The sequence below is a fragment of the Seriola aureovittata genome, chromosome 18 (assembly GCF_021018895.1).
Source record: "Seriola aureovittata isolate HTS-2021-v1 ecotype China chromosome 18, ASM2101889v1, whole genome shotgun sequence".
NCBI classification, from domain to species: domain Eukaryota; kingdom Metazoa; phylum Chordata; class Actinopteri; order Carangiformes; family Carangidae; genus Seriola; species Seriola aureovittata.
The window spans coordinates 20498094-20570182 of NC_079381.1; the positions used below are offsets into that span (position 1 = coordinate 20498094).

Consider the following 72089-nt stretch of genomic DNA (forward strand, 5'->3'; position numbering starts at 1 on the left):
CTCCAGGTTTAGACAAAACGAGACGACTCCTCCTGATCGCCGCTGTAGCTGTGGCTAGCGTCAGGAAGCCAGCTAAGGACACACAACTTGCACAATAAGTTTGTCAATAACAACTTTGGAACTATCAGGAGCTGTATTTTTTCCTGTTTTGGTAGCTAGCGCACCCCAGTCTGTCGAGTGAGTCAGTTGTTATCGTTATGCGCATTGTTATGTGTATACTGTGTATACTGTGAGTGTGTACGGCGGTACTGTCAACATCAAAACTGTGTAGACCCCAGGAAGGATAGCTGCTGCGATGCAAAAGCTAATGGGCTAACTCCCAGTAAGAGAGCAGACAAACAAACCGACCTGGAAACCACTGGGATTAGTTACTGGAATGTAATTGGTTCCTAATTCCTTACACTATTCCTTCCTTGAAAAAAAGTAATCCGATTACTGTAAAGCCCAACAGTGTTGATGAATTATTCATTATTCGTTCATTTACAGACCGGATACTACACAATGGCTTTTCGCCTCACCGCGCTTCACCGACGCTTTCCTCTGCTTAATTTTGAATGAAGACTGAGCGCCGTCTGCTCCTTCATTGTGCATGTAGACGTTCTCCACTTCAGTGATACGACATTTTAACAGCATTTCAAAGACACAGAATAATGATTTGAAAAGAAGATGGAGACGATGTAGGGACCGGCTGTGTTCCGTGTCTCCTCTAAAGCACGAGTTGTGTCGTTGGCACGTGGCCTGCTGGTATGGTGGGGTCTGCTGAGGACTAATGAACACTGACAGACTGGCACCTCCAGATGGAAGTGACATCTAACAGTCCTTGCTTGATTTGCTTTTGTCTCCGGAGCTCGTCTATCTTCTCTTTCTCGCTCACAGTTTCTCCTATTCCTGCATTTTTCTTGTTTATGTCTTCTTTTTTTTTTCCTTTACATCTTAGCCCGCAAGTATCAAAATATGCCGCATGACTAGTCCAAGATTGTGAGGAACAAGCTTCGCCTGTTTGTGTATGTGTTATACAAATATTAGTGAGCATTAGAGATGCTGGTAGGCAGATTTTTTTCCTTTAATTTGGACAGAGCCAGGCTGTTTCCCCTGCCTCCAGTCTTTCTGTGCTAAGCTTCTGGCTTCAGTCTCACGCTAAACTAATAGATACCACTCTCATATCTATCTGTTATCTTCTCAGCAAGAAAGCATATAAAGAAAACATGTTTCCCCAAATGTTAAATTATTCTTTTACACTATAAATCTAAATTAATTGATTTTTGTTTTGTTTTGTTTTGTTTCTTGGCAACCAAAGCAACAGGCTGTAAACACAACATTGAAATAAATCACTCTGTGACATTGGTATGGTGAGTTGACATCCGGAATAATGAGCACCATTAGCATCCGTTTCGAGTCGTGTTCCTGCACCTATGCTCTGGATATATGAAGGTATAAGTTTATAATTCACAGTAACATTTGTATCCGTACATAGTGTATGCTAAAAAAAAAAAATCTATATGATGAGTTTTTATATGGAGCACACATGTTAACAATATATATTTAATTCATACATGCAAGTTCCTTAAAACAACATACATATAAAAGTTCAATATGCTTATATATGATTTTCTTTTCATTTTAATGTCTATTTTCCCATTCTGGGAAAGTGATGTCAGACCTTTTGACCTTTCTGTAGGTTATATAATATCAACATTATATTGACAGGCTTTGGGATGGATATACAATCTATGCAACATATGTCAACAACATAAGGGCTAGACATATATATCAATATATAAAAATTGTTCCACTTTCTAATAAGTTTTGTTTATCATCTTTTTAAATAGCATTTACATAGCTGAGGACAGCTGCCTGCTGCAGGTCGGAGGTTGATGAGACGCATTGAGAATGAACTAACAGTGAATGTGCTGTAAAACTAAAAACTATGAGCTGAAAGACGCTAAAACCCCCGATGGCGCAGAGTTGGGTGATAATAATCAGTCACAACAAGCGACTCCTTTCCTCAATAATCGCAGCTCTAAGGTTAATTGTCTTTTTTTCATTTGTATTTATTGAGGATGACAACGAATGTAACAGACGGACTGACATCATCCCACTTATTGGTAACTGAAATATCTGCAAGAAATCCAATCCAAACTTCTGTTGCTTTGAGGCAACAATACAAAACCTGAGCTACAAGGCTCACAGAGGAGGAATGTGTTGGGGAATATAAAGTAGTGTGGGGTATTTGTATAGTATGTCTTCCTCATGACTTTAGCCACTATTAGCTATTAATCCTACAATTTTGCTTCAAGCTTTATGCCTCGATATTCATCTCCACTTATTTAGGTTACAGCATTTTCCCTGTGCTCCTCCCTGCCGTTCTTCCTCCTTTCATTCCTCTATTTTTCTCCCCCTCTGAAAAAAGTACTTTTATTCCCCTCCAGTGTCATTACTGCACTCCCCACTCTAGGGACTGCATATTAGACCTCGCCTCCCGATCGATCTCAGATAAACACATTATGTTCCATCTCGAGCACAAAATGCAATTCTGATCCCACCATAATGACATGGTACACAGGGACAAAGCAAAATAACCACAGCTAACAAACAAACCACGCTTCTGTTAAATCCTAAAGGTCTAGCCATTCAGGTCACAGTTGTTAACATAGCTGGTGTTTTGCTCGCTCAACCAGAACACACAGAAATAAAGATGCTCATGTCGACGCCAGTCCTAGATTCAAATATTTAACTTCTTTTTTTCCCCCCCACTTCTGAGGTGATGCGATGTAGAAGGTGCTTCATGTTAATTACCAAGCATGTGGCTTTAAAGGTTGGCCAAGAAGAGGGAGACCTCCATCCTCAAAGCCAGCTGGAACTTTGGAGTCAGATCAAACGCTTACTGGTTGCAGACGGTGAAAACATGGCCTCAGCTTGCCAGCATTAAGTCATTCCCAAATACATATAAACACGCAATATTTTGCACGTGTGTGTATGATTTGCATGCATGTTTGTGTACTCTCTCAGCCGAATATGATCATTTGACGGCTCAGTGAATATCCCAGACTGATCTTTTGAGATATAAAATTCACTTTCATCAGAGAAAGAGTGTTGTGCTCACAACGTGGGAGATGTGTGTGTTTGTGTGTGTGTGTGTGTGTGTACAAGTGGTGTTATATCCCCAAATCATGTCTGTGTGTTTGCAGAGGAGTGTGCATGTTGTTTTTGGTGGGGTTTGTGGGCTGAAGGGCTGCAGCCATGTTTCCATAGTCTGCACCCAGAGTGTTTGATCTGGAGCCAAGGTTTGTGGGTTTCACTGTTGGCCGTGAGGATGAAGGTCTGTGTGTCCCCAGACGCCTGTAATTCATGGACTTACACACACTAAACAGAATAAACAGGGAAAACAGTTTGTTGATTCAAGACTTTCAAAATTCAGCTTTTGATTAGATTAAAAATAAAACTGATAATGAGTGAATTAGAACAATAGACATTATGTTCCTCGTGTCTGTCTCCTCGGTTGACAGCACGGCCCTTTGCTAACATGTATAATCTATAGATAGTTGTGAGCAGAGCTTAATGATTGACCTTGATCCTTGCTTGGAGGTCCCATCAGGCACTAGTTCAGTGGCTTAGCCCCCCCACCCCACCCCACCCCACCCCATCACAGCTGCTGTCTCATAGACTTCAACTGTAGCCCTTCACTCTACGAACATATTTGAGTGGTTGGTGCAGGAAGATAACAGTCATGTCAGAGACTGAGAATGAATCATGCAGGATCAGCAGCAGATTTATCTGAAGACGTTTGGAATGAAATCCGAAGTCATCAGAACCCCATGACAATCAATATTTCTTGCTCTTGCTGAAGGAGCTAAAACAGAGACAGAAAAAGAGATATGGGGTGTTTGTGGCATTGAGGGGATTTAGAAAGACACAGAGACGGTGAAATCTGAGGCGGGTTTAGACAGAAACAAGAATTCTGCAAAGCTACTGACTTCTGTGAGTCTCACTTTTTCCCCTCCCTCTCCCCCTCCAGTGTATGGATCTGTACATGATGATGAAGATGAAGCAGATTCAAGTACAGAGTATCCATCTGTTTACACCACGGGCATCGCAGCATCACAAAGAATAAGGATAAGGATAAGGCAGAAGATATTCTATATTTTTTGCTGCTAAGTTGGTCCTAGCACTTCCTGTGTTGACACGGCCTCATGTAACCTCCAAAAACAATAACAAAAATGAACAGGGGCACTGTAATTTAGTCCCACGTATTCACTAATGAGTATTAATCCACAGCAGAAAATAGTCCCCAACAAATGCACTATTTACTCCTGAGAAACTTACAAAATAAAAACACTATGACACTGTAGATATATTGCTGGGTGAAGCTGAGTGTGTCGGTCTTATGCAGGTTTATGATGGCACGGCCTGATTCCCACTCCAGGGCCTAGTGATAGGTCAAAGCATTATTTAACATGAATACGGGGCTCCCATAGAAATGCTCGCCAATTGTATTGCACAGTTAAGTGTGTATTATTATTTGTGACCTGTTCTATATCTTCAGTGGGAACAAAATTTTAAAGGCTGGGTCCCACAGCAAAATAGCCACTGGTGTATTTGCTCTCGATGATGCAACACAACTATTTACTCAAGTGCTTGTGCTTGAATATAACTGTGAGGTACTTTTACTTGAGTTTGCTGATTAATATTAAAACATACAAAACATACAATACACTGTCATAGATTAGAATATTCTATAGTATATAAAGTCATTAAATTAAGCTCTACCTCCACAAGCTACATCATTAAAATGTTCCTTACACAATGATGTAAAGTAACATAAAAATAATTATATAAAATCCCTTTTTCTGCATAATGAGCGCTTTTACTTTTGATATTTAAAGTAGATTTAGTGATAATATATCCATGCTTTTATGCTAGATTTTAAATGTGTAAAATTAGTATTTTTCCATGGTTTAATTGCTACTTTTTTTAATTTCAGTAATAGATTCTTCTACCATTGCCAACACATAATTGCTAGCTGGACTCTTCACAGCAGTAACATGGCTTGTTTACCACCAGCTGCTTCAAAGCAACCACAAGGTGACCCTGCTGAGATGGCTCTTTGCCTCCCATTCCCATCTTCAGGGACTTGATGGTAATAATGCCACAGAGCAGGCTTAATGTAAAGACTAAAGCCGCAGAAAGAAAGATGGTGTTCCCTCGCAATTTCCAGCTGCTCTTATTTGTTGCGGATTGAACCAAGGCCAGCTGTGAGAGAGAGGAGGTAATTGAAGCACCTGTGGTGGATTGAAGACCTCTTGTTTCACTTCCATCATCCTCTCTCTCTCCCCCTCTTTCTGCTCTCTCTCTCTATATATTCTATTTTCTCCCCACAGTGGTTATTTCTGTCTCCCTCTCCTGCAACAATCCCCATCTCATGAGCTGAAATGATATGTAACCTCCTGTACAGCAGAGCATAAGTAAATAGAAAGTCAGTCCCAATGTGGAGAAATGCTACAGCATGTGGCGGACAATTTTTTATTTTTTATTTATTTGCCGCTGTCGTGGGGAGGAGGGGAATAGGAAATGTTTGAGATCACATCCTCAGCCTTTTTACTGACTGGATTTAATCTCATCGTTCAAAACTTTGCTTTCTGCTCCGCTGTCTGTGTGTCATACAGTGCGAAAGAAAAGTGTGAGTAGCTGCGAGAGGCTTAAGTGACTGACACAGGGAGAGTGCTGCAGAGTGCTAACACTTTGAGGGTGATATTGAGAATGTGGGAGTATGAAAGCTAGATTAAAGGCGACGGGAGTATTACACAAGGAACTGACAGAGGAAGAAAGAGGAGAAATAATTAGGCCAAGTCTCTTTTTATATTTGCCTTTTTCTGTGCTCTCACTCGTGTGTGTGTGCTTGAGCATATACAGTATGTATTTGAGTGCGTGAGTCTGCATCTGTGGGCCCTTGTTTACGCGTTAATGTGCCTGTATGCCCATGCATGCCTAAGTGAGCCTACATATGAGTGATGATGAATGCAATCTACATTTGCAGAGCAACATCTTTTAAAATATGATATTCCAGAAGATAAATGTGATATTCTCTTCCTCCGCATGAATCCTTCCAGGAAAGGAACATTAAAATATGGATTAAGGCTTTAAAGAGAATATAAAGACATATTAGGCTCTATGGTCCGCACACAAAAAAGGAAAGAAGCTAATGCAGATTATTGCTGCATGCATTGGAAAATAAGAGTTTAATTGCATTTCATAAGCATGTGGTATATTTTAGTCCCTTTTATACATGCATAATTTGTATTCAGTCCAGAAGTTAGAGAAATAAATGATTAGGTCTATGCGTCATCTCTGCCAGACAGCACCCATCTGTGCTTCCATGGCTAACATTACATTAGTGAGAATGTGTTAGTATAGGCTGGCGTGTCTGTATTTGTGCAAGGGGGAAAGAGAAAGAGCAAAAGAAAAGGGAAAAATCGAGAGGGAACACGCTGCCAGTGAGCATGCACAGCTTGAGTATATTTTTACAGGCTTCCCTTAACGGCAAAGATCGTCTGGAATGCTGCTGGGTGTAAGACGTGTCATTAAAAGTTTCACAGGCACACTGGATAGCTGTCAGAGCCTATGCCAATTAGTGCCACTTTAGGTGTCAGTCTGGTAGGCAGGAGAGACGAAAGGCGAGGAGGCTGAGAGGAGCACCAGGAGAACCCTGCTGACTGAGCCTCCTTGCTCAGCTGAGCATCCTACAAAGCATCGGCTTGGCTTGATACAAATAGGAGCGGAAGCCTTTGCTTCATCCACATGACAAATTTCATTTTCAGTCATATGCACTTTATCTAAACATCTGAGAGAGAGAGAGAACACCCTATTATGTCTATGCTAAACGAATCCTCTCTCTCCTCTGGATGTTCCATCTGCACTCAGTTTAATTGAAATTGGGGCAAAAAGCAGCAACAACAACATCCAAGAGTCAAGAAGGACACACAGACAAGTGCTGTCCTTTTGATCTATTGGCCCATATTAGCTTTGACATCATTTTTCAATTTTCTTTGTATATTAAGAGTACCCTGTGGAGCTTTTGACCTCTAGTCGTGCTGTAGAGCAGAGTTTTGATGAGCTGGAGCCTTTATTTTCTGTACTTTGCTATTGTGTGTACATCACAAGCATGGGGGCGACTGAAGACCCATTTCTACAGAAAGTGAGTTAGTAAGTTATTGGTGGTAATGTGCCGTTAAAGGTAGCAAGACACCAATAAAAGAGGAGAGGAAGAATAAACAATGTAGGTTTTAAAATATTCAGGAAAGCGCTTTAGAAATGATTTTCTGTACTTTAGAGGACTCAAAATGTATTTCACGGAAAACAAAAGTGACCAAACTTTCTTGGTTTACAATAAAAACTCCACATGGTAGCTTTAAGCTAGTCATGATCTCTTAAGAGAACAGATGAGTTCGGGATTTTTCTTTTATCTGGTTTTACTTTTTCCTTGTAAAGCACTTTGTAACTTTGAGTGACAGATGGGTAAACGTATCCGCCAACCGGCATGCACCGAAGTCTCTGCTCCACACATGCTCCAACTCTTCACCAATTTTTGGATTAGCCAGGAGCTCAGGCACTGCCAAGGTGGCAACAGCAGAGCAGCTCACTCTGGCCTTCAAAACTGTTCTTCCGAAATCTGTCGGTGACGTCACAGAGGCTACGTCCATCTTTATTTACAGCCTATGGTAATACCTCACTTTTACTATGAACCTTACACTGAGTTACCGGTATGTACCTACCAAACAAAATGTGTCTATAAAATCAAATACCAAGCCATTCATCCACAAACCAATGCTCCAGCCTTTTATTCAGAACAATACTAAACAAAGCACTGAGCAAGACATGGCACAGTCCTCATTAATAACATATCTTCATCACTTCACCACTCAGCCACACTGACATAAACACTTATTTTCAAACAAAGGGCAGCATTGTTTAGTGAAGCTTTCCAATTTCTGCCCCTGAAAAAAGCTAATTTTGGTACAGTTCTATGTAATGCAGTAAAAGAGTATCAGAACAAACTGTATTTTATACTTTGTGCACACTGTACAGGGGTGAGGTACTACCTGGGTTATAGAATCTTGACGGGGGCAAATATTTGTGAACAGAACCAGCCGGAGGGAAATCTAGAGTCAAGGCCCAGTATTGACACTGGTGTATATCCTGTTGCGAAACCCAACTGTGTACTGACATCCATTATGTATACCTCACCTATTCATATACAGGGTCATGGAGGTGGGAAGGGGAAAACAGAATGTATCTAACCGTGCCCTAGGCAAACGGCAAGGAAACGCCACAGTCTGTTCCCTGGAATGCTTGCTAAATTTTTGGAAATTAGGGCTGAAACTATTTTGTTGCTTGATTTGTTTTTGTTTTTTTGTTTTTTAAATGGCACAATATTGTGTCACTGAAACACTGTAAAGAGAAGTGTAGGTGTTGTAATAAGCAACAGTATTCATACACTGTCCATCAAATTTATGTTCATAGTAAAAATATATTCATGTTAATCATGTATGTGCATTTTTAACAACTCTAGCAGCGTGGCTCTAGGGATGGAAATATCAGTCTGTCTGTTATATATATATATATATATATATATATATCTTAGCATCTGTTCACTGCTTGCCTTTCAATAGGATTTTTTTTCTGGACATTAGGTTTGAAATAATGGGGGTCATCTTATATTAAAGGACTAATATGTATATTTAAATTGAGTATTAGCGTAACACAGTCTTCTACAGAGAGTGATGCATTATGGGGTATTCTGTAGCTTTAATGTTCCTAAGCCAGCGAGTGTTTTCAAGTCAGTTTATACTGCGTCTTTCAGAGTAGGTCAGCCCTAAAACTCTTTTGCCAAGTTGCCTGACGTCTTCACTGCAGAAAAGGAACCAGGAGAAGAAGAAAAAAGTGTCACCAGCAAAGATTTATGGCTGTCACAGAAAAATCTTAAAAATGCTAACTGTCAGAGGAAATGATTCTGACCGCATCCGAGAGCAGGCAGGAGGAGAATAGAAGAGTTTGAGTGTGTGATTGGCAGGCGAAATGCACGAAATGTGGGTTTTATGTATTACCATATTTCATGTTACACTTATACGAGAGAAAAAGGCTTCAGGGATGAGAACCTCTCCAGGGATTTATGGTATCTCAGGACGAAAGCAAAAGCGTTTCCAAGCGTCAGAAAGTCAAAAACATTTGGTAGAATAGGGTTTGATCCTAATTAGCAAATTTTAGCGTGCAGATATGCTATGGTGAACATGGTGAAAATTCTTCCTGCTTTCTGTCAGCATGTTAGCATTGTAATTTTCGTTGTACATTAGATTCTTTATACATTACAATTGGGGCCATGTTAGCATGTTGGCATTTAGCTCAAAGCACTGTTGTGTCTAATTAATGGCATAGCTGCAAACTCTTATCTTTTTTTGTGTGTGCGTGTGTGTGTGTGCGTGCGTGTGTCGGTGTTCCTTATGTTGTGGGGACCTAAATCCTGTTTACACAGTCACATTATGAGCAAGTCCCCATGAGTGTGAATCATTACATTTTAAGGTGAAGGTCAGATCAAGGGTATGATTAAGGTTTGAGTGAGTCTCCAAGAAATGAATGTAAGTCACGACACGGCGTGTTTGTGTTTGTGCTTGTATGATTTGACCCATATTCTCAGAACAGAAAACTTTGCATGTGTTGTTCTCTGTATCTACGGTGTTAATAATTTGGGTGCAGTTTCAGAGAAATGTTTGAGAAAAAAAAAGAAATTCACTGGAACTCACAAAGAACCTGCAAAGAACAGATGCCATCACACAGCAGTATCAATTACACACACACAGGTTTCTTCCAGGGTATCAATGGAGAAATGGTCTCCAACTGATGAAAGGTTGCAAAACCAAAACACTACTGGAATCAATTGAACATTGTCTTGGTTCCAATTATGCTGAGCCTTCAGAAGGTGCCACATAGATTTGTCCACAGGCTGTGTTAGTTAATTTGTAAGATACAGTTTGGGATATGATAAGAGAGAAAGTGAAACTGCGAGTGGTCTCATTAATTACACCGCTTTCCAGCCGTCATCTTCCCTCAGAAAAGTTTCGCTCTTCAATATGCTGCGAGAGGATAAAGCAAAATCAAAATCCAGGGTGCCCTTCTGTTGCTTGTGCAGTTTTGTAGTTCTTGTCTTCACAAATTGTCTCATCTGTATCTCTCAAACATGCTCATTTGTAAGGTGGGTTTTCATCCATTTTTCTTCAGTATAACACTTTTTTTGTTTTGACTTCACAGGCAAGCCAGAGACATTTACTTTGAAAATATAAATTGATGTCAAAATAACAAATGAGCTGTCAGGTGTTAGCCATGCTAGAGGCGTGGCTTTACTGCAGATTGGTCTACCACTTTAGTCCAGACTTAAATAACTCCAGAACTATATGATGCATTGGCATGAAATTCATGAGAATAAATCCGATTGATTTTGGTGATTTTTTCCCTCCTTTAGCGCCACCATGAGGTTCACATTTATGGGTGTTCGTGAAATGGATTGGTATGAAATTCTGGTGATCCCTGACTTTTCCTCTAGCGCCACCGTCAGGATCACATTTCTTGTTTTGAGTAAAATATCCCAACTACTACAGATTGCCATGATTTTTTTTTTTTCTTACAGACAATCATGTTTCCATCAGGATGTAATGAATTGCAATAACTTTATTCCCTTTGACTTACACACTAGCATATCATTGTGAGCATGTTAGCATGCTGACATTAGCTTTTAACTCATAAGCACCACTGTACAAAATTACAGCCTCACCCAGCTGCTAGCATTGCTCCTGCAGCTACTCAGAGCTTATTCATAAAAAAAGGGAAGGTTTTAACTAAATTATGTTCAAAATGCCTGAGCAAAATCATCTCACTCAATATTTTTTATTTTCACCTGGACACAGCAGTAGCCCTGCTGCTGTGCAGCAAATTGTAGCATGTGAGCAGATATATTGATTTCAAATTTCAATAAATGTGAGAACCTACAGTTAAAAGATCATATTTTACAGCTCATTTGAAACGTGTGATTTGTGTGTGATACATACGCATTGAGCATCAATGCTGGAACTACCTCTGAAGTTAAATCCTATATCTGGATATGTCCAAACATGCTGCCATTTTTAGATGTTTTCTTTCTATTTCAATAAAGCAATTACTTTATGTCAGCACAGTCCGTATACAAATACAATTCTCATAGTTTGCTTGGCAAACGTCCTATTTAATTTGCAGAGGAGGAGGGAGCGAGAAAAAGAGCATTCAGCAAAGTGGGAATTGGAGTGTTTTCATGCAGTGGAAGAGAAAAAGTCGCCCTGCTTAATCCAAATTTGCCATGTGCATATAATGATTATGGATTTCTTTTTATGATACTGATTAGTTTTATATTTGAATGTCATTTGGTTGCTTAGTCAACTAGCAGTTAAACTAGACTGGCGTGTTCATCAAAAAGAACATCAGCTCCTGGGTTTATCTTCCTCCAGCTGGTAGTTCCAGAGACAAATTGACTGCTGATTTCCTAACTTTTTGCAGAGTGGCAAAAACACCCAGACACACCAAGAGTTTCTCTGACCTTTCAAACTCACAGTAATGATAACGCTAAACTGGATCCTGTTCAATAGCACCGGGGTGACCACCTCCGAGACACACTGATCAGAAGTCAGCACGGTGCCCACCGGCCATTGTGTGCTAAGGTTACTGGGACAACCCTGGGCCTCTATTTAAAAACTAAATGACAATGAATTATACATAATTGCAAGTTCATTACCATAAATATTGCTGAAAGTAATTATCTCCAGGCTGCTCAAGATGGAATTTAGTTATTTAAAAATGTTCTTCTGTCAATTGCCTTGTTCATTATTTGTCAACGTGAAAATTACTAAGGTGTAAACATGAAATGGAAATTGACAACATCCTTCATCCGACCATAATGAAGTAACTTCTTATATTTATCTTCATAATTCTGATTTCGGTGCACAGGCTGTGATGTATTCCCTGTGAATGCTCTCAGAGAAGTCTCGCTGTTGGAGGGAAGGGAGGCAGAAAACTGTTATTTGGATACTGTGGCACCTTATTTGGATTTAGAGGCAAGAAAGTTCAAGTTCCGCTTCTTTTCAGACAGAATTCTTTCAAAATGTACAATGCCATGTTCATAATATAGCACAACATCACACTACTACTACTAGCCAACTAGCGAACATGATGTATCTGGATTAAAGTATGTAGTCGTGTAGTGTCGGACTAAATCTTTGCCGGGAGCGGCGACTAACCACCTCCGGGCTCTATTACAAACATGAGAGTGATATCGATCTTCTCATCAAATTCTCTGCAAGAAAGTGGTTGATATCTCCCTACATGCCTTTTATCCACTCATTTCATTTTAACCTTTGTTTGTACAGGTGGTCCAGTGAGAGCAGTTCCCTCTCTTTTACATGGGCGAACTGCATAACTAGTTAAGCGAAGGGAAAAATCCAACAGCTAGACAAACATAAAACTTACAAGACTGCAAATAAATGATAAGAATAAAATTGAATAAAAAGATTTTAAAAAAGAGCATTAAACAGCATGAATAAAATCTTAACAATTGGATTTAAAGACATCAGTAGAAGTTGGTGGAAGTGAAACCGTTTAAAAAGGTGGTGAGTAAAAAGAAGAGCCAGTATCTTGAGACTGTATTGCAACACGCAGACATACTGACACCAGAGACATATAAACCAATTGTTTCAAAGCTAGTTCACAGTGTTATTGAGGGAGTTTGCTGAGGGCTATGATAGCAGAGGGTACCATACACCTGCTGTTACACATCAAGGATATCTACAGATGGAGGGGAGGATGATAAAAACAGGTTGAAGGGGCATTCAGGGTCAAACTTTACATGTTTTTGTAACGTTGACATTCAGAGAGGGATCCTTCCTCTTTTTTTTTCCACAATACAAACTGTGAATCACTGCACAGCCCGTGGAAAATATCATCATCACTTTAGTTCATCTTTCCTGGCTTTTTTCTCGATGTGGGTTGCAGATGTGGCCGAGATGGAGGGAGACTCTGAAATCTATCATGTTCTTAGACGTAGCTTGCGCCATCTATTGTCTGATGAATAAAATTAATGTAGTTGATTCGCTGTGACGGAATGAAATGCGCACCAGGGGGAGGGATTAAGATGATCCCCATCAACAAGAAAATGTAATGATCACAGGCATGGAAATCAAATACAGAGCAGAAATCCCCTTTTCCCTCAGGCAAATCTCACACACACACACACACACACACACACACACACACACACACACACCACAAACTAACAGCTTATTGCTTACAACTATTATGGACCACAACGCACCTGAAGCTAGATTTGCTGTACTCTTAAGAAGAGCAGCGGCCAGTCAAAAGTGGCCATTTTGCTGCTGCCTGCTAGTCGTCTTTGCACTCTCAGCTCATCCTCCCCCAGACACAGTAGCCTTAATAACTTCTTAGATGCTATGTAACAGCACCTCCCATGAGAAATGGCTGCCAGTTCGGCTCGTATGTGCGGGGGAGAGGGGAAAGGCCAGAGAATGTGTTCACAGCAGAGATGCACTCTCAAGTGAAGCAGAGAAATACTTTCTTTTTTTCACAGAGAATTTGAAATTATATTGAAATTATCTGCAGAATGAATTCATATCTTGCATCTATCCACCTGCCAGTATGCACCTAACTCAAGGTATCCCATTCAATGTAACATCGATGACACTTAGTCATTGTTATTGTAAGCCATTCCCATTTTTTAGATACACATTGATCATAATGACACAGAGATGCCACACGCCAACTAATGCACCCACTTCACCAGCACTTCTGAAAAGAAGTGCAGCTTCACACCCCCCTGCAACCTCTCAATAATGGACCAGGGCCCCTTAAGTGATCTTTAATGGAAGCTCTTAGGGGAGAAGGCACTCATTCATATTCCATATTTCGTCCTCCAATACCACCACTGCTGCAAATGGGTCAAAGAAAATGCCATTGCACAGAGGCTTTTGACTCTCCAGGGAATTGCCATGGCCAGAGGGGATGAGGCTTCTGGTAATCCAGATTATATTGGGATTTTTTTTTCTCTCCCCCCCCTTTTCCTAATCTGTATTAATCCAAAACAAGCAGTGTGTGGCGTAAGAACATGCCAGGGCATATGTGATAGTGTTGACAAATATGCCAAGGCAGGCTGAGAAAATCTGAATAGTTTGACATTTGGAAATATGTTTCAATCGTACCTCATGTTCATTCATGGGCAGTTGCTCTGCCAACTTGAATCCATTCATCTGGGTGAGTCAAAAAGCACTCTACAATTTGTGTATTATGCAAATGCTTTCCTTGCAACCTCAACTGTAATTTCTGAAATTAATCACCACTGTTAGGGTGTAGTTAAAAGGAACGCATTGAGAATTATGACATGCTAAAAAATGAAGGATGAGAAGGAGGGGTGGGTGGGGGCCTTGCTAATTAGCCACCTGCAAACAAGCACACTGATCATCCTGCTATCATTCACACAATGTTGTGACTTGTTTTCTCCATTAACCAGCGAGCAGAACACAGCTCAAACCCTAATGCTTGATAATAGACAAAACCGCAGTGGCTGTTAGGCCAACACGAGCGCCGTCGCCAATGTCACTGGAATACAAAATATCAGAACGGGAGACAGAAAGTACATCAAATATTGATGCGCTTTACAACAACATCTGCTGTGCGCCGTTTATGAAATATTCAGGGATACACAGAGAGAGAGAGGGGAGATACACGGCGGTTTGTCATGGTCTGGGTGCTCCATATTTTACAGTATATGTGCTGAGCTGTGGAACAGAGCATGAACACAGAGCTACTGGAGTCGGGGGTTGGGGGGGGGGGATAAGACGAGGGAGGGAAGAACAACGTGGAAAATCCTCTTATGACACACTAAACGCCTGGTGTAAGGGTAGAGCTGCGGAAACATCAACAGTAAACTCTCAGAGGTAATTTGGGGCCAAAAGTGTTGGCAATTTTATCTGCACTTTTATGTGGACTCTGTTAATGACAGTGCCATTACAGTAAAGCCAGCCCACTGAAGGAGAAAAAAAAACTGTCTGTTGTTGTTACATTGGGGAGAATGGTGCCGCAAGAGAAAAGAAAAAAAAGGAGGATCATGGGAAAGCATATTATGATCTTCCAGTAAAAGCTTTTCTCACTCAGCCCCACCAACAATTCTTCTATCTATCTATCTATCTATCTATCTATCTATATATCTATCCTTCTCCACCCTCTCATTCTCTCTTCCTGTGTCTCCTCTCTCCCCCTCTGACTGAGTTCTTAGACCCACTAATTCAAAGACCAAGCAGCACCTCATAACTGCAATCAGTCGGGTTTAACCAAACTCCCCTCGCCTGTCGACACATCCCGAGTTCAAAGACAAAAGGAAGAGTGGCTGTGGGAAGAGTCGGCTCCCCTCCCCTTCAACGCTGATAAATCTTTTAATCATGACACTGACGTTAACTATCCCCCCCCCCCCACCCTTTTCTATTTCCCTTGATATGCCAGTATCTTCTATTCTCCTTCCTTCTCTCTTCTCTTGAATTTAACCCCCCCCCCACACACACGTCTCTGCTTCCCTCTCTTCACAGTCGTCTCCACCAAATAGCCGATCCCTCTCCCCCTCCATTCGACAGACCCACCCCCTACCATCGTTGTCAGCCTACTGTAGAGCCTTAATGAGTACACTGGCAAGGCCTGTAAATTATTCAATAACTGGGAGAAGAATCTGATTTTTTTTTCCCTCCTCCCCCTTGTTATTCCTAAAATAGACTTTCTTATGTTGGGAGTGAATCATTCACAGCTAATAGAGATTGAGACGCTCATTCTTCCGACCTGATGGAGCGGTGAGTGCCGGATCTGACACCAAATTGTGAAATATTGGGATAATTACATTAGCTGTCGTCGACATGGCTATGCAGTATATTAACGTTGTGGTTGTTAAAATGTGTTTTGGCTTTACAAAAATAAACCCAGCTATTAATAAAACATAATTTTTGATACACAATAGGCAAAGACTACATCCCCCAACATCTTTATAACCAGCGGAAAATTTACTGATTGTAAAGTGACATAAAAAGCTACTTATGTCAGTATTATTGTGGCTAAAAAGAAATCAATAAAACAGACAAACTATCGACATGTTTTTAGTTTGCAAAGCTCTTGTATTGAGCTTTAAACTTATCTAAGGTAAGGTATGTAGAGAAGGAGTGAGTGATTTCAGACACCGCCATAGACTGACCTGCCAGGATGTCACGGTCAAATGAAAAATACTGTTGTGTTGCATCATGGGAAAGATGGGAAAACAGGGTTTCTGGAGCTTGACTCATGCTGGGAACATCAGGATATCTTGTCTTCTGTTGCATCAGTTTGACTAGACCATAGAGTATGCTGTGAGACCACTTTCCCCTTCACTTGAATAGGAAAGTGGACCTCACTGCATATATTGTCAAAATCCGTCTCTTGCAAGTTCACCAGCTTCATGGAAATGAGATAGTGAATTGCTGCAGTAGCCCTTTAAGAGAATCTGTGTTTCAGCACACACGCACATTCAGATGTTGATCACAGATATACATGAGTATGCTTTTATCCTCACGGCTAAACATGTGATTCAGCAACTAAACCCAATGCCTGGTAAATAACACCGTCACAGTGTTTAGAAAAATTGCTTAACTAAGCTGATATTTGTCTGTAATATTGACTTTGTGAGATGTAGTGAAAAAAAAATGTTTTTTCTAGAGTTTGCATGCTTCTATAGGCCTAGATAATTGGTTACAAGTCCTGTTATAAGCTTTGTAATATAAGCTGCGTTAAAGCTATTTATTGCAAGTAATCAATAAAATCCTCTTTAGTGAGAGGGAGAGTGGGAGATATCTGATCCCTTCATTTAGTTATAGATAAAAGCCTTGCTGCTGCGAAAGTTGTGGTCTAAGAAAGTTGGTCTAAAAAAAACACGGGACACGGGACAGAGTAAACACGTGAATAGCTTTTCTCTGCTCTACTTCACAGGTTCTGTTTATAAAACTGTATAAAAAGTTAATCATGTTTGGAATTTAATTACACCTACAGAAGTAAACAGGTGGCATTGATTTATGCCTCACTGCACAGGTAAATAACCCTCTCCCTCATTTTAAAAGCTTGGTTAAGGGCTTCACAATAAAGTGTAGGAGTATAGCGCACCTGAACCATAACACTATAACAGTTTTCAGACTACTACACACAGTATACATTACATGCGGATATCATGTACAGTAAAAACACAGTTCTGGATGTGTGTTGTAATCCCATGTATTTAATAAAGACAGTGAATTGCATTTACATGTAAGGAAGACTGCAGCAGCTGTCCTACGTAGGTAATAGGGCTGAGACTCGAAGGCGCCAATCCTCAACTGTGTAGCACAAGTACACCAGTCAAGGTCAGCAGTCAAATGCACCCGCACTTTGGCCACAGATAACTGGCCTCTGCGGAGAGTTCCTGTCTCATTTTTATTTGAAAAGTCACATAACAAAAGGTTCAATTTCCAGACCTCTCGGCAGCTCAGTTCAGCTGATTGGGATTCAACAATAGTCATATGTTCCGCTCTATTTATATCTATGCTTATCTGTCTCACTATTCTTCTCCTGCAATACTGTTATCATTTTATTCTCTACACAATTTGATGGACAAAAGAACAAAAGGTTTATAATTGTAAAACAATTAAATATATTGTCTTTTTTGATGATGATTATTTCTCAGTAATACTGCATTGACCTTTGTTAAATTTAATCAAGGTTTATATTGGTTAGACTTTTAGATGAGGTGGTCGTCTAAACTCAATTACTGCATTTTAAACCACAGTTATATGGATGTCAGTCCTGGCAGATTTCGCGACACTCGCGGTTACAATAGTAATAGCAAGTGTGGTGTAATACTACTCTCACTGAGCAGCTATTTTGTTAGAAATACAGTGTAAGAGCTGTTTCCAATGTAGCCATACAAGCTCCCTGTGTTTTAATAAAGAAGGGAGGATATCACTGACCTTTTCCCCACCATGCCAGGAGAAACCAGCATGTGATCCGCTGCACACGGCACAAGCAGTTTTTACACACAACAACAGGCAGCACAGCAACATGAGTTGTTGCCTCGCTGAGGAGTTGGAGTGTCGCCTGTGACTGCTCATTTTACAGCTCGCTGTGTCTGCATTTTTTCTTATTCCATTTCTTGCAGCGACATTTTAAGAAAATGACAGTGTCTTATTAAGTTGATGTGTTTTTGATCATTGTGACAAATACATCTCAAACAGCGGTAGGAGATGTTTGCATCAGCGGTGCTTTAACACAGCCTGTGACATGGCAGTAGGGGAGTGAACAGTTAACAGTGAGGCTGACAATCAATGAGATACAATTACAAACACTGACACTGGATTACAGTCATGCATTGTTTCCTGTGCATCCCTTGTGTGTGTGTGTGTGTGTGTGTGTGTGTGTGTGTGTGTGTGTGTGTGTGTGTGTGTGTGTGTGTGTGTACCAAGGCAATTTGAATCCATGGGCGGGAATGGAAAAAAAAAAAAACTATTATATAGGAAGGTAATTACTGAATGTAATGGCTGATGGAGACACAATGCTGACCATACATGCACACAGTATTAAAAAAATAGGGTTCCATTTCATGAAAATCTTACGGATTATAACTTTGAGCTTGACTGTAATTGTCTTCCGTGAGAAATCTTGTGGACGGCTCCAGTTATATGAAACAAATCACCTCTCTGCCGTGAAAAGAAACCGGCTTCCCAGAAACCAGGGCGCTAAAGATCACCAAGGGAATTGACATTTGAATGGGCTCAGCATTATCATCTCAACCATCCACCAGCCATTGCACACGTGTACACACACACGTACACACAGGTACACACACGCACAGACACAACCCCCCCGAACCAAACACTCCATCATATGAGGTGTCAGAAGAGGATCAAGAGATGATGAAACAGCTTCATGTGCTGTTTAAGAAACCGTGCTTTTGATCAGACCCCCCCCCCTACCCCCCCACCCCCACACCTCCTCTTTCTCTCCTGCTGCTTCTCTTTTATTTCCTCGCTGGTGTGGGGAGGAAATGTGCCTCCCTGAAAATGAAACAGAACAAACAAATGAGATTGGGTGTGTTGACCTTACTTTGTAATCCCCCCCCATGAAATATGACTTGTGATGTAGGTGTGGTGTTAAAGTAGATGCTCCCCACGCACACAGAGAAGTCTGTCTCCAAGTGAGTTTGGTGTGAGGAAAAAAAAAGAAAAGAAAAAAAGCGTGTTTTGTTGCAGGAGAGGTAAGAAAGAAATTCATAATTCATGATTCTGGGATAAAATGTATGACCTGATTAATTAGTGGATATGGTGAGAGCTCAGAGGGGAGGAGATTGGAACAGAGAAATATGGGAACATGATAACAAAGAAGATGGATGGTCCTTGGATGTGTGCTGAAGGTGAAAGAGTATTAATTTTCTGTACTTTTGCCTTCATATTACATGCATATCTGATCATTGTGAGTTCATATGTACATCACCAGAGCTGTGCATTAATTAATGTGTTTTGAAAAGAAGCATTAAAATCAATGGAGCAGGGGGGGTGACCCTACAGCCGAAGGGTTAGGGCGCATACCATACAGCACAGCATCTGACAAAAAAATAAGATTCATATTCAAGAAAGGCTGAAAACTGCTACAAATATCAGCCACAATGTGAGCTGCGCTGCCCCAGACCACAAAAACCTCGAGCCTTGAACAGACTCTCAGACCACAAATACCCTGCCAGCTGACTGGATGTTACCGCTGATCAAGAAACATAAACTTAAGCAGAATTAGTTTGATCCGTCTCAACTGAGATATCGCTGGGCAGGTCATGGTTAAGGTGAGGATTAGGACTGTGCGTAGTTTAAAAAGGTTCCATTTACCCAAACTACAAGAAGAATATTTCTGTAGAAGTAGCTCCAAGACGCTCTTCACAGCGAGGTCTGTGTAGTGCAATGGGGGCCAGTTTTTCCCGGAAAGACAGCTGTTGAATTTTTAAAATGTTATTTTTCATCGCTGTAAGCAGCACAAATGAAATTTCGTTCACTCCATTGGAGTGCAGATATCTCCGAGATAAACAATATCTTGAAATCGGAGCAAATAAAACCAAAAATATCAGTTGCAGAGAGAAAATGTTTTGTTGTATTTTGGTTGGAATGAACTGCTAAAGGCTAAAACCTTAAAACGTTCCTCACTGATGAGTTTGGGATCTTTCACTATTTCCTGGCAATGTTAGAACAGCTTTTAGTAATTTCACAAGCGATTTCTTTCTTGATAAAATAAATAAAATACAGTGATGTCTTTATCAAAACTTTACCTTTCATATGTAGTCATGAATATTTAATGTTGCTTCAGATTTGACGCCTCATTTTCAAGGTTTTTTTTAAGGTCAAAACAACAGGGAATAAATATATTCAACAAGCTGTTGAGGTTGTCACTTTATGGATTCACAAACTATTCCAGTGATATTCGTGCTTCGCTGCGACCACACACTTTGATCAGCTTCACTCTCCTCACTGCAACAACTTTGACATTTATTACTCGCCCACCTTTGATTAATATCTCTGTAAAAAATAAAGTGCATCCACAGCTCTGCTCTGCTCCAAGCCGGAGCCTCCCAGACGAGACAGACAATCAGTATAACCAGCCATTTTCTCTGTGTAAAGAGACAGACATGTCCTATTTCCAAACGGAAAACATGACCTTGTCTCGCCATTACTCTCTGTTTGTCAGCTGCTTTGTCTATTTACCATTATGCCGTTCCAGGTTACCGTGATGCTGCAGCTGACAGCGACATTACTCAGTGAGAGAAGAGGCTTGATTTCTGGAATATAGAGGATTTGCCATTACTTGCTGTAGAATCTCAAGACACTTCTTTTTCTCAGGAAGCAGGGCAGAGATAGTAAGAAACTGAAAATAGATCCTGTATTTCCATCAGCTGCTCTGTTTCAGGATTCGCATATCATGTGAGAAATCTCATAACAAATGGGCAATTTAGATTATCCACCGCTCTTTGTTGTGAATTTGCATACGAGAGCAGAGCTGGTGTCTATTAATGGGAAGATGAAATGAAGATTCCAGGATTTCTGTGTTGCTGATAAAGGAGGACGAAATGAAAGGAGAGGAAATTATGATTGTTCTACTTTGCATAAATCTGATTGGTGCAAAAATAAAAATGCTTTTTGTGCTCATTCTGCTTTGTTAGCCTTTAAATGGTGCTGAGAAATAAAAACAAGGTCCTGCAAGAATAATACATGCATAACAGTTTGTTCCAGATGTTGGATTTTGGATGTTGGATGTGGTCGACATCATCTTCACTACTGGACGAAGCCTGATTCAATTAAATGCAGTGGCTGCTCTGTAGCATTTTTTTTTTTTGGAGAACTCTCTTAAGTTTATTGCCTTTGGTTTAAAGCCTGATCTAGATGAGGCCGGTGCTGCCAATTTCCTGTCTGGGGTCGTTGGAGGTTTCAGTGGCTACAAGCTGTTGCACATGAATGTGCCTCCTTTCTTTGAGATAAAATCCAGTTTCTGGCCCCAGAGGAGCAAATGTAGATCACCGATTACAGGTGCTAAGATAAAAATACTGAGCTAAAAAAAAAAACCTACCGAATTACACCCATGGCCTGGTGCACATGAAAAGCTAAAAGCCCATTGCTCTTCTACAATTACATTTGTGCATTATAGCATTCATGGAAAGTGTGAACTAATCAAAAAGCAGCCAAACGTTAGTTATAGTGCATCCTGCCAGCTCATTTTCTGCGCGAGTCCTCTGAGGGTTGTCTCAGTTTTCAGACATCAGTCTGCAGCTCTCCACATTCACTACGGCTTCTCTCTGTTTGCCAGTGTTGCTGTTGTTCTGAGTTGTGGTTAATACTGAGACCAGGGCTGCCAGAGGGTAACAACTAATCTACAATATAATAGTAATTTATTTTATTTGAGGCAGCATTAAAAATAAACTAAATTCTTTCCCACTCAGAATTGTAGAAAAGTAATTCTGTAGATGAACACAGAGAAACATCTACACACACACCAACACAGGATATAAATACAGTACGACATGCCCTTTACACCACACTGATGTAAGTCAACTGTTGTTTTCATTAATAGATGAAAGTTGGGTTTTCACATGCTATATGTAACTTTTAGTGTTTGCATCATCTTCACTGGTACCATACTGAACCTGATTTTTAATGTAAAAAAAAAAAAAAAAAAAAAATAGCCTAATAATAATTGTACCAACTCCAACTGACATCATGTCCAGTGTTGGGGGGGGGGGGGGGGGTATTATGATAATGCTGCATTCATGTTAAGGACTTGAGAGCTGAGAGTTTGGAGGGTCAGAGCCGACATCAAAAATGAGGTCCTTGTAATTGAAGGTATTTTTTATGGTTGCATAAGGTAAATTTTGACCATACAACACAGGAGCGAGCAGTTACAACATATCTGCCAATTGTTAATTGCAAAATAATTTCTGCTGGCCCTGCATGTTTCTGCTGATCCTCCGTGTTTGCCAAAGTACAGCAGTTGTTGTGCACTGATGGCTTCACATCAGTAACTGTGGCAGCTTTATAAAGGAAAAATCTCAGGGATGCCAGGACAGAGGGGTTTCAACCTTGAGGTTGTAAATGAGACATTTTCAGGGGAAAAAAATAATTGATTCCTCGTGCTGCCCAGCTAATTAAAAGCAACCTACCACCCTGTTGCCATCATTTTCCTCCTTATACAGAGAGGTCGGCAGCAGTGGCAGTTCTCAGCCCAGGGAGCAGTGGGGGGTGTCCCTTCACTTGCCTTAATTAAAGTCCACCAACAGAGAGAGCATGTTGAAGAGGAAGTTAAAAGGTAGCGTATACCTTCATTTTATGGTGAATGGAAAGAAATGGTCTGTTTTTGTTTTGGGTTTTTTTTCCTTTTGTTTTTTAATTGACGGCCCATTGTGATGTTGTGTTTGCATAGCTGGTGGCGTCTGCATCGCTTCATTCCATAGAGAACATAAGTAATCAGATGGCGAGGGAGCTGGAAATCCTCCCCTCATAATCTCAAGCCAAGAACCACAAGCTGAAATCATTTCAAACCGATGGGACATTTGGGATTAACTAAACACAAAGGACTGTTTTTCTTCTCCTGTCTTGCAGCCATATTTGGTTTGTGTGCGCCAGCCATTGAGGGAGATATTTGCCAGATCGGTCTGCACGGGCCAATGGAGGCACAACTCACCAGTTCAGCTCAGTGAGTTTTGGGGCAAGACATGTACCCCCTGGTGTTTTCTGGGAGTTCTGCCTTACAAAAGAGACGTCCCAGCAGGGGAACAGAGGGTGACGTTCATACTTCCTGAGGCAATAAAGACGTGCTCTGTCTTTTACAGTCGGCTGCATTTGCAATAAAATCAGACATATGGATTCGGTGACACAATTTTTTTATATTTATTTACCATTTTAACAACGGATCAACCTCTGTACATGATTCAAACCATAAGTTTACTGCTTTATGTAGTGGTGTTCACAAAAACTCACAGAACCGATGGAGTCGAGATTCATTTACAGGACAGTTTTTATAGAAATGGCTTTTCCCTTCCTTTCATCGTTACCACCATTGCTCGGATATGACTATTACTGTCCTCAATCATTCAGGAAATTAATTAAGGGCAAAGCCTTGTCTCCCTGGGAGAGTGCCTGGCACTCAACTGAAGACTAGATCGCAGGAGCTGCTGTTCAAAAAACAAGGGAGAGCATCAAACACACACACACACACACACACACACACGCACACACACACACCACACACACATGCTGCTGTGAACCCGCCCATTTGTTGTAAGTTATCCAGAAAATTAAGAAACCTGTCGTTCAAAATAAATGAAAAATCTAAAGTGGAGTTAGCATATGTAAGTAGTTGAATCTCGATAGAAACTCTTTCGTGGTGCTGTCAAGTGCAGAAACAAATGAACATTGTTTATGACAACTGAAGTAGATTCAGGCCAAACCATTTTTACAAGGAATACAGCAAAGGCTTTTGTCTCATTTGATCTATGTTGGCACACCCGTCGACACAAGGCGACTTTATAATCTTTGGATTTTTTTTTTTTTGTTTTCAAGCTAATGAATTGTGAGCGTTGCTGTCCATCTCAAACTCCTCTCAGAAGGGGTGAGCAAAAAATAGAAAGGTTGCTGTCGTCATCTGACTCTGCATCAGTTCCAGATGACATGGAGCAAACTTCAAGTCCTATTAGCCAATCGCAAATCTCACTGTTCAATATTCTCTTACAGAGCAACAACTAAACAATCTGCCTCTGTAGTCTCAATCTGTAATTGATAAAATATCTTTCTAATTTATATTTTCAATGAAAGATGTATGCCTCAAATTTAAAAAGCTAAATCACTCAGCCTGTATTCTCACAACCTGCCAATCCTGCACCAACAACACTTGTTGCTGACTCTTATTATTGTTGACGTGACCTTACAGTTTATTGGGGTGTATCAGCTTCAATTAGGTCAGCATGGTATATAAACTCATGCTGCGTTTACCCTGGTAAAGCTGCTACAAGGGAGATCACAAAAAGTTGTTTGTTTTTTACATCATAAAAGGAGAGATTGAAGGAAAACGCGGAAACATTTGTTGGATAGTGAGACACACCCAGAGCGAGAAATGGCATTTTGGTAGCAGTTTGCCTCCTTTATCTGACATATTAATTGGGAAACAGGATTTGGGGTAGAACGTAAGGAAGACAAGGGTCATTTAAGTGTTAACTAATAGGATATTCTATAGAAGGGCAGTAGAGGGGATAAATCTCAAGCTGTATTAAAGAAAATATAAATGTAATTGGATTTGCTTGTTATTACTAAATGGGTGCACACTGTGTGGACAATACATTTTTTTATTGGCACTATTTCCTGTCAACTTTTCCAGTTTGGTATATATGCAATTTGCCAACACTCTGCAAGACTTTCCTTCTCTAAACTTTTGTGAGAAGATATATCTTCCTGTCAGTCCAGATGCAATTTATTGTTGCATCCATGGTTGTTGTAGATTCCCCCTAACAAGTAAAAAAATAAATAAAAATACTGCATTAATGGAGGTTTTATTTCAGTGGCAAAACAGAAGGGCTGAGTTCTTACATGTATTTCCATTGAACAGCCTACACGACGGATCTCTGCAGTTTTCAAAGTCTCCCTATCTTCATTAACGAGCCCAAAATATATTTTTTTCACAATGTAAATCAAATTTAGGCGTGCTTTGTACCAGAATTAAATGAAAGTCTTCTCTGCACATACTGACTTGATAAGCTCTCGCAAAAATCTCAGTGCACTTTCCTGCAGCTGGCAGAGTGCTTCCCCTCAGCCCTGGGGCTAATGAAGCCTTTGCTTGGCTTCCCACATTTTGCACATCTTTCGATTTGGGAGGCTGATCATTCCAACTGGTCTCATATCTCTGGCCAACTCTAATTCTCTTTTTTTCTTATTTGTATGCATCTGCACCTTTCCTAAGTGGTCTTCTATCCCCCTGCTTTGTAGCTTTTCTTGAGGGAACAGAGCCTTAACAAATTTAAATGGCTCCTTGTAAAACACCTCGTGCAACGTAATATGAGCGAAGTTGAAATCTTGAGGTGCTCACAACTACAGAAGAAGAGGAAAATATTTCACTTACCAAAAAGGAGGACAAGTGTTGTCATCCTCAAAAAGTAAACACTCATTTGCATCTTGTTAAGGGAACAGGCATAGCTTTAATTAAAACAGCCTCTGTGTTACTGTATGTTTACAGCACAAACCAAATTGATTAAATGATGCAGAGGAAGTTTAATCAATGCAAATAAACATTAATAACACATTTTATATTAGTAGACATGTTTTGGTCTTAACAATTAGAACGACGTTTGAACAGTTTATTGAATTTCCACTAAAGCCCAAGGAATTATCTGTGCAGCTGCCAGACAGATGTTCAGGCTTGCTCTGCATTTCAGAGACAATATTGAACTTAATGAAACTGGCAGAAATTACATTTGATGCTATATTTTCTGCAGCATGGCCTTGACAGTCTTGTCACACACCAGAGAATTGAGTAGGATACTGAACATTTTCTGTTATGTACAGGAATCTTCATGACAAAAACTTCGAATAAGTACAATAAGTAAAAGGACACTTTAAAGTGAGCTATGTGTTAAGAGTTCAGGGGAGGGTTTAAACAAGACTGGATGAGCCACGGTTTGAGGTATAGCGAAACATAATTGACTAAAAATTGGCTTATTGTTTCTGCAACTGTCAAACTTTCTGTTCTGGCACAGATTATATGTGGTTTATAATAATAACAATTCCAGATTTACACAGATTAAAAAAAAAAAAAAAAAAAAAAAAATCAGGATTCTCATTTTGTAGCTAGCTAACAGTTGATTTCGCCAACTGAAACAACTGTCTAGCTAGCTATTCATGCTAACATTAGCCCCATATGTATGTTGAAAACACTGCTTAGCTTACATACAAGTTCATATTGTTTTACTTTTGATGTTACAGAAGAAAAGACTGTTAGGATGAGACTAAGGTTACCTCGACATTAACAAGTTTTAATAAGCTAAGATGATCTGTTTAGCTTTAGAAACGATCTCCGGTCCATGCTAACACACAAGCATATTTACGTGACCGTTCACGTACACTGGGCATGCGTGAGCCGGTGTAAACAGGAAGCAGATTGCCCACACAGTTGATTGGTTGCACAAAATACTACGAACAACGAACAGCAAAGGCAGTTATAGCGTTAAAATGCAGAATTGAATTGCAAAGCAGCTGCTAGCAAAGACAACAAGGTAAGAAATGCTTGTGATTCAGTATCTATGATGCTTTCACTGTTAGATAGTCGAGGCTAATAAGACCCAACCGTGGAGCAACTGTGGGCAGGGCCGCGGGAAGATGTTTTAAATTGATGCTGTAGTGGAAGGAGTATTTTACCCCAACCCATACAATACAACCCATAGAAAAAAACATAACAACACTACTGCAACACAGAACAAAAAAGCAGCAGCAGTAACAACAACAGCAGCCAGGTCTATAAAAAAAGACAGTAAAATGCTACTACTGCACAATAATTGCTCACAATAATACCATAACATTTCGAAACACATGTCCAAAAGGGCACACAAGCACATATATGCATATATATAATATATATATATATTCTAAGGCATATCAGTGTGGTGTTAACAGTAATTGACAACTGAATATTAAACCAAATAACCTACCTTGAGCTGTAGGCCAGGTGCTCCAGACATAATCCAAATGCGCTAAGGTGTTGTGGAAATGAAGTCTCACATAAGGTCATGGATGTCCAATGAGTTCAAAGTGTCAACGTGGACATGGATCAGGGAGAGGTGACTTTGTGTCTTCTGGGTCATGGCGTTGCTATAGCCATGTTTTCACGCGATGCAAGGTCCGCTAGGATCAGGCCACAGAGATGAGCAAGCACGGACATTATTAAGAGTTTTTCAGCTTCTGTGAACAGAGCTCTTGTTTGTGGATGGGGCTTATATAGACATGTCGCTTCATCTTGAACTGTGACACGAGACTCTCCGGTGACATCGCCTGGCATTTTGAGCTGGAGCTCCGGACGGCCTGGGTCCAGCTCCTCGGGGAGGTGGAGGGGCACCAAATCAACCGGTTTCCCTCTGCTGCCTCTTCACGCAAGCAAAAACACACAACCTGACCACACTCCGCCAAATAATGAAGTCACTTCCATTTAGGTTTAACTGCACGGCTTAAAGTTTCTGTCACAAAACGTCTGGCCGGATAATTGAAGGTGGGTGGCCGGAGAGGCTCCTCCAATGCCAACGAGTCAGTGCTAGCCTGACACCTGTTAGCAGCAGGCTCCTCAATGGTGACGGTGCTAACGCTGAAGGTGCTGTCGGCGGACGACTCCGAAGAAAAATTACAACCAAACGAAAACAATGTGCTGGCGGAGGTTCACCTGTGCTCTCTTTAGCTGGTGGTTTGCCAATAAAGAAAAATTTGCGATTAATTTTTTCCTCCGTTGTGATTTTATCGTTCGATTAGCTATCAATGCTACAGCAACCGGAAGTAAACTTAGCATCTTACCATAGAGTTGACATGAGCCGCCCTACACTGCCTCTGATTGGCTAATGATCATTGTCTTCGCTGATTGGACCACTTGGGTTTAGACACGAGGGAGTGAGAGTGATTAAGGTCAAGGTGTAAGACATCATTCTGAGGAAGAGTAGAACTGGTCATGTCAACACCACACACCTGCAGCACTCCTACTTCCCGCGGCCATGATTGTGTGTGTCTACGTCATCGTTTCCAGATATAAACTGTACCTTTTGCTCTTGTGTTTTGGATTTTGTAAAAGGCTAAAAAAAAACAGACAACACCCTCCAGATTCTCTATAGCCTCATGTACATCACTTCAACATGTGGAGATATCTCAGACTTTACAGGCCAAGCTATGACTGGAAAGTTAACAGGAGAATTAAAAAGAGTCTGAAAGAGCCATTTTAAAATGTGTACCTCCTTAAAGTCTTGTTAGGGTTCTGTTTGAGCTAACACAAATTCACCCTTGTTTTATTGTATAATGACAAGTGTAATGATAACACATCATGTCTCCTCCAGACTAAATTTATGCTTACACGTCTTCAGACGTCCATAAACTTGATGCCGGATATGCCAGATTAGAGGGAGGTACAGTTTTACCAGGATTTTTTGAGTTTGATAGTGACTTCCAAAAAGTGGAAAAGAAAGGGATGGGTGACATGGGAGGGTTTAAGGAGGCTGATGGGAAGTCAAGAAAGCAATTCTGGATGAAATGCAGGGGGCTAAATGGAGTGCCAAGCCAAGCCAGAAAGGAGTTATAGACCTACTCAGACAGATACAGTGGCTGCATATAAGTCAGATCGGACAGGGTCTGATGCAAATGTAAAATGAAAATTCCCCAGCTTCAACTGAGGGTTGGTAGTAACAGTATTATCGCTTAATTTCTGAAGCTGTAAAAAAAAAAGTTGTAAATTGAAGAAAAGGGGAAATGGAGGATATAAAATAACTCCAGACCATTGTAAGTTCTGTGTTTTCCTAAACCAGGTGTCTTTTAAATTTTATAACTGAGGTGCTTTTACAATACTTTTAGACCATTCTAATAAGCTATTCAGTTATTATAAATCATAAAGGCAGATGTCCTTTAAAGGGCAACAGGTCACCTTATTAGCTGCCTGGGAATTGTACCGCAGAATTAGAATGAGGGATACTGTGACTAGCCTGTCACAGAGGCCACTGAGGAGCACTGGGAGTGGTGGTGGGGGTCAAAGCAGGGGGCGTAGAGATGTAGATGGAGAAAAAGACAGAGAAACGATGAGAGAAAACGAGTCGGAAGCCGTGTAGTGGTAATATGTGTGGGAAAAGTGGGAAAGGAGAGAACAGGTGAGAGAGACGGCAGAAAAAGTGAGAGACAGTGTGTGGGACGAAGAGAGAGAAAGAGAGAGAGAGCGAGAGCCATCCTGGAGTAAACGATTGGCGCTGTGCTCCCCCGTTGTATGCACCAGATGGTGTTCATTGATTATTCATTGCATGCGATGGATGTCACTGTCACCGCACACGGCTCTGCTCCATTCTGCTCTCTGCCTCAGTGCACCTGGGGGCAGACATGGGGGTTGGGGGAGCAGTATAGGGGCTGCATTAGGCGGTGTGTACATGTTGTGGGGTTGGGTTTTGAAAATGCATCACAGTGTCTGTAAATGCAGCACGCATACAGTACATGCATAAGTCAATGTGGATGTCCCAATTTATGCATGTGCCTTTGCACAGATGTATGTACAGGGATCAGCAGGATTTGGACTGGAATGTGATATTGGTTTAGGATTAGTCGTCAGTCGATGCTGATTGGTGTTCGGGTTTGAGTAGATATAAGTATTAACCTGCACTGCTCCGTATATCTAATTTCAGGTTGACTTACTGTGCATTATGTATCATAATGTTAGATGGTGGGATGTGAGGATTGATGTTGGAGGCCTGTCTGAGGTTTATGCCCTGAATTTAAAGAGATTTATAGTTGACACCCATCACCAAACATGCACACAAAATGATACGCGACCAAAGAGTTCAATCACTAACACTCGGTCGACAGCTCTATCTCTGTGTGATGGAATTCACGATTGCTCTGTCACTCCCAATTTGCATTCCTGATGACTGAGGCAGGGAGAGATAAAATGTGGCGGGGAGTCGGCGACAGAAAAGAGTAACACGATTACAGTTCTCTGAGAGATGAGGAAGAGCAACTTCAGATGCTCGTGCGTCATAACCTTTAGAGCGCGGGTCGGAGAATGTACATGTGATTGAGGTGGAGAGGTTGAGTGCATAATAATGTGTTGATGGTGCACAGGGGGCGAATTGCCTGGAGGTATTGATCCGGTTACATCTAATGCTGTTATCACTGCTTCTGTTGGAGCTTCAGGTGTCAGGTGAAACAGAGTAATCAGGCTGCGCTGACAGCACTCCTGCAGAACAGCAGCTGTGTGAAATGGATGGACACAGCACTGAATTAGTTTCCAAATTGAAGATATTTGACAATAGTAAGGCATGCTATGTGAGCAGGCCCTTACGGTATTAAAGTAATTGTGATATTGACATCCTTTGCTGGAGTCTCCAGATAGTCACAAATCAGCGAAGATACAAAAAAGCAGCACTGCTGTAATGAGTCTCTCCACAGGTGAGGAATCTGTGTGGCTCCATTTGAAGTGCCTTATCAGGGGGCAGGTGGTAATTTAAAAAAAAATATGAGTCTGTGATGGACTCTGAAGCAAGCGAGGAAAGGCAGATTTTTCTTTGTCACTGCCACTCTTTACTTTCAGTCACCCACATCATTTTGATTTCGTCCCTTGGTTTCATTCCAGGTGAACAGCCGATCCTGAATGATTCATTGTTCTGTCACAATCTGTCCTCAAATCATCTGAAAGCAAGGGATTAGAAATGCCTGTACTGAATCAGAACCCATGAGTCAACACTCATGGGCTACTCTACCGGATCATACCTCACTACAGACTAATTTGAGGTCACTGAAGATCCTAATCTTAAATTTCAGTCACTGCTTGCAGATTTTGGCATGCAAGGTATTGAAAAAAAATTTGTTAAGATGAAAAAAACATCTATTATTCAAAGTCATAGAACATTTTCAGACTTGAAAAATCAATTTGTCCAATCTAACAGTAAGAAGTGCTAAGCACAAACAACACTTTCTCCCCATGTGGAGACCATATATTATTGAAAATCAGTGCGGTGAACATGTGACCACAGCTAACAGGCTGGAGCTTGTTGCTCTTTGCTTCCCTGTGATGATTGGCCAGTGTCCCCGATGAGAATACTGGCACAACTCAAACATGAACACGAGTGTGAAATCTCCCGTGTGCACAGATGGCGTGCATTTTGTCACCACAGCTTGTTAGTAATACATACCCACACACAAATACACATGCATGTGCAAGTATAAGTATGAACAACACGCACACACACACACACACACACACACACACACACACATAAGGCCTGACCCCTTGACAAAAGACCACCCATATTGTCCGGGCAAAATGCTGCATGCGGCACAACTGTCATGGCAGCATGTGGCCACTTAAGTGTGAAACCGAGTGTTCTATATGGTTGGTGGAGCACAGTTATGGTTAGTTACCCACCAGAGTACATGAGGATAAGACAACAGAAATGAACAAGCTCATTGATCGTCAGTGAGCCCACAGGCAGTCAGGGTGGACTTGTTTCATGGTCTGGAAGAGTTAGATCCAAAAACAGACTTTGCTAGTGCTCTGAAAAAGTAAAGCTCTTCATCTCTGCTTTAATTCATATACAACTAATCTGCATCCTCAAGTAGGTTTTGTAAGGAATATAATGCTGCACAGATTACACAGCTGAAAAATATTCATACTGCAGCTCCCAGCAGCTATAACATTATGAACATTTTTATGTTAGGTCAACTCAACACACTGGGTTAAGTAAAGGAAAAATTGAGGTCTTGGTTTGAGCTGCTGTAATCAATGTTTTTATATTAACAATCAACCAAATAACTTGGTACGTAAAAGGGGTCGCACTCGGTAGTGAACCCATAAATTATCACAAACTCTGCAGTTCCCCTCAGCTCTACAGAGTGTTGTAGCATCTTTCTGCCCGTCGTTCTGCTTCTCTGCAACTACTAACCTTAAGCTCTAAAACTCCACTCTCTGCTCCCCGCTGCTGTGTGCAAGAACCATAAAGCAGACTAGCTAGTTTGCGACTAGCTAACATTGAAGCGTTTAGCAACTAAAGAGCCAGATACTTGCTTCAGGAGTCGGTGGAGAGCAAAACGGAGCAAAAACGTCACAACTTCAAAGTGTCCACTGAAATCAAATCAGTTAACGCACATTTAAATTATGAAAAAGAAGAAGAAACAACATTTGGAGCATAAGGTGTGACATGACAACGTTTCACCCAAACCGCCATCTTTCTCAGTCATTGGTGTCAAAATCTGGGTTTTGTATACCCAACCAAACACCCCTACCTCCTCCCTATGACTTCTTTGCTGTTAAGGAATGTCACACTTTCTGGATTAAAAAAGAAAAAAAAGTTGCCCAGTAAATGTAATCCAGGCAGCATTTATGCTTCCCACCAAAAAGTAAATGTCTTTAGCAGGAAACAGGGGTGTAATCTTATTATATACGGAGATTAAGTTTGGCTTTGGTGGTATATACGCATCCGTGTGTGTATATACATGCACCCTTGTGAGAAGAGTGCATTAAAGAAAATGCTAATTAAGGAGACGTTTTGTTACAGAGCAGGTGTTTGAATTGCTGACAAGGACACAATTGTAAATGAAACTAGTGTACTGAGAATTGCAAAGGGGACATCTGAGTTCTCTTTACTTTGCCTGTTTATTGCACCATAATTAAAATGAATTGTCTTTATTGCTGTTGTTTTTTTTTTTTTCTCTCAGTCCTATTCTTTATTGTTCTATTGATTTATCATTGGCTGTTATTCCAACACACACTGGGCTTGTAATAGTTTCAGCACTGAGATTGCTCCCAGCTACAATGAAAACGTAAGGCCGAGGCTTTATTTCTTTTCTTTTGTCCCCTGCCAATGTGATGAATCTGAATAGAAAATTTTGCAGTTGAACAGTAACAAAAAAAGATTGTGTCTGAGAAACTGTCGGTATGCGTCATCTTGCATTAAATTTAAAAAGGTTCACAGTAATTGCTTGAGTGCGGGGTAGGTCCTAGGCCGTGGAAATGTTATTACTGCACTGGCTCTCTTGACAGTTAGGGATTAATCAGGTTTTTATATCTTGAATGAAACTCAAACTGTTTTGGGTGGATTGCAGAATTTTAGGGAGAAACCAGACCCAGTGCGTCTGTAACTTCTGTTTTCCAACTGACAAATGAAATAAAGCTGCACTTTGTACTGGAATCATCAAAACTACAGCCATGAGATTGTTTTAATATTGCAGGAGTATCACTGAAATTCTATAATTTGCAGACTGGAAGGAAAAGGTCTGACAGAACACTTGACACCAGCCTGTAAATGCAGATCGTGAACTCTTCATACGGGTGAACGTATCCGCAGAGTAATTCTGAGAAGTGTCAGGTTTATATTCATACAGCTTAGATAGATGTTCATATAGCTTGTACACCTGTTTGAATATGATTGGCTGTCACTAGTCAGCTGATGAATGAGCCACTAATGGTGAGGTATGAATGAAGCAGCTGATGCCAATCAATCAGATAATGAAAGCACAACTTCAGCTGCTTAAACTAATGCTCTGCTCCGTATAATGTTGTCAAGCAAGTATCTTTTTTAATGGCATATCGTCACTTTTAAGAAGTTTCCCCCCCGGCCACATTACATAATTTTGCATAAATTTGCAGCTGCAGAAATTTTAAGTTGAATATCAATGAGCTTCAATAGCAGTCTGACAGTCAGACTTTTTCTGGGTTGCGTAACTCAACCTTCAAATGCACAAAAGAGGCCATAGAGGAACTGTCTAGGAGTCGGCTGTAAAGGGAAATTATGTAATGTGGCATGGGGAGAAGTCTACAGTCGTGACAAGCTGTCATTAGATTTTGTAGAGCAATGTAAAGTCACTGCAGTGCTACACAACATTTTCACAAGTCTCTTGTTGGCACATACGCACCGGCTTTCTATCACTGATAAGTGGTTTTGTCCTTGGGGGGGGGGGGGGCAATGCACCTTACAGCTGGCCTGAGCAAGGTCAAACCACTCACTGTGTCCGTCCTTTACTCCCAGAAGCGCTGCTGCAGTACTTGTGGCATTTAGACGGCAAGGTATATATGCAAGATAATTAGCTTACTGCACCTATTTAAATCTGGGGTAAACAAGACATTGGTACAGAAATGAAAAGAGAGAAAGCCAACATGCAAAATGATGAAATGAAATGCAACTGTCAGGTTCACCAGCGAATGCATGTGCGTTGTTGTTGGGGGTGGGGTAGCTGGGACTAGATGGGAGTGCTGGTATGTCTCTTGATGCGCCATTCACCACGTAAAGATGCAAATATATTCAGCTCCTGACTGACAGCTCATCGTGTCATACGCTGAGAGACCTTGCACAGAACATGTTTCTCTCTCTCTCTCTCTCTCTCTATTTTTCTTTCTGTCTGTCTACCTCCCAAATCCTATCTCTAACTCTTTCTGGGGAGCAAAGCAGCTCGTGTTGGCCAAGCACTCGGAGTGAAAATAGAAGCAATCATTTATTCATCGATTGAAACATCAGAGGACTAAGAGGCAGTGAGGGAGTGGGAGCAACAAAGAGCGGGAAAGATAGACTGGCTGAAGGATGAAGGAGGAAAAAGAAGGGTGGCGGTGGTGGGGGTAAGTGAAACAGAGTGGAGATCAAAAGAGCGACAACTGTTGAGTGAACAAAAAGTCGACAGTTTTGCCTTGATAAGAAGACATCACAACATGCAAATGGCAGAAATGTCAAGTGATAGAAAAGAAAGGAAACACAAACGGGTTATTCCAGTTGATAACGCTGTGAAACGCTGATAAATAAAACTTTGTACTTGCAATTGTTCAGCAACCAATTAAACCTTGAAGTACTTGATATCTAGTGGCCATGTTTAAAATTATTAAAGTGACAGAAGCAAATAGTGAAATAAAAGCTGATATAGCTCCTAAACTTTACAGGGTTGGATGTTTTATGTATTTCCTTAAAGACCCCCTCCGACGAAAATCGAGTTTTTAACTTTAACATGTCCATGTTTTTTTTTTTTTTTTAATATAATACAAAACATTTCATGAGCGAAATAAGCAATAAACCATGACTGCGCATTTCCACCCTGGAACTGCAGCGAAATCAACGACGGGGGGGGGGGCAAAATAAACCGGAAACCTTGTCAGTACAGAGAGCGAGAGTTTGAATTAGTACTACCACTAGTACTTTGTAAGTCACTGCCAGTTGTGAGCTAACAGACAACGTAAGCAAATAAAAAGATGCTAACCGTATATGTCTGCTAGTCGCCGATCTTGGTCTCAACAGACTCCTCATCTGAGTCTGGGTCTGACTGAGGCTGAGTCTCTCCAATGTTTCCTCTAAATAACTATCTTAACACGCACTGCTCATCGAAACCTTGTCAGTATAGAGAGCAACAGTTTGCATCGGCACAGCCGCTAACACTTTTTATGTGTTAAACTAAATATTAATCATAGCATTTAGTATTTTTACAAAGTTTAAAAAGTGTCTGGAGAGGAACTTTAAAGCGGGCCTAAGGAACTGACTGCACAGCACCACCAGACGCTGGTCATACCAGATCAACTAAGGCTGTAACAGCAAAAACCCTTGAGTGCATTGAACTGAGTAAGATTCTGAGTCTGTAAAAGCGTCATCTTTCCCGACAACTCAACAATAGAACCGAGTGACCACTCTCTATAATGTTAAAGGGTGGCCCAAAGGGCAGGAAATAAGAGCATTAGCTGTGATGTTAAAAGTGATCTCCATATGAACGGCCGTGCACTAAGTGTGCTGTCACATGGCAGCTTGTGGCTTTTTTTTAAGGCAACAATCCGTGCGTCAGATTTCTCTGTTTTTATTGACACGAATCATTAACTATCTCATCTCAGATACAACACATGTCCAGCAAAGCGCAAAAAGAGTGGAAAGCTTTTGTCCTCGGCAAGGGTATACATTTAAACAGCATTATCCTTCACTAGCAGTGGGGGGATACATGACATGAGACAGGATAATCCTCTAAAAAAAGAAACAGAAAAAAAGAAAACAACCTCTCCCTACTACAGGCGCATGATGTGAATTTAAGATATGAGGACCAGGTTCCCAGGATACAAGACTTGATACATTCTGTTTGTTTTTTTTTTTTTTGTTTTTTTTCTTCAGAGAGATGTGAGTTAGATGTGAGAGATAGATTCCTCCCACACAGTCCAAATAAACAAATACAGAGAGGCCAAACCGGTGCCAACAGTTACAGTGATACAAGAACATTTGAAAAAAAAAATGATTGCAAAGAAATAGAAATAAACAAAACAGGAACCAAATAGAAAGAAGCTGGAGAAAAAAAAAAGAAAGAAATATCTTTGCAAAAACCTCAAATCCCCAAGGTGTTGTACCTTGTTCCCCCTCCCACCCCACCCTTCTTTTTTTTTTTTTTTATAGTACCATACAGCAAAAGACATTCAGAGGAGCATACCGGAGTGATAGAAAACACTCATGCAAAAGAAAGCCTTTTTCACACAAAGTCACTAACACAGGAAAATCATCTCAAACGACAGCGCTGCCAACAGTCAGTGCCTTCAGGTCTTTTAGTGGATGTTGTTATTGTTGTTTGCTGTTACTCTACAGACTTTTGATTTGCTACTGTACTTGATAAAAATGATATGACAGACTGCACCCATCAGGCTATCACGTCTTCTGACTAGACTGACCTCCCACTTTTCTGCCTTGTCCATGGGACCTGGGGGGATCCAACAGTTTTTTATTACCAACAGTCTTTGTCTTAGGACCCCCCCCACACACACACACACACACCTCTCTCCTCATTGACCAAAAGAAAAGTTCAACTGGGAGGATTTCTGCAGAAGAACCGGAGCCACGGGAATGAGTTTAGGGTGATATTCCATTATATTAAAAAAGAAAAGGCGTGATGTTCATTTTTTTGGCATCTGTTCTTATTCTTTTACATCTGATATATAGTCTACTTTTACAATCATTTTCTATGCGGCAAACAAAGAGTTTCATTCCAAAATAAAATACCTCTAACAAAATGATGGCAGCTATTAAAATAAAGTTTACTATGAGTCACTTTTTAAAGTTAGAATTCATATTAAGTCTTTTATTTACAAGATGGTTCAGTACAGTGATTTTGTGATATCAACTGATAATTTTTTCTATAACAAATATATCACATTTTGGAATGAAACCCTTCAATGTTAGATTTTTTTTTTCAGTGTCATGTATATGCACATTCAATCCACTTTGCATTCACTGTTGATTCAGTCTCTCAGTAAAAGTTATTTGATATTATAAATAGAATGGTCTTGCCATTGAGTCTTTTTCTTTCGCAGATATATTCTTGTATATGGGGAGATCTCTACACAGACAATATGTATTTATGTATGTAATCCATTTTCCACGGTTACAGTTCTTCTGAGCGGATAACATGGAACAGTGTGACGTTGTAGAGCACCTGGTGGCCATTGTTCCAAGCATAGAGGGCGCGGTCACGCGGGTTGTAGTCCAGCATAGAGATATGTGAGTACTTATTCTGGAAGGCAATGTCGATGTACTCGTAGGTAGAGGAGTTGGTGGAGTAGGCGTAGTAGACCTTGGTGCCTCCTGAGTAGCCGTTGGTGACGTAGAGCGTGCCGCAGATCATAAAAGACTCGCCCGCGCTCCGTTTGGGGTGGTTAGTGGTCCAGCTCTTGATGATCTGCAGCGTGTTGGGGTTGAGCTTGCTGATGACAATGTTGCCGGCGTTCTGGTTGGTGGCGTACACAGCCCACAGGCCTCCCTCGTCCACCATTAGGTCAATGTCAGAGTGGCCGCCCCAGGCGTAGTGATACGCGTTGTTGAAGCCGGCGTAGTCGAGCTGCCGGGACTTGCTGATGGAGGAGGTGCGGAAGTCGAACTTGATGATGACGTGGCTCTGGAACTTGTTGAAGTAGATGGAGCCGTTGTAGACCACCTGTCCTGTTCCTGACCACGGGTGGGGCAGGCGGTGGGACGTGAAGTTGTCTGACGTCATGAAGTCCTGCATCGACTTGTACTCCCGCACGAAACGGTTGTTGTGGTAACCGTCCATGTACCAGACCTAAACAAGAAGAAAGAAGGAATCAGAGCAGGATCACACACAGCAGTGTTTCACAGCCAGAGACGGGATCATCATCATCTGTCAGCGTGCCTCTGTGAATATCAGAATCTTGTATGCCGATCACTCACAGAATAAATCAAATCACAACGTCAACAAGAATCCCAATTTAGTTAGCGTTGAGACTTCCTAAAGGAGCAGACGAAGCTGAGATCTGGCAGCTTCTGAATACAAACAGTGAGGATGACAGCCGTAGGGTGGCATGAGCCGGGCCCCGCAGGGATAATGCCCATCATTCCAGATAAAAAGCTCGTCTCAGCTGCTTCGACCCAGCTTCCTGTTGGCCCCTGTGGTGGTGGGCAGAGAGCTCTCATCCCGGAGCCGCTGGAGGCTCAAACACTTCCTCGGTCTCAGTGGGACTGAGACACCTGAAGCCCTTCCCCTACCTGCTTCCACATGCTCCTGTGATTGACTTAAAAAACAGTTCACATAAAGGAAGCGGGTCTCCACGGGCCCAGAAAAAAAAAAAAAGCCAAGGTGAGGAAAGCAGGAGATGAAAAGAAGGGAAGCAGGCCTGTCTGCTCCCATCAATTAGACTCATTCTTCCTTTTCTGCTCTTTGATAACGCAGCACATCTTTCATGTGTTCTGTTCAAAATGTATTAGTTTCTACAAAAAAAAAAGTTGTCTTCACTGTATGCTAAATTTAATCTTAGTCAGCAGTACTCTTCGGCCTTGCTGCTGTGAATTTTTTAAAATATACACTTTTAAACAGCCTGTGTTGTCATGACAATTAGCCTTCAGGAAGCGAACTGCAAATTTACACAGATCCTGCACTGCATGCTGCTGGTTCTCCTCAAGTTTTTATCCTTTTTCCTCCCATGTGACATTGAGAGTTCTGTCTCTTATTAAAGTGTCTCATAAAGCGTGTGCACAAAGAGCGTGTTCATGCTCAGCAGACAAATAAACTTTCTTTATTTCCAGCTCCAGCTCCGTCCCTCCCTCCCTCCCTCGTCCGCTGGGCAGCTTCCCGTTAAAACCATATAGATTTATCCCTGGCATTTCCTTTTAATGTGTCTCTGTGATGCAAGCGGACCCATTTATTGAGCGGACAGCAGAAGCTGCAATCGGCGAGGTGGCAATCACATGACCATTTAACACAGACTTTTACATTTCTCACTGAGCGATGACCTTGATCATAGGTGAAGGTCATCATTAACTTTCACGTCAGGGCGATTATTTGTGTTGCAGATATTCAGGTACTTAAAAGGGGGGAGAGGTGCATCAGCATTCAAGGTTCACAGCCAGTGAGACTGTTTTTGTTTTTTCTACCCCAGTTTGTGCAGGTCAAATATCGGTATGTTAATTTCCTATGTGTTTGCGTGGATTGCGGAATCGTTTAACATTTATACCACCATCATAATGGGATGTAATGACTCTGGTTTTAATTATTATCAGAATGTACAAAACACACACACACACACACACACAGAGAAAGTGCTGGGCTGAAGAAACACATTCACTCCTCTCGTGTCCTGCCTCCAGCAGCCGGGTCAGATTACAAGATGGACCTAAACAATCACCATAAACAGGGCGAATGGGCATCTTAAAGAAATAGTCTGACATTCTGAAAAATGCTTATTTGCTTTATCGGATACCAACTACCCGATCGATACCACTCTCATCTGTATCCATCAAAACAGCTGCAGCCAGCAGCCGGTTAGCTGGGGCACAGCTAGCCTGGCTCTGTCCCACAATAACAAAGCCCACCTAACCGCACCTCCAGCGCTCACTAATTAAGGTTTTATGAGTGGTTAGGTACCCAGATTATTTGTGCCCCCCCCCCCCCCCCCCCCCCCCCAATGAAACCACAATTTATGGTTAGGTTTGTACAGATTAAACAAACGAGACATAACATGTTAATCAGTGACCTTTAGAGGTGCTGTTGAGAAGATGTTTTAACCTTTAGAAAGAGTAAGGCTAAACTAATCTAAGCTAACTGGCTGCAGCTTCATGTTTCTCTCATCTATTTCTCAAAAGTGAAAAAATTCATTTTTCCCAAAACGTGGAACTGGGTATTTCTGGGTATTGTTTTTTTTTTTTCCAGTACAAGTGCTAACTCTGGTAGCAATAGAGAATAATTAGCATGTTTTTCATTTAACAAAAGAAACGAAATCTCAAATGTTAAATAATGTCAAAACAGCCACACATGAACTTTGTCTGAATAAAATCCTAATTTTTTGGTGCCCACAGAGGTTCGTTACTCAGCCGTACCTCGGACTTAATTCAACATCTCATCAGGAGGTGATTCCCACCCGTACTGTGTGTGTAATGTGTGCGGCCGAACATACCCGTGTATCTCCCTCGGGTGCCAGAGGGTCAGTCATCCAGGAGCCGAACCTGGATCCGGACGTCTTGATGGTGATGGGATCACTGATGCCCGTCAGTTTCCCGCACGCTGCAGAGAAAGAAGTGAAATGGGAACATCTAGAGCAGCACCCGCCTGGGTATTTAGACTGATTCACAATCTATTACAAGGAGTTTCACTTTCATTTACATTAAATCCAAACGAGAGCGCCTGAAGCATGAGGGCACACTGGATGTCCAGCTTGTTGCCATGCCTCTGCCTTTTTCTCTCTGCACGTACTGTACAGGAGGTGTTTATTATTCAGTACACACATGCTAATGGCTGTTTTACTCCATGTGTGAGGAAGTGAGAGGGAAGGGAAAAGGGGGCAGCTGTGTGTGTGTGTGTGCGTGTGTGTGTATTCTGCTTCTGTGTGTTGCTTGAAAGCTGCTGTAGTGCTAATTAGTGTTGACTGAGGTGTTGATGTGAATTTGACAAAACTAACACTGGGTTCTGTGCCCCTCGTGACTGAGAGCTGGTCACACTAATGTCCTCCTTTTTTTTTCTCTTCTTTCCCGATGAGCACACACACAGAAAACGAGAGACACGATTTCACCAAACAACAACACTTCTCGACACTGCAGCACATCCCAGTCATTTGGACGTGGGCCATTTTTCAGAGGATATTTCTGTGAGACAAAAGGTCAATTAGATGATTCTGATGAGCTAATTTTTTTCCTATGAATGTAATGAATCGTTTTGATATGCTAATTCAAGAGTGAGACTGTGACGACGGCTCATTTTAGGGGTTTCATTAGCATTTATCTCTGTGAAGCGCTGCATCCATTAACCCCTTCACTGTAACACTCTTCTTCCCTCTTTCTCTTCACCCCCCATCCTCCCCTCTTGCTTTCCATTGTTGTGAAATGTCATTTTACTTTATAGTCATGAAATCCCAGATTCGGTTTTTTGTTTCCTCTGTGTAGGTGGAAGACGAGACGGGAAACTAGCAATGAAACTTGTGCTTTTGTATACATGCTGGAGCGTTTGTCTGCCTCTGTGCGCGACATGTCGTGCCTGTGAGTATGTGTGGGCATCACACCTCAGCGGCGGCTGAGAGACAAACACATGGCCACATGAGCAGCGTCTACTATTTCTAGTGGAGGTTGAGTCCCTTACATAACCCTCGGTGGGATTAGAGGCCGCAGTAATACACTGGCCATTGATTTATTTATTTCTTTTCTCTAATCATGCCTCTATCTTTAGATGACAACTACTATTGCTGGGGGGGCGTGGGGGTGGATCTGCATTCAGGAGATCCACACACAGGGTCTAATCTCCATTTGGCCTGAATTTGCCTGGTGCCCGAAGCAGAGGGCAGAGCAAATGGAAAACCCTAATGGGAACTGGCAAAAACACATCAACCTTTACTATGAAATGTGAGGATTTAGATACAGATTTGCTGTGGATGATGAACAAACATGGGTTTTATTTTGGAGGTCTGACTGTGATTTTTTTATCAGGACTGATAACACTGTGCTCACCGAAGTGAGATCAGGAAAGGCTGCAACTATGTTGATGGTTGACGGGCAATCGGCTTGTAATCCACATCCATTTGGAGATAAAAACACGCCCGAAATGTCACCCAATAGTAGGACTGTCCTTATTCTTTCAATTTCAATTTCATTTTTCAGTCTATCAATTATTTTCTCAGTTTGTTGTCTTGTCTATAAAATGTAATTATTTCCCACTGTCCAAGCTGATGTCTCCAAATGTCTTGTTTAGACCAACATCCAAAACCCAAAGATATTCAGTTTACTCTTATGTGTGTCAAAGAAAAAATTAAATTCTCACATTTGAGAAGTTAGAATCAGCAAACGTTTGTAATTTTTGCTTAAAAAACAATTATTCAATTGATTTTCTGTTGATTGATTGATCAGATTGTTTCAGCTTGAGTCGACAGCACAGAAAAAACTGTGTGTGCACAACTACGGCAAGTATGACAGGTCAAAGTTGAATCAGGAAGTTGATCTGGCACTTTGTGTAATCATTTGACCGTTTGCCTTCTTCATCTTTTTTTTCCAAATTAGTTTCCCACAACTCGCAGCTTAGTCTAAAGGCCCCTGAAAACTTACTTAGTCACTCAGTGAGTGACGGGCTCCGACATGAACACGACATTTTCTGCCAAAGTTGGAAACAGTTTTGGGTTGTTGCACATGAGAGACTTCTGGATCTGTTTTCCTCCGAGCTCTTCGAAGTGGGCGGGGCTCGGTTGTAAACTGATGATGTCACATATTTCTTTGCGCCATTCAGGATTTAAAAGGATTTGAATCAGACCAGTGACAGGTGGGAGGGTTGCTGGGTCACTGTCAATCATATCTGATCAAACCACACCCACTATAGTGCCGATGATTCACTGAGTTTTGAGCATTAAACTCTTCATAAATGAATGAAAATAATACCTGAATATGTTTTTTTAACTAATTATTGTCTTAATTAGTCATGAATGTTGAATGTAATACTTCAGATCCGACAGTTTTCAGGTGCTTTATAACCTTATAATGCTTCTGTTTCTTACCCAGTCTGATTTATTACTTTTTTTTTTTTTTTTTTTTTTTTTTTTTAAATGTCTCTATGTTCCCAGATCTTTAACTTGATGACTGTGATTGATGGATGTTATTTTACTACAAAATAACATCCAGGTTGTGATAAAATAATCATTATTTACTAAAAACAAGGGAAAGGAACATTTAAGAGAGAGAGAGAGAGAGAGAGAGATTGAAATGAGAGAAATGTGAACCCCACTATATTATCGTGCCTGTGATTTTATTCTCTACAGAGGAAATTGCAGGTGAGAGCAATGGCAGGTAGCAGAGGGCTTTGTGTACAGTTATGACCTTCTTGCTCCATTCATCAGTATTTTGTTGTGAAGGGCCCAGATTTGCCTAAAGCTCTGGGTGCCTCCACATCGCTGGGCCGCGACACCGGGTGATTTATTTATTTGATTATTGCCCAGCAAGCTGGCATGTCCTCTTGATCGATGGCCATTGTGTCCCAGCAGCCGCCGGGCTGTTAGTCTCTCCGGCACAAAGCAGCTTGAAGGACAGCTCTGCGGGGACCCTGGTAGCTCCCTCACTTTTCCACCTCGCCTTCACTTTATCACCCTCTCTCCTTCCCCTCAGCACCTTCTCTCAGTTTCTCCCCGTCGCCCTATCTATTATTCAGCACTTAAATTCCTCACTCCCTCTCTATCTTTCTAGATTTTTTCCTGTTGTTGTTCCCGCCCGATGCTAATATGACTAGTGACCTTCGCGAGTTTAATCTCAATAACGGGAGTGTGCCGGAGTGTATTTGTGCGCACTATGCATGAGTGCCTCTGCAGTCGTCTGAAGATGAAAGGAATAGCCACCCTCTGTTTTGCCTGAGCCGGTCCCTTACTGGGTGACCTCGCCTTTATCTTGTCTGATCTCTCTCGCACGCACACACACACAAACACACACACACACACACACACACACACACACACACACACACACACACACACACACACACACACACTGGAGTGACTCCCACAGTTCCCTGCTCTAATATCTTAGGCAGTCTGACCACAGATGTGAGCAGAGGCATGTGCATTGAACTGAGAGTGAAAACATGGACAGGACTCCAGCTCCATGGAGGTAGTGAGAGGTAGCCAGTGAGAAAATACTAGTGTATGCACAGATAAAGAAAAAGAATGGATTAACTGGGGAGCCGAGATAAGGAATCTGCTTTTTTGTACTCATATTCAATTTAAATACAATCACTGTGTCTCCACTAGTGCTCCAAAAAAAAAGAACAGCAGGGATTGTAACCAAAAGCTTTTCCCAATTTCTTTCTGTCGTCTTGCACAGTGAATAATTTGAAACGGGGGACGCAATATACCTGTGATGTGCGGCGTGTAAGTGTCTCTGCTGTTGCGATATATCTTAGTCACTGTGGTGTGGGTGTGCATCTATTAGCACTGTGGGCCCTGACAGGGGTGTGAAGGGACTGAGACAGGGGCTAAAAGCAAAGATAAGACTGTGATGGGAACGTGTAAGCTGAGTCGGTAGCTCTCTTCCTCTGCGTCCGCCAGTGTGTGTAGCTGTGTGAATCTCCACATGCTCTCATCATGAATTTTCATATCCCATCAGTTTCCTAACAGGAAGCCAGTTTTGTGGGATTCATGCAGAAATCTGCATCTGCTATGCCCAAACAAATGCAAAGTTAAAACAGGTGAAACCTTTTGGGACTTTACATTCATTATCGATTTATGTTTTTATTCATTACTTACTCTATAAATGGTTAGAAAGCTTAAGTATTTACAAGAGCCTGAGGCAGGATTTTCGAATGGTATGTTTTGTCTGATCAATGGTGGAAAACCCAAAAGGTTTTCAATTTGCAATGATGTAAATACGTCACTTATGGAATTGATGTAAGCACAGGCTCAAATTTGAGGGGCTACAACCCAAGAGTTTGGCTTTTTGATAGACAAAAGGCTTGGAACTAGGGCTGCACAAGTAATGGATATATCACTGGAATCACAATACGGCCAAGTGCAATATCAAAATCAGGAGCTGCATTTTTTTTTGACAAAAGGTCAAATGTGTCACAACATTGCTGTGTATTGTTAGCACCGTAAGCACTGTGGTGCTGCAGAGACGCCCCGGCCTAAAAATCATATTCTTCAGGGAAAATTTTCAATTTTTTTGCAGTGAAAATGCAAAAATCTGCCAAAATATACCCAATATAATGTTTTTTTTGCATATTGTGCAGCCCTAGTTTGAACCATTTAATCCATTATAGAATTGGTGCTGATCGATTTCCTGTCAAATGGCCAGTGGCTTCAGCACTTTTTTTCTTGTTTCTTGGCAGGAGGAAAGATGCAGAAGATACAGAAGTTATCAGAATGTAACTCCAGTTCTGTGAGTACATGCGTAGCCCGTTACTGGACTTCATTATCGGTTTACCTTGACAGTGTTAAGAGGAAACCAGTAGCAAAGTCCCTTAGTGGGCAGGCAGGTATGAAACAGTGCTAATGGCAGTATGATATAAGCCTGTGTAATGTGCGTGTGAGTGGAAGATCACTGCAGACACACATCGTGTTTCTGCACCATGTGAATATGCCTGAGCATCTCTTTCTGGCCAGTCACAACATACTGTATGTCAGTGGGGGTGTTTGTGCATGCATGTGTCTGAAACACAGTGTGTGCCAACAACTTTCTGTGCCTACCTAATTTTTGCATGCATGCTCGGAGTCTCTCCTCAAGATTTGACACTCTGTTGTGCAGCTCCTCGTAGTCATAGGCCCCCATCTCCTCCTGAAGTTCGCTTAGAACTGACGTCAGATTCTGGACCTCCTCCTTAAACTGCAATACCAATTTGGCATCGGCTTTGTACTCCTCCAACACTGGTATCAACGGTCTAAGCTCCTCCATTTTCGCTTTTATGGCCTGAAAGGATTAGAATAAGCTCGGTTGAGTGTCATGCGTGACAAAAAGGAGTCCCGCTGTCCATAAAAGAAAAAAGAAAAGGAGGGGAAAAAAAAAACCACCTGTCTGACCTGGCTACTCTGACTCTATCCTGCCTCTTCACTGACATGAAGACCCCCTGTTTGTGTCCTTGTTTGGTGTTTGTGTCTTGTGAACAGCTGTGTTTTGTCTGTGCAGGTGTGTGTCTGAGCAAACAAACCCCGGAGAATATTCTCCACCCGCTGGACGAGCAGAGCAGGTGGCTCCGCCCCGGCAGTGACCAGCCGTTAAAAAGCAAGCCCTCGGTACACCGACAACAATTGGGAAAGCTCTTTATTGGTCATCATCGTTTAAAATGCAACATCGTATTAAGGGTTACATGCTTTTACATGTCACACACAACAAAGTGTCTCGAATTTTACGTCTATAGTTTTACGTATAGATTTGTTGAGTAACCAAATATGCATAGACAAAAGCCAAGGAAAATAAAATGAATAACAGCAATTGATAATAATAAGAATAATAAGAATAAGAATAATAATGGTAATAATAATAATAATGATAATAAGAATAATAATAGTAGTAGTAATAATAATAATAAATGTATTTACTTTTTAAAAAAGCTTTTAGATGAAAAACTTTAACAGCAGTAACATGCAGGAAGAGATCAGTGGTGGGTTGGTTTGGGAGAGGGGTAGGGTTTCTTAGTCTTAATGGTGCTAAAGATAAATTAACTGTTTGACGCCCAAATGCTCTCAGTACTGTGGCCCAGCTCAGGGGAATCTGGATTTGACCTGCCTCTTCTTCCCTGTGGCTCTCTTTACATGTCTTAAAGTTAGCCCTGCAAGCAAGAAGACGACAAACTGTTGACAGGGGCTAGAGCTTGCTAACCTATCTAACAGACACACAAACAAACAAACAAACAAACGCACGCACACTTAGTATATGCACTTAAGACAGGTTACAGAGTATTGCACACGTGCACTGAATGTGGTGTCATGAGGTTGTTGAGCATGCACAGATGACAGGATCACAACACACAGATGTATCGGTGCAGGTAAAATGACACGAACGCTGAAGAAGCTTTAGGCTCAGAGTGGTAAGAATACAATGCACACAGGTCTGGGTATTGAACTTCAGCACTGTTTTGTTACCATCGTAGCACTGAGTACAAAAACTCTGCAGTAGTTAAATGAAATCCATAATCATAATCATCCACTTTTTCTTTGATGAAATAGTTACTAATTAAAATGAAAACTTTGACAGTTTTACTTTGGCGAACCTTAAACTAACTTTTCTTAAAGGCAGAGCTGAAATGATTAATTGATTAGTTGATTAACAGCAAAAGAAAAGTCAACTATTTGAGAAATGTTTAATAGGAAGTACTTTTCTGAGCAAGAATGCCAAAAAAATGATTGGTTCCAGCTTCTTAATTATGGAAATTGCAAAAGTAAAATGAATATTTCTAATTTTGAAGTATTTTTCAAGCAAAACAAGTGATTTGGTGACATAACCCTGGGATTTAAAAAACTATTATAGGTAATTGATTGAGAAAATTTTTAAATTTCATTCAATACCCTGTCCTACTTGCATAAGATTGATTCAAAATTACTTTATTTGAATTGGACAGTAAACCTCTGAGGATTTAGTGTATGCTAAAACAAAGTATATGACTAGTCGACAAAGCAATGTTTCACAAACAGAAACACTTTTCCTGCATTTAAGTCACATGACATGAGTAGTCACATGACATCCCAAAACACTATTATCTCTCCCAAAAACTCCCTGATACGTGGCCGCTGCCGGATACAAGAGACGTGCCTTTCCGACACTACGTAGTCCCGGATGCCCTCGTCGCATCCCATTAAATACTACAACGGCTATTGCAGTGATTGCAATCGAAATCACCACGCCAACACTTTGCAGATGCTGGAAAATCCGCTGCTATGTTTAAACTGGAATCATCTCATGAGAGGAAAAAACCCTGTTTCATTCGTATAAAATCACTTTTCCAAAAAATATAAATTGCTTCTATTTTGTGCAAAAACTGCAATGAAAACGCAGCTACTGTACAAGGTCACACCATAACTGTGTACACCGCTTCTCCATCAAATCTCCTTATTAGACAGTCCATTTAGGATTCCATCAGATGGTTTTAAAAAGCGAGGTAGTGTGGAATAATAATACAAATTCTTGCAGCTGAGTTTATAAATCCAATCATTTACCCTCTTTACTTATGCATTATGGATTTCTTGGTATGCGGTATGGTAGTTTAGGTAAGTCTGAGCCGGCTCCACAGTGGGAGCACAAACACAAAATGAGTAAGGCTGTGTGTAATGGGCTACAGAGCAGCTATGAATATTTTTGGAGAGGATGGCAGGTCAATGGCTCGAGATGTGGCTCCGTACCTTGTATTGCTTGGCGATGTTCTGCTTGTGGTTCTCCTCCACCTGCCTGAACTTCGTTTCCAGACCGCGGAGCTGGACCTCCATCTTTTCCACATACTGCAGATCCCTCTGGGTCCGCTGGTCCAGCACCTGGATGGACTGGGTCATGTTCTGGACCTGGACATTGGGTCAGAGTAATTAATTAAATTTCCGTGTCTCTCGCTGTCATTGGAGAAATAAGCACGAGATGCAGAGAAAATACAACAGACTTTCAATATGTTGCTTTTGGCTTGGCATCCATCTGTCAGCTAGTCAGGGGCCTCACACACATGGTGCAAGTGTAACATGCATACTGGTAAGACATTTGGTTTCAGAAACTCCATAAACTTGGCTCTTCTTCTGATTATTCAGGATAGACCTGTTTATGTCTGTATTTTTCAGTCTGCATTAATAATAATCTCCATCCTTAAATGAAAAGGGTTTTTTTCATAAATGTGTTTAAATATTCCTTTTGTGTTGATGGGGTAGTCCCAGCTTCCCGTCTCTGGGTGTTGAGCTGGGTTGCATCATTAGATGCGTTGCTTTGGATCTGTGCAGTACAATAGAAAGTCACGGACTGAGTGTATAGCCCCTCCCATGATGCCTGTTGGGTTTCCAGGGAGCTCATTAGAGCATGATTCCCATTCTTGTCCGACGGTGACTGAGAGACGCAAACACGAGTTAGTCTGTATGTCGGCGTGCACGCGTCTTTGTCTTTGGTGTGTGAGGAGGATAAAAAGGAGTAAAGGTGGCCACTCTGGGCGTTGTACGACTTTGATTTCCGGGGCCGTGTGTTGCAGAGGAGTTAAGCGGGTAATTACCTTCTCTAACAGCTGCCTCAGTTGTTTGGTGCGGGCATCCCGTGAACACATGGACTGCTGGGGCGCCACCACAGTGCAGACACACCTTCCCTCGCTATCCTGGGCTGAACTGTACACCTGCCACGACTCCTCTGGGTTTGCTGGCAACACCTGAGGACAGAGGAGTGGATAGGAAGAGGGGGGAAAAAAAGAGGAGTTGAATGGTGAAGAAAAACAGCTCAGACAAAGATGAAAGGTTGACACATTCTTATATTTGTTTATGAGATATTTAAAAGCAGTAAGACTCGAGTCTTCACTGCTTTTCCCGCTTTGTGTGTGCGGTGCCTGCTTCATGCTACAGCTGTATTGCACTCATCGCCATGTGGACAACACAAACCGCCAGGCTCCACCCGGTCTGCACCATCACACTGTATATTTTAAAGCCACACAAAGGGAAGATGCAGCCAATCACATGTACACGCTGAAGCTACTCCCATTATCCAGATGGGTTGGGTGTGTGTGAAAGCTCCTGAGAGTAAAGTGTGAAATGTCTGACGTCAGGAAGATAGGGTGTTTTTTTTTTTCTTCTTCTTCTTCTTCTTTCTCTGCTTCTTTTCCCCCTGAGAAACAACTCCAGTTTCTAACCTGCTGATTGGATAAGACTAAATGACTTTGACAAAGACATTCATCAGGCATCAGCAATAAAATGATCAGTGGACAGACCTGCTGATTGATTCAATTAGCGAGAAGGACTTGACTTCACACAATCCAAAAAGGAGCAATCGGAGCGGCTGTTAGTCAAGCTGCACAGTTTCTACCAGAGGATGTGCTGACAAGACAAAGAAAACCACTATCAGGCAGCTGCCTTCAATCCTCAGTGTGTATCTGAAACACAGGCTCGGTGCTGTCACACTGCTCACTCACAAAAATGACGAAATTAAATCTACTTCAGGGAAAAAAAAAAAAATGCATTACTCAATGAAACATAATAAATCAGGAGTCCCTGCACTGCATCCTCTTCCATTACTACATATTTATTTATTTACTCGCCTTCAGCATCCATTGTTCTACATTTAACCTCCACCTGACGGAGCGCTCATAACGTTACCCAGGCGCAGACCTGAGCCCAGGATCCAGCCGGAGCCGGGAGACAGAGGAACAAAGGAACGCTTCATCTTTGACTCTGTAAGTGAAGCTTGTCTCTGACGCGCTCCCATTCACACACACACGGGGGGAAAAAAAGAAAAAAAAAAAAAGAAAAGAAGGAAGACTGAGGACTCCCGCTGCTTCATGGGAGTAAAAATAACACTGCTTTGAAATTTGTCACATCAACCGTTATAAACTGGATGTCTTATTTATATCGGTGCCAGAAATAATAACCAGGAGATAACTTTCCACTTAGTGCAGGGACCGACAGGAGCCAGCAGCCCAGTGGCAGCTGGAGCCACATCAAAACGCAGGACTAAGATTTCTATGATTCCTCTCCAAGTGTTTCTTTTTTCTTTTTTTTTTTTTTTACTTTTACATGCGCCCTGCAAGAGCGCATCACGCTGACAGAATTTCTTCTCTTAAGTATGAATCAAACGCACTCAAAATCTCATGCTGCCTATTTTTGGATTGGAGCTAATTAGGTTGCAACAGTCGCCATTCATTCAGAAAAAAAAGGGGGAAAAAGAAAGAAAAACGCCAACCAGCCGCAGGAAATATGCAAAACTAAGCGCACTTACTCCTGTGCTCCGGTCTGGATAGCCTCCCTGTGCCGCCGTGAGCTTGGTAGTATTGAGCCCCACCAGAGAGGGGAGGGTCTGCGACATCCAGTTGGTGATCATCGCCATGGTGCTGAGCACGACGCCGATCTTCAGCAAAGGCACCGACATCTTTGCGCTCTGCTTGGACTTTATTCAAGCCGTCTTCATTCTACAGACTCCAGCGAGAAACAAGGGAGGCGAGTCATGGTGCCCAGAGCAGCTTGCTGTTTCACCCGGGACTCCGGCTCGGCGGGTCTTTTTTTGGACATCTCCAGTGAAGTCCTGGCGGCGAACGAGTCGGACGCGGCGAAAGACGACCGAAAGTGGAGGAAAAGGGACGAAGGGATAGAGCTGCAACACTTGCTCCAGTGGAGGATACAGAAAGGGAGCGGATAACACCCAGAGCAGCTCTTGGAGGGGGAAACGTCCTCTGGATAGCTCCTCTGTCCGCGTTGTCCCGCACACTGCTGCTCCTCCGGTTCACCGTTACTATTTCGTTCACGCCCGACGGTCCGCCTCCTGCCTCGGTGCGCTCTGTGATTAAGTGCCACTGACTACACACACAGGCTGCTCCGAATGGATGAGAGGAGGAGAAGGAGGAGGTACTACGGATCTATCTATATCGCCCAGACGCAATGATGTCAGCCAGGTTGGGGTCCGTTCGTGGTAATATCTGGCATTGCGTCTGTGTCGCCCAAAGCTGGCCGACACTGACGGTCCCCAGAGGGAATGACAATGAGCCGAGGTCGGCCGACACTGAAGCTGAGTTATTATTTATAGCAGACAGTGACATTTCTCTCTCCGGTGCCCCAAAAAGAAGAAGAAGCTCTCGGGATCCCCCTCGGATCCCTCGTGGTAACAGTAGCATTCATTTAAACTTAAACAAGTCAGGCCTGCATGTCAAAATACACACCAAACTCTTGTGCAAAAATGTCGCAATGCAATGACAGAGGGCTGTAAGGACTGTTGGCTGTTTTATTGATGGCATGCTGGAAGCCTTCAGCTCAAAACTGAGGATGAGCTTTTAATCCGTGAGACTCTGGCGCCATCGTGTAGCTGATTTTGGCGTTGCTGGAATAAAAAAAAAAAAAGGAGGGGGGGAGGGAGGTCTTTTATACTGAAAGGAAGAGGCGGATTACAGGCAACAAATACATCCTTCAAAATAAAAATAAAAATACTCATCACATTCACTGACATTTAGTTTATGCATTAGTCAGTTGCTGCTGCTCAGATCATTGCAGTTGCGCAACCAAGTTTAGTTAACTGGTGCATCTTTGTGATGAGAGTGGCGCTTTAAACAGTTGGAGAGTTCATTACAACAGGATAAATAGTCAATGTTCACAAATGACAAATAATTCATTTGTTCAGAGCCTAGGTCCACATCAGCCTTTAGGCAAATACTCCAGCCTATGGGCTAAATTGCAGTACTGCATGATACATGAGGCCCCCAGAATAGCAGGAGTGGCTCTGTGTCCACAGTTATTTCTGTCGGCTCCATAATGCATTTTTCTGGTTAACTCAAAAATGGAAGGAAAGTTAAAGCTCACTGCGCCTCCATATTTCTCTCCACTCCAACCTTCTCTCTCTCTCTCTCTCTTTCATCTCTCCCACTTCTTTGTGGCCTTTGAGGTGAGAGCTCAGTGAAGTGATGGTTCCACAGGTTACTGTGAAGAATCAGTGGGGGTCAGTGCACCGCTGTCCAGCCCAGGTCTAGTCCTGCGTAATGTGGTGCAGTTCAGTACAGCAGACACCAGCTTTTTCCTAATGGATATCACTTCGTTTTCTAAGCTTCACTGCTGCGGATCCCATTCACAGAGACGCCCTCAAAAAGCTCAGGTCCCACCGCTCTGTATTGAGAGCTCTGTATTTAACGCAGCAGCATCAGGAGGGACGCCACAGGTGCGCTAATAAAAGATGATTGACTCATGGAACAAATCAATTAGTCATTCAGTCACCAGCCAGTCGCTCGGCCTATTTACCAGAGAGATTTATAGGGAGGTTTGTACATGAAAACAATGCTCTTTCATTAGAGTTACACTACACGTGCACAAGGATCAAAAGAAGTGGGGATTTATAATTGTCTACAAGATCCCAAATGTGTAGACGTAATAAAAGCAACACCTGCACAACAATCAGTTATGCAGTCTAATATAATAGTCCTGCATAAAGAGAGAGAGGTGTTGATCAAATTATATGGTAATTTTTTTCAGTGTTGTGCTGTATAGGTGTGGCTTTGATGTTATTTTCACTGTGCAACATGAAGACACAAGTTATGATTTAAAGGTGCAGGCAGGCACATCTCACAATATAATTCAGTGACATATCAAAAATGCAGCATTAAAGCTTGATAAAAGTTGTATTCCTGGCTGAGCTGTTATACTGTATTGCATTATAGCAAACAGGTGTTGAGACTGTAAACATATACACTGGGATCATGCTCATAAAGTAGCAAAAAAAAAAAAAATTACTTTCCCAGCCTGCAAGTGCACTACAAAAGGCACCATATCTCCACCTACTCCACTTCTGCTCGCTTTCTCTCTCTCTCTCTCTCTCTCTCTCTCTCTCTCTCTCTCTCCCTCTCTTGCTTCATCGCTCAACCAGCCATACTGAATAATAAATAGCTTCAACCCCAGCTGCCAATCACACCACGCATATTGCAATTCAGCTCAACTCCATCTCAGTTTCTCACATAAAACCGGATTGATTTTTCTTAGTTTCATACATTAAAAATCCTTCAGTTTCAGAAATGTTCTCTTTGCTGGACACCCATGTAATTTAATTTTGAGCGGCAAAGCTGTGGACCTGTTTGCAAAGTATATTTAATTGTTTCATGTGCATTTAAATATTGGATCTAAATTTTTTCAAATGTAAAAATCTACACAATATTTAACTGCACACAAATCTAAGGCCTTGACATGAGCAGATGTTGCACGGTTTTTCTTTGCATGATGGGTGTTTGTAGGACGATATGTAGGTTGCATGGTGTCAACGTGTCAGGGGCAGCTATACCGCTGCCATCTGTTTTGTCAGGTGTCAGAGAGATGCTTTAGGATGTGGGCCTGTAGCCATGGGGGAGCCACTAGGTGAGGACCAGATGCCGCTCTGGCTGCTTACTATTCTTCCCTGTGTGAACACCAGGCAGTTGCCAAATCCCTCAGCAGAGGGGAGAGAGGTGAATGAATGTGGGCAGAATTAAAGGGGAGAGTGTGCTGCTAATCAGGCGTCTCCCTGCTCCCTCGGCCAGATGTTAAGAAAAGAGCCGCAGCTGCCCCACACTGTCTGAAACTTGAGACTTCTGAAGCAAGGTGGTTAATGTGGTCATTAAGAGGGCATTATTGTTCAGCATCAAAAGGTTGAGGCCATACTGCCTGGATGCTTTTTTTTCCTGATGAGTAATCTGGCAATAAAAGGCTCTCTCTGTCTCTAGATACACCTCTCACTTTTTATATCTGTCTTCAAGCAGCGACGGGATGTGGAGAGGCCTGGCCGTCCTACAGTGAAATGTGTTGCAGGTTACTAAAGCAGGGGCAGTATAAAAAGGGCCTGTCAGTGTTTCTTGTGTTTCTGTTCTCCTGGAAGGGAGCAGACAGGCAGGCTGTGGACTAATATCGACTTACCTTCAAGCAGATGACACACACTCTCAGGCCATCAGAGAGAGACTGTCACCGTAACGCGGGCCCCCGGCCTGCACCGTGCAGGACACGCAGCGAGCCGCCTGAAACCCAAAGTGTAACACGCTCTGTTTCCCTCTCCCCTCTGACGGATGGCTTCCATCAATCAGTGCAAATAGCCACATTGTTCGATTGTGTCAGCATTTTTTTGTGCACTCTGCTGCTGTGCTGCAAGTCCACTTCACATCACAGGCTACACATTTGATGCTTCAGTGCAGGGGAGATAAAATAACAGCAGTAATAACTGTGTGTAAGCTTACAGCTTCGATCAATTTACAAATCAAATTCCACATGAATGTCAAAGCCAAGCTGTTGCTCTATGAATAAAAAATTTTCCGCTCACAGCGAAACTGACGTTTCTCATAAATTCGGGGGGAAATCAATTGCTGGCATATTTTCTGTCGGGGCAATATTATATCAATATTGTTCTAACACATCTGGCTATCAGGGCCAGCAGGGTTTGCTGCAGCCTACTTCCCCAACACATTTTATTGAGTTTGTCACTTGGAGCAGAGTATATCACGGATACACTGGGAGTAGAGATTACTTTATTGATAGTACCTCAGTGGCACATTTGATTTTTTAGTCTCCAATTACCAACCACAAATTGATTGGATTCACACGACAGTGAAGCCCATGAAATATGAGTCTCTGTTCAAGCAAGGGCAATTAAATCATCAAATCCTTCAATCCAGTGGTAGCAGGGCCCTGCAATAAATAATTTTAATCCCTTGCCCCCCCCCAACACCTTTTACTGATTGTGAGCATCTACAAAGGCAACAGTTTAATGCAACAGTAACTATTATATGTATTGCTGCAAATGGCTTTTTAGATAGCAGGAAGTAATCACTAGTTCCAGTGAAGAATCACAGAGATGCATTTTATTGTGCAGTGATTTTGTTTACTACTGAGCTGTGTGTGGCTTTACATTGCTGGACTAAATGTTCTCTTCCCCCTCACACACAGGCAACAGTAAGTCACAGTGTGGTCACTGAGCATGCTCAAAACACCTTCTCTGAGACACTGCATTTGATTGTTGAGCCCTGAAGAGCAGCAGCCCATACTCTGCCACAACAATGGCCTTTATAAAAGAAAGCTACAGGCAACACATTGCACTAGAACAATAAACCAGCAGCTGATTATTCTGACTCTGTCTGCTAATGAGGAAACTGATAGATCGCGGTATGTTTCCCTCTGTATGTGGCCGGTTTAACAGCCCCGGTGGTGGAGAGACTGAGCAGGGCTCTTCTGGATCTATCCGCGCCCGTCAAGCACAATGTATTCACATCATGTAATCCCACCCGTTAATCTGTTTAAGCGGGGTAGAGGGCTAATTCACCGGGGCTCTTTATACGAGGTAACCCGGTAATCTCTGAACGGATCTGGAAGCCAATTAATCGTGTTATGTTCTATCTTTTTTTTTTTTTTTTTAACAACAACAACAAAAAAAAATACACACACACACACACACACACACACAGAGAAGGTGGAAAATGGCGTTTAAATTAAAACAAAAAAAAAACCTACTTGGGTGAGTTCTGTGCCCATGAAGATGAGGAGAATCAGAGTCAGGAGCTTGCTCGCAGGCTGCATCTCTTGCCTCCGGTGTGTGTGGACCAGCGGTCTCACATGCAGATCGAGTCCCTTTGCGTCCCCCCGCACAGCAGTCCTTTCCTCGCTCCCGGCTCTCTTCTTGCGTTGTGGAAGTCGCTCGATTCTTTTCTCTCTCTTTTATTTATTGTATGTATTTTTTTTTTTAAATATATGTTATTATTGGTCTTTATCCCTCAGCGACCCCGTAGCAGAAAGCGACAGATCTGTTTCACGGAATCGTCTCTGTGCATATTCAGTTCATATCGGGAGCCTCTATCTTCCGCGCCTCTCCCCTCGCTCTCCGTGTGGCCGCACTTATTTATCGCTGCGACGGACTGAGATGAACATTGGGCTAAAGACGCGCAAACACTGTCGTATACACGGCTATAAACCTTCACTCTGATATTGCCAAAAGTTTACCTCCCCGCCTCAAGCTGCCGTATAAGCTCTCGATGAAAAAATGAGGGTGACGGCGCTGTACATGGTGCTGAAAGCGGAAGTTGCATCGCAGAGAGAGGGAGATTTAAATTGGCAGGCGTTCAGGAGGGAAGACGCCTTTCCAACATGATTTTCTAACTTGTCACAGGAAAAAAAAAAAAAAAAAAAAACGTGGGCCAACCAACATCTTTTTTTTTATGGGTTTGGATTTTGTTTTTTTATTTACAACAATTTACTGACTCGCTGAAACCATTTCCATAATGAAAAATAGTTTCAGTCTTTGCTGAATGAAATTGCGATAAAGCAGTGACGTATAATCCCATGCTAAATCTATTTGAGTCCATAATGTTTCCTGCTCTCAAACACACACAATGTTTCCTGTGTATTACAAAGCCTCTAAAATCTCTTAGTGTAAGACATTTTATTTTTGGAGTATGACTGAGTATAGAGCCATTATTTTTATATATTATTTTAATTCTAGAAATTCATTTTGAGAAGGTCCATTTGATAAACTGATTTCATATTGTATCTATTCAGTTAACTGATCAATTCTATCTTCTATCAATTTTATTTAACTTCAACTACCAGGACGCTCACTTCTTTATATATGCATTATTTGGTCTTAAATTATTCCAATGTGTGTAAAAAATACAGGAATCAACCTATAAAATACCCAGCAAATGTACACTTTTAATTTTTGAATGTCGGGCTGCAATTAATGATCAGTTTCTTGTTTCACTAATTCATTGTTTTGTCTCTAAAATGTCGGTAAGTAATGTTATTTCCCACAGCTCAAGGTTGTGCCCTCCATTGTCTCGTCTTTTTCGACCAACAGTCCCAAATCCCAAGTACATTTCATTTACTGTAATGCACGACAAATAAAAGCATCAACTCGTAATCAGCTCGTGATTGTTTAATCATCAAAAATAGTATTTTTTTCTCTTGATCAATCGATTGATGGGCTAACTCTTCCAGCTTTAGTCTCCAGTTCGATAAAACCACAAAATGTCCGAGAGCAGTGTGTTTAATGGAAGCTATGACCCTGTCCAGGGTTATTCCGATTAAAAAGCCCCACACATTAGATCTATACAGGTGGTTTATAATAATTTCACCCCCTCCTGTAGACCGAGTTTGATTGACATCTCTCTGAACCTCCTGTTAACCTTGTTGAACCTCTAAGGGCGGGACAAATGACATCTTCTTATTGGACTCCGGTGAGCTCAGCTAATTCCTGTTGTAGCTTAAACACAGCAGAGATCTCATCAGACACCTGTGGGGTTGTGCGGGGCCTCCACTTTACAGTTGTGTGGTTGTATGGGAATAATTTAATCAGTTATTGGTTCTGTCAGTAGATAGAACTGGTGTATGTATGTGTGTAGCAGTATGATTTATGCCTAGAGCTACACTATGTAGAATACTTTTGATACTCAGGCACCGTGTGTCTGTGTGGGCCGTGCTGTACTGATCCCATTGTGGATGTCAACAATAGGTTCTTAATTGGGCGTTCATGTGATGATGAAGCTGTTCTGCGTCTGCCTGTCTGTGACAGTCTGAACCACATTACACACTAATAGCTCAGTGGCCTGTAGACAGACTCTCGGCTGAGATGAATTCTCTTTTGGGGGCCCAAAGATGCATAAATCACTTCAGTAATGGAACTGGGGCAAGATCATATCTGTATTCTCTAATGTGGACTCACATTTGTCTGTTAGCAGATTTTGGCTGTTTGTCTGTGCACCTCAGAGAAGTAAGACGAGGTCAGACTCATCAATTTCACTTTCTAAGAGCAGGATTTTGATTAGCGTACAACACCGTGCAGGCCACAGACAGCACGGCCTGTGGTGAAGGCACGTGCATGTACGCGTGATTACATGGTTTTTTTTAGCGTGCTACTAGCAGTGCTAGTGACTGAGTTTCAGCTCACTCAATGAGGATTTGATTATGGGACAGGGGAATGAGATCTGTGAGTAATCAAAGTGGAATGCTGCAGACATAAAGAGGAACATTTGTTTGTCGGCAGGAACATTTCCCTGAGTGGTGGTACACAACCCACACACTGGACAGCAGGGGACACATCTCACTGGCACTTTGGCTAATATTAAAATTTGTCTTGAAAGCATGAAGCCACAGTGGATACGAATAAGCAAAGCAGACCCTTTAATCACGCCTGATGAAATGTTTGTTATTAAAGGAGCTATTTCAAAGTTAGCTACATAGCCAACGTTAGCATTAACAGCTGTTTAGTCAAGAAGAAACGCTGCGAGTTCAGCATCAAACTTTGTTCCTTCACTCACTAAAAGCTGTCTCCAGAGGCGGAAAGCAACACCAATATTAAATCTTTTTTCTATCACGTCTTTTCTTCTACTGAAGTTAACAGGCTAACCAGCTAGCCCCGGCCCGTCTCATCACTTTCCAATAGCGACTAACTGTAGCCTCAGGAGGACGCCCTGAGGACGTAGCGCTGCTCAGAGGGCGTATTATGACCTCTTGTATTACAAAGACAACGATGGCTAAGCTCTTGTCAAGCCACAATCACCACCTCCTGCTCCCAGCGAGAAACCGCGTTCAGCAGCAGAGAAAACTCACAAGTATCCCCTTTAAGAGGCAAAGAACAGAAAGGCACTTTGGACATGTGTTTGTCTGTGTTTGGATGTTTTGGGGCTTGTGTGTGAGAGACAACGCTGAGCTCCTGTCAGATTAATTAGCAGTTCCCTGCATATTTTTACTTTGCAAAGGTGAGGCGAGGACACAATAATGCGTCTCCTCACGTTCTAGTCTACTCTTGCTTGTAGAGAGAGGATCACGATGAGGACAGTGGTGAAGAAGTGATGAATGGAGAAACTTTCAAAGATTCTGAATGTCAACACAGGGAACAGGATGATGATGAAGCACCAGTGTGATTTGGAAGAATTCGATGAGAACGCTGTTCAAACAGAGCAGAGCTGAGTGGGGATGTTGATTTAATGTGGCTGCTCGTATATGGATATTTCTGCTCAAGATTCATTTCCTGTCCATTGAGCTGAAAATGCAAATTTCTGGAATGTCTTGTTTGCATGCAGATGCATGTAAAATGTCTTCATCACAGGTGCATTGGAGGGGGGAAGTCGCTCTGCGTAAAATGCACGCACTGTGTTAATGCTCTGAGAAGTTGGAATGACTTTGAGAGATGACTGGGACTGATTGGACACCCTCCCTCACCCCTGACTCTCACTTTTCTCACTCTTTACTTCTCTTTGTGCCTGCAGCATTAACTAAAAAGCCAAGATTTGGCATAGTTATCCAAGTTTCACAGAAAAATTGATTAACCTTCCAAAATTTGTCCTCATTTGAGAAAGGCCTAGTTCTTTCATCAGCCGAGTTCTTTTCTTCTTCTTTGCAGTTAGGTTTTTGTGAGTAAAGTGTGTATGTATGTGTGTGAAAGTGAGAGGGAGCAAGAGACAGAGAGGAACCAAGCAAAAGAGCTCCAGTTTAAATTTAGGTCTTAATAGAATTTGTGTCTTTCCTCTCAGGCACGCAGCCATTACTTCCCCCTTTCATCACTTTCTCTCCCTGTGCTCTCTGCAGACCTGATGCTACAGATAGCTATTAAAGATATATTCCATACTCCTGTTATGTCTCAGTGATGCTCTGTTCATTTAGTGTGATGTGGGCCCAGTCTGGCCGGGTCTAGGACCTTGATCAGTTTTGCGCTCACAGGGAGGTCTCCATAAAAGTATGATTTAATAGCCCCCTGTGTGTTGATCTTGAGTCAGTATTAATGTATTGGATAATCACTCGATCAGCATTCAGACCATGGGAGGATAAAGGAGAGAGTGTTGTACTGAGAATGAGGAAGAAAAGACGATGGAGGAGGAGGAGGAGGAGGAGGAGGAGGAAGGGGGTGGAGAAAAAAGAAAAGAGCATGTAAGAGAAATGAAGCAAGATCTATCTATACAAATGACAAGTATGTCTGTTTTAGAAATTCTCAATAGAACCGACCTCTGTGAAACAAGAAACTGCACTTTTTATACTTGAATATTGAGCACACATTCTGAGTCCCTGCAAAGGAAAAAAGTTTGGTGTGATGAATCATTTTTCACTCATTCGACTCCATCTGGATGGATGGATCAGCATCAGTTACCAGATGTTAACCATGGTTTTAGGTCTGTAGTGATACACACAGCCATCTACTGAGAAACATTAGATCCAATGATTGCCCCACATGATTGTATACCAGCTAAGGGATATTAGACCGTGTTTACAGCCTTAGGTGCACCCAGTGAAGCAAATATATGTTTCCCCTCATGCTGCTCCCATACTGCAGGATGGTAATGTCACTACCGCTGGAGCAATTCAAGAGCGGCTCCATCGATGTCGAGATGAAGTCAAACACATTATGTGGTCTCTCCAATTGCCACATCCAAAAATCATTAAAGCTTTATGGGAAGTTCAGAATCACAGAGTATGAATTAGATTATTAACATCCAACCTCCCTGACCTGACCTTGTTCATTACAGAATTGGATGGATGGACTAGTAATATCTCACTCCACACACAGCTGAGGACTTTAAGTAGTTTTAGACATTTCTGCAAATGACCATTTGTCAAACCCCTCCCCTGTCCAAACCATAGCTTAGCAATCCTAAGGTGGTTAGGAACAGTAGATCTGTCAAGCTTCAGACGTCTCAATATGCTGACTGTTTGCCCGGGACATGTAGCGTTAGCCTCAGTCTTTTAGCATTATAGCATGTATGTAGCCATCAAGGGCATATTTAAAACCTTTTAAAAAGGACTCGTTTCAAAACAGTCTGACACAAATTTTCAACCATTAACCGCTGAGTCAACAATAAATAAGTCGCAATACTTCGGTAGCTAGCTGTAGCTGACATATTTTATTGTAGCTAGCTAGCTGCATGTAAACTGCATGTAAAGAAAAAGCGAGGCGGGGCAGGGTGGGGCGGGGCGAATGATGAATCCATCTTTTTCACAGATGCAGGTATTTGGGAAGATGACTGAAACATTTATACGAGCTGATTGTTCTGTAGGTGGTGTAGGCTGCTGTAAGCGTTGCTGAACCGACAGTTTGCTATGGTAAACACAACCAACTCTATATGCCCTGGGGTGGAGAAGCCTGCAGGCCAACCCTCAGGCCCTGCCTTTGATTCACTGACTAAGCACTATGATTTAACTAATGCAGACATTTACAGCAACAGCAAAAAAAAAAAAACTAATTAAAATTGACAAATATTATGCACCTTCTGCCATAAAAACACAGCCTTTCCAAAGAGATCCATACATATTCACCCTGCGACACGCTTACTGTAGATGCTCTTTTATTTAGCACTTCCAGTCTGATGGTGTGCGCTGCTCAATACCACACAGTCAAAGTCACGGTCTTTACAGCTGAATGACTGTATGGGTTTAGAAGGTTTCAATGTGTCTGTATTGGCCTATTTGTTTTCCATTCAGTTGCTTTAAACCTCCCATTAAATCCAAGGTTTGTGTATTTCTCCCATCATCTCTTAATTATCCGTTCCATTTATTTCTTTATTCACTCCATCCTGTGTCTCTGCCGAGATACTATCGTCCTCAGTCAGACTGTGCAGCCTGTCTCCATGTTCCTCTGCCTCTGAATAGGCTGCAGTGCTGTTAGTGTGTGTTGTTGCTGGGGGGCTTATGTTAGCCAGCGATGGCTATGGTTCTGATTTATGTGTGTGTGTGTGAGTGTGTGTGTGTGTGAGTGTGTGCAGGCATGTGTGTGAGTGACATCCCCGGAGGGACCTCTCTGCCACAGACATCCATGCATCATAATGCATCAGCTATATACAAAATTGATGACCAGAGGTTATGTAGGTCAGGCCAGAATGATGCTGCAGACATACACAGAGGGACACTGACAGACAATGGAAGACAGGGGGAGGCTAAACAGACCGAGGCCGTCGTGGATAAACAGAAAGCATAAAAAATAAAAAAAATAGTCAAGAGAAATGCAGCAGGACATGGACTGATGGATGAGCAACACAAGACAATGGAGAGAATAGAGTAAGGGAGAAGGATGGGGAGAGCTCACAGTCACTCTTGATGTTAGTATTTCTGTCATACGGTACCATCCTTTGTTTGCTCATCACACACAGCTTCTCTGTGTGGTTCTTGTATTCATGTCAGAGATAATTACAGGAGGATGCCGTCAGTTGCCAGATCAGTAGTTAGAGGACGGAGCTGCATCTCAGCAATGTGCTTTCCACCCTACTGGGTTGCCAGATTTGTGAATGTCTTAATTACCCTGTATAAGCTCGCAGCAACGCCTCACCTTCTGCATGTCCTCAAATTATAGCGTCGCTAGGCTCCAGATTCCTTCATTGTGTTTGCCTTGAAGGTCAACGCATTGGGTTTTAGCATTTATTTGATGCTTGTTACTGTAGTTATGTGGAATATACAGCTTTTAAAGAGGCTGATTTGTCTCACTTTTAGCTGTTTGGTTTGTACTTTGCAATTTCTGTAAATGCCATTACTAGCTATGTGGTGATTAAAGCTGCTATAACCAATATTTGTAGAGTTTCAATGGAACAATCAAATACATATTTGTGAAAATGTATCACTTGTAGTGACAATTAACACATTTCCCTCAGGTCTTTGGGGTGGTTTTTTTTTTTACACCAATATTTTGGTCTTAGAATGAACTAAAACACAGCAACATTATTGTTGGTTCACGCTCACTGCTCTTGATAGTGTAACCAGACAGTTTTCAGCAAAAAATGCTCCGATTAACCCACCACAGGCTACACGACCGGCACCAAGCAGCTGGTGAACATAGTGGAACATTTGGTGTCCAGAAACACATCTCCAAATGAATGTTGCTCTGTGTCTGCTAAGCAGCTAACACTTGCTAACGTGATGCTCCATAACAAAGATGAAATTGTATACACTTCCTGTCTTTTAAGTGAATCCGGTCAGCTGGTATGAAATGTGACTGTAGCCGTACAGTAGCTAATACTAATAGCTAATTTATTACTTATTTGCATCCTTTGGAAAAGAAAAGACAAAGATACGCTGTTCCTGGTATTGCAGCCTATTGCTGCACATAGGTTGGGCATTTTTAACACTAACTGATGGACTATTACTTGTCCATGTCAAAACAATAGAAAGACACTGAATACAATACAAATTCGTACCTTATTTTGATGCTTGTTTTCTTCTTAAAATCTGATATCAGTCTAATAATGTTACATTTTTTACCCTCCAGACCTGCTGCTAGTCTCCTAAAGGGGCAGGAAACCCATGTGACGCAGATACAGGTGTGCTGTAACCTGTCTGAACCGTCTCTGATGTTAGTGAAGGTAAAAAGGTCAAAGGTCCCCAAATCCAAAAATCAATTAATACAGGTTTAAGCATGATAACTTGTTATATGAGTCGATTCATGACAGTTAGAGTAATATTTCCACAACAGCATTGGAAATGTGTTTCTCGTTGCTGGAACTTGCTATCAGTACACAAGATTTGGTTGATCTCTCTCTGCAAATTATATCTCACTATTTATCATTGTCTGGAGATTGGATTTGCAAGCCTGACATTGTGTAACTGTTCCATACATAAATTGTTCAATTGTACATTGCGAGAGAAATTGGTTGAACAGTGCACGCACACAAGGAAATGAACGGCAAGATGAGTAGACAAGAAAAGTGACTTAGTATTCAAAGTTGGTTCTGAGAAACTTTGCCAAGCTGCTCGCAAGTGATTTATGAGGGCGAATGTGTGCGATTTGTTCTTGAGTGCAAAAAACTGCCCTCTCAGTTTAATAGTGATTTGAATGCGATTCAGGATTCCTACATGAACATTATACACAAGTACTGTGGAGTTCAGTTAAACACTATTTCAAAGACCATCAAAGGAAGCACTCGGATTATAGTGATGTATTTGCTACTGTGAGACATCATAGTGTGAGTGTTACAACTTCAAAGCGGCAACTGCAAGTTCCACTGGCTTTAACACTGGGGTGCCATAGAAACCAAAAGAACAAAAAAAAAGAAAACAGTTTGTGTAGAAATAAAGACAGCTCATAAATCAAACAGCATTGAGTATCCTCAGTGTGTTGTACCAGGATAATCTTTTTAACATCCAAAAGAGGTCTGGCTTTTATCTGCATACTCTTGTTCCTATTTGTGGGCTGTTTTTGACAGATGATGTCATCTGTACCTGTGGGGGGTGGACACCTGTGCCATCTCAATGCACCTCAGTGCAGTTTTTGTTGAGACACTGTGTCAGAGAGATGCTGACGGCTCTTATAGTTTTTCACGGTTGTTTGTGCTGTTGTAATGGATTGCAGGGTATTAAAAGGGTGCTCCTCATAGTTTGTCCACCTCTCCTGACAGCGCACCTTTAATCAAGTTGTGCAGAAACCCTGGTATTTTCCCCTTTTATGTATGTATATATATATATATATATATATATATATATCTGTCTCTCCTCGCTCTCCTTCTCTGTGTGTGACATAGTTTTCATCTTTTTGTGCTGTATCTGGAGGGTGCCAAGGCAGGGGAATTCATCATCCTAATACACCGTGTATAAGCACTTGTTAAAAACCCCACACTGCATTTTTTCGATATTCATTATGGTTGTAATATTTCTGCTTTGGCTGCCTAAGGCAACATCTGCAGCCGGTCAAAGAGCATCATTGAAAAGCATGAAATCAAGCAGTATCTGGTGGAACTCCCACATATGAAAGGAGTGGCTGTTCAGGAATACTGTTTTGGCTGGAGGAGAGATCCCACACACACACACACACACACAGTAAGACATGGTATATATGTGTGTGTGTATGATATTTATTTGTACAAGTTTGCAAGCATTTCAAAATTAATCCACGCATATTACAACTAAATCAATATGCAGTAATATGACTCAAGCTACTATGTGCACAGTGATGTACATAAATGCAATGTATGCACAACCATGTACTGTATGTACCTACAGTCAGACACGAAATCTAATTTCTCATCTCTTTCATATCTTTAGCTTCACACACAGACATGCATTTAAATGACCATATATTATGTCCATGTGGACCAAAGGTGCACTTCTTACATATTATTCATTCTATACTACGCCATACACACATTCATCACACAAATTCCAAAACACATTATACAAACACACACAAGTGGACTATGACCACGTACACACACACACACACACACACACACACACACACACACACACACACACACACACACACACAAAGTTACACAGCCAGCAGCTTGCATATCTAAATGTAATTTCCTTTGATTTGTTTATCGCATTTGTGCCACACACACAAATAGAGACGCACCTACATACATTAAAAATGAAATGAGTTTGCCTGGTGCTATGGATGATAATGATGCTGTTTAGGTGTTCACTTTGTCGATGCCCCCACTCCATCCCCCCATCCGCCCCCCCCTCCCCATCCCCAGGCAATGCATTCAGTCTGGGTTTGTGTGAGTGCCATTAAAAAAAGGCAAGTAAATGTCATCCAGGGGGACAAACCGCCCTCAGATCCAAACTGACTGTGTATTTATTTTTATTTAGAAATGCATTAAAGATATAATCGTGAGTCAGATGTCAAGATATGCCACATCCATCCATCCATTAGCTATAACGCTTATCCTTTTGAGGGTTACGGGGGTGGATGGAGGCAATCCCTGCTGACACTGGGGAGAGGCAGGGTGCACCCTGGACAGGTCGCCAGTCTATCACAGGGGTAGATATGCAACATTAACATTTCAATCCATGGCAGTGCCTTTATTTCCTCACATATTGTCTTCAGTGTGTCTTATTTTGCAGCAACATTATATAAAATATAAATATACAGTAGGGTGAGCTATATTTACCGCACTTTTACACTGGGATTCATTTGACAGTCAATGTAATTAATCATTCATTAGACTGAATGATATTATATAGAAAAACTATTTCCAGGACAGTATGTGAGAAAGTGTGAATTATGAATATAGTGTGCTTGTCAAGTAATGTTTTGCTGAATGCCTTCTCCCAGCACCCCATTATTTTGAATGTGAGATGGTATAATCGCAGAGTCACCAGAGTCAGCAGAGAGATGATGGAAAGTGACAGTCTGAGTTGGTGGCACTGTAATGAATTCTGAACTTAATGCAAATAAACTGTGGTTTGCTGGTTCTCAACATAAATCCCTCCATAGGTCACCCCAGACAAAAATGCTTATGTTTTCCTTGTAATTCATCCTTGGCTGAGTCTATAATTAGATTCCTGAAGCAAAAACACATCATGATCCCCGCGCTTACGCTGCCCTCGTTGCATCACCATTCTTCAACTCTGACTTGTCAATACGTTGCAACACTAATCAAGCAGAATGTCGACATGCAACTTCGATTTCATATGAACAGTGGAGGCGCCTCGCTGCGCCTATGTACGTCTCATTTAGCCCTGTATCTGCGCTGAGTTGAATGGCCGAGCCCCCTGCTAGCTGGTCCATCATGCAGCAGCACAGATTAATGTTGATCATGTGTCCAAAGACTGATGATCAGTTTGAGGTTAAAATCAATAGCTCAGTCTCCCAGGTCTCCTTCCTTAAATACTGGGCCCCGCAGGGGAAGAAATCAATGCCCACACCAGAGTCAGGTGCATGATCCAATTACACCTGTGTAGCAGCAAGCATCCATCTTGCAAGTGGGCATTCACAAAAGGTGCACACAAACACTGACTGAGAGATGGAGACACCCCACGCTACAGTTGAGACATAGTCAATCTCACCCCACCTCCCCCATCCTTATAGGCTGCCACAGACATGTGCAGAGATGGTCGCTAGCCAACAAGCTAACTTAAATATTTTAGCTAGGAAACATTTTAGAGTAATTTTGCCTGAAAATAATTCATTTTTCACCATCGTCTTATGCAATTTTTAGTCATTGTTTAAATAACATAGGTACTGATAATATATAGTAATCAGAGTAATGGAGATTTATAACACTAATTAGTCACATTAAACAGAGACAAAAACTTAATTTGCGCAAAGACAAGGAGGTATTTTGACTGATTTGTCATTTTCATGCTTTTTGTGCAGCTCGCTCTCATATGCTACACATGTCAATACACCAGACACACTGTGACGAACTGATTCGTCACGTTTTCTCAGCCTGTAGATCAGAGCGGATTGTGAAACCTTTGTAAGAAAACATAAATAAATAAATACAGGCATCTTAATTCAGCATGAATATAGCATGCCAGCAGATATACTCAGATCTCGCTCAGGGCGTCAAACATTTACAATTACTCTATAAAGTCATTGCCGCTCTATTATTTCAGGAGGCTGCACGGTGAACAGTGTAAATCAACACAACCCTGCAGAGCTGCTTTCTGACAAGACTTTTTTTTTCTCGTTTTACAAGAGAAAGTTGAGGGCTTCTTACTCACATCTTCATATCAGTGCTGTCTGTGAACAGAGCGCTCGCCTGAGTTAGATTTGTGTTGACAGATCCACATCGTGTAAGAGTGTGTGTGTGTGTGTGTGTGTGTGTGTGTGTGCAGCTGGCACGGGACAGGTAGATGCTTTAAAAAAAATCTGTTGCTTCAGCTGGACACTGAGTAAATCAGCCCTGCTTTTTCTTGCCAAAAATGCTCACTGTTCTCTTTTGCATGTGAGTGTATATTTGATGTGTGAGAGAACAAAGCAGTGCAGAAATGATTTTGGATTTGCAGTCTTGATGTGTGCACGCAGACCAACCCTAACTGAATGCCCAAAGCATGTAATATTAAACTGCACCAACACTTCTCTGAATGAATCTGACACCATGCGCTCAGCTTCTTCAAACTGGCAGGAGGGGAGGGGGGTAAAGGGGGGGGGGGGGTAAATTGTCAGTGTGATGATGAGCAGGCTGGGCACTGTCGGCTGCTCTTTTTGAAATAGAATTTCTAATGTAATCTGAACAAGCATCCGCAGGCTTCGACGGGATTCCTTTCTGTGTTTGATTTAGTTGCGATGGTATGAGAAACGATGGTGTTTGCAAATTAATTTCAGCCCTAATGCAGAACAGAGGTCCCATCCAAACATGAGCTTTCCCCACCCTCCATCTATTCTAGGCATAGCCAGGCAGCGGCTATGAATGAGTAATTTGCATCACATTGGGCATCATTAGCAGCCTTTACGAATCTTTAGACAGTGAGAGTGTTGCTCCTTTTTTTTGATGAGAGAAAAAAAGTGTCTTTCCCCTCAAACTCTGCAGGCAAGAGAAGACGCAACAATCAAGATGGTTTCTCTTTTCTTCGGAGGTCTAATTTCATTCTGTGAATAATTCATTATAGTAAATACACTTTACTCAGCCCCACCCAACTTAGCTACTGCTGTTACACCTGCTTTCCAGTCTAAGATGCATGGCACAACACAGCTTATAGGGACAGAATTGCCACTTGAAAGATATAGCAATTATTATTTTTTAAATAATGGTTTCAGACAAATGTAGAAAAAAAAAGCAGGCTCCTCTTTCTCAGTAACTGTCCATACATTTTCCAGGAAAAAAAAAAGAAAAAGTCTGCAGCCTAACAAACATAAAGGACATAGAAATAGAGCAGCAGCATGTTCTTGTACTCCATTTTTGTTTTGTTTACATGTAAATATGCCAGTCTACTGTATCCTCCCCACGTATTTTCAGGAGTTCGTTACCATGGCGTTGGCTGTGGGAGATCTGATACCAGAATAAATGGCTGGTTGGACCCAAAAGTGCTGGTTTGTGTCTCATTCATCTCACAACACACGAGTCAGAGTTCACAGCTGCTACATAAACACATTGTTTATTTCATGTCTTATATGGGTTTTCTTTTAAAAATGCTTTAAAAAAAAATGACACAACTGAGAAACAGAAACTGAGAGCAACTGCTTCATCACAACAGGCCTGCCAATCACTGCTCAGGGGAGGGGCTTAGAAAATGGTTAGTTGTGTGTAATTAATTATGTAGACAACGCTGCTGCTGTCAATACGCATCTTGTTTGTCCCAAATATTCAACATGCCTCCCATTTATCGCCCAATTTTACTACTTTACTTTCTTCATCACACACACACACACACACACACACACACACACTGACAGATAGAGAAAAGAGATGTACAAGACGTCACCACCATTTGGTGAGGGGAGGGGAGAGAAGATGAGGGTCCGCCTGCAGTGAGAGTGGACAGGCTCCTCTCTGCCTCGGGGCAGCTTGAGATTTCCCTCTTTACTCTGCTGTAGATGATTCAGTTTTCAGCCAAGTGGTCTGGGAAGCTACATTCGCCCACAGGAGGATACGCTGCCTTCATTAAGCTCAACTTCCTGCTAATACAGCACTCAGCTCGCTAATACAGGTGCGTTACATTTCACAGGAAGAGAGTTCACACGGAGCGCTGCCTGGAATTGAGATGCCTGTATAGGAACGTGGCAGCTCCTGGTTTTATGTCCAGTGGGTGTACATTATTAAACTGCTGTCCCGCCCCGAGTTGGTTGGGTTGTAATGTTGTGTTTCAGGAGAGGTCTGACATCCCCACCCTCTGGGCCTGTCTGACTTTCTCACCGACTCCATCAACAGCAAAAAATAATAAAGAAACTGCGAGTTGTTTTAGTCTTGGGGTTTCAGGTGAGGTGCCAGCCAGGATATGGGAGAAGACACAATGATGATACAAAAATACCAATTCAGGTTTATTGGATACAGCTTTGAGAGCGCCTCCTGGCCTGCAGCACTTTGCCTTTTGACATCTCCGATCTGTGATTCCTGTTCCTGTCCACAAGTTGTAAAGCATTGCCAAGCCAATTAGAGATCACACCTTTCATCGCTCTCTAAAACTTTTATAACTCTTGACTCTGGGTGTTGGCCAGGGTTTGAGAAAGGATTTGTCCAGGAGTAGATAGTGCTGCAGTTCGTCCTGTGGAGAGAGAGAGAGAGAGAGATGTTAAGGCAACACCTCAAAAAGCCTTCACAGGCCATCCACTACCCCCCCCCCCCCCCCCCCCCCCCCCCCCCCAGTTTATTCTCTGGGCTCAGCAAAGTATCTTCACAACATCAGCAGCTTGGGCAAGTTAACTTCTGAAACTCACAGAGAAGCTTCTTTTTGAGATGTAGCTGCCACGTGTTTCCAGGTCACACAAATCTCTATCTGTTGTAACTCAGCTGTTTCTCTGTTTATTTCAAATCTCAACAATCTGTCCTCTCAGTTCAAGTGCAATCTAATTAGTCAAAACAAGATTTAACTTGTTTTCCCCTGCACCTCCCCTTTTTCTCCCCCTTTACTCCTCGTAACGTTTTATAGAACGGACTTTTAAAAACCACCATTAAACAACCTGAGAAACAACATCTACCTCAGCTTTGCCAATACAAACAGAGGAAAAGACAACAGTGCTGTCCAACCACACAAAGACAGGATGAGCAGCACACAGAGTGATGGAATAAAAAAAAAAAGGATTGAGAGAAAATTGGTGGTTGGTGTAAAAAAAATAAAAAAATACAGATAGGGAAAGTAAACAAAGAGTTAGAGGGAAGTGGAGAATATGCAGCACAAGAGAGGAGAGGGGATTTAAATACTGCAGAGCAATAAATGTTGACTGAAAGACAAAATAAGCGCCAGAGAACGAGTGGAGGACGGATGGAGGGACTCTATACAAAGATAATGGGGAGGAGAGGTGAGTGACAAGTGTAGATGGTGTCACCGGGAGCAACTTTCTACCCTTCTCCCCCGCTCTCTCAAAAAGTGACACACACACACACACACACACACACACACACACACAAAGATGATGCCACCTTCATGCCAAAGTCTACACAGAGACAATGATGAAATCAAGAAGGAAATCATGACAGTAGAAACAAAAAAACAACCTTCTCCTCATTACCAGGTTAATAAAATAATAAAAAGGTGAAGTCGTCTGTCAGTCTCAACAACTGTGCATCTTTTTCATTCTTCTTCTTTTCTTCATCTTTTTCTTTAAATTCCCATAACTGGAGGGGCCATACCAGTTATATTCCAGGAAATCATCGTTTTATCTCAATCAACTTGCAGAGGAGTGAAACTGAGATCATCATATTCATCCATTTGTCGTGATACAGTTTTTGTGCAGCAAACCTTATTGACCCTGATGACGTGTTGAAGGAAGCTCAGAGATTTAAATTCAGGTACAACACTGTTGAGTAATTCCCACTTTGTGCAACATC

General features: G+C 41.8%; 1 protein-coding gene across 2 annotated transcripts; it reads right to left on the bottom strand.

The window, feature by feature from the left end:
* Positions 1-36163: 36163 nt before the first annotated feature.
* olfm1b (olfactomedin 1b) lies at positions 36164-57012 on the bottom strand. Of its 2 annotated transcripts, none has more exons than XM_056403361.1 (6): positions 56419-57012; positions 49494-49643; positions 48655-48810; positions 46009-46228; positions 40762-40868; positions 36164-38414 (listed from the first exon to the last, which is right to left on the bottom strand). In XM_056403361.1, exons 1-6 carry the CDS (start codon positions 56482-56484, stop codon positions 37740-37742), a joined length of 1374 nt encoding a protein of 457 aa, XP_056259336.1. In that variant the 5' UTR covers positions 56485-57012; the 3' UTR covers positions 36164-37739. The 2 variants fall into 2 exon arrangements, with proteins under 2 accessions (XP_056259336.1, XP_056259335.1); XM_056403360.1 differs by lacking the exon at positions 56419-57012 and adding an exon at positions 51200-52200.
* Between the last annotated feature and the right edge of the window lie 15077 nt (positions 57013-72089).

Excerpts from the sequence above, each read along its gene's own strand:
- olfm1b (XM_056403360.1), bottom strand. The coding sequence starts at position 51,349 with ATGTCGGTGCCTTTGCTGAAGATCGGCGTCGTGCTCAGCACCATGGCG. Across the intron at positions 49,644-51,199 it reads ATCCAGACCGGAGCACAGGA|GTGTTGCCAGCAAACCCAGA; the intron begins GTAAGTGCGCTT and ends CTCTGTCCTCAG. Across the intron at positions 46,229-48,654 it reads ACATCGCCAAGCAATACAAG|GCCATAAAAGCGAAAATGGA; the intron begins GTACGGAGCCAC and ends TAATCCTTTCAG.